The sequence below is a fragment of the Oncorhynchus gorbuscha genome, linkage group LG19 (genome assembly GCF_021184085.1).
Source record: "Oncorhynchus gorbuscha isolate QuinsamMale2020 ecotype Even-year linkage group LG19, OgorEven_v1.0, whole genome shotgun sequence".
In the NCBI taxonomy this organism is placed as follows: Eukaryota; Metazoa; Chordata; class Actinopteri; order Salmoniformes; family Salmonidae; genus Oncorhynchus; species Oncorhynchus gorbuscha.
In genome coordinates, this window is record NC_060191.1 from 22,336,212 (window position 1) to 22,406,661 (window position 70,450).

Sequence of the window (70,450 nt, forward strand, 5' to 3'; positions counted from 1 at the left end):
TGCAATGCAGTCTTATGACCTAAGAAAGTGTAACTTAGTGCTGTTAGTCACGCCTATGCTACATTCCCACCTTCCAAACAGGATAGGAACCAGGAACTGACTGTAGTCCCTTTCATTCTATAGGCTGCCCAACCTGTTCATGAAGGCATCACCATACGTAAATCAATCTTAACAAACGGGCTCTTATATTTGTATGATCAACTTAGCACATGCGGAACAAATGTGAGCTGTTCTGTGATAGTGTTGCTAGTGTATAGTGCCACTAGCTGGCAGTGGTAACATATTTCACCATGCGAATGACCGTTGTCAATCCCCTAGACCAGTAGGTCACCAACCGGTCGATCTTCAAACATTTCTGTAGAAAAGAAAGGCTTACGTTCCCTTTGTTTGTTTGTGTTGCGCTGTTGGCGGTATGCGCACTTGATTCAGAAGCCATGTGCACCGGGAGGCAAAGTGTTCCAATGTTGAACCATTTAATTTGTCTGAAAAAAAAAAACAGACGGAGATCTGGCCAATCGGATAGCTCACATCACGGTGCTTCCAAGACCTCGGCCGCAACAGTTGAATACTATCCGACGTAAGATTTCATAACGTTCAAAGCATGACTACAGAGATTGTCAAAGAATACAAAGAACTGCTGTTTTGACTGAATTAATGTAACCTTTGATTCAGCACTGTCCATCTTTATTCAACACTTGCAAAACAAAACGCGCTTATCCAAGCTTTCACTCCCGCTGTATTTATTAGGTCTATTTTTAATATTCAACCTTCTCCGGTCAAAGGAAACAACACGAATTTGTGCACGAGTTGTGGTGCGACTGCGTTTCGCCATCAGGTGTAAGACTGTGTCCCCTCTCGGGTCAGTGTCACCGGAGGAAAGGAAGGAGATAGCAGGGACAGTGAGGCGCACCAGCTGCTGTGCTCTCCCTCAGCTGAGACTAATGCCATGTTCAAAACAACTTAAATCTCCGACTTCAGTGCGTCCAAGACAATTGGGAAATCAGGGGAAGAAAACTAAAAAAGATCGTTTAGAACGGTCATCCAACTCGAAACCCCCAAATATTTCAAACTGGCAATTCTAAACCTCCGACTTGAAAGCACCATTACAATTAGCCCAGTAAAATATAAAAGCAAGTTATTTTAATGTATGCTGAGCTGTGCCTTCCAATTGCTACACCAATCTATTTTGTATTCAATGCTCAAATGAAATATTATCTGGTCTGAGAACAATATTGTCAGGGGAGTGTCGTCTGGGTTTGGCTGGGCTAGGCAGTCATTGTTTCTAACTGACTTGCCTAGTTAAAATAAGGTTAAATATAGCCAATATGCTGTGATGTATTAGGCCTACTGCACAAACTTCATTCTTACATTACCTTCATAAAAACAGTTCTGTAATAAAAGTCTGGTGGCTCTGCTTGCTTTTTGATTGCAAAGGTTGGTGACCACTGCCCTAGACAACTGAAAGGCTGGTACTTGTTTTTCCATAAGCACCATTAAACACCAAGTTATTTATTGAGCACACATTTTCATCCCATGAAAGCATACTCTTGAAAATATGCCATTTTTATTTTCAAGGAAGCTAATGAAAAACACAACAGGTAAGATATATAGGCAAGATAATATTAACATGATAACACTAAACAAAACAGCTTTGCAGGTACATTTAACATTTGATTATAAGTCATCCATAAAATAAGGACAAACTTGTCAAATTAGGTGTGTTCCATCACCAGGAGGGCGGGGGGAAAAGAAATAGGCACTGGAAAAATAAATCAGTCAGTAATTTAGTCAAAAGGAGATGTGTCTGGTACAACAACAAAAAATTGGTAGGTACCTGATTTTCCTAGGTTCTGGCCTTTTTCTAGAGAGTTTTTCCCTAGCCACCGTGCTTCTACACCTGCATTGCTTGGGGTTTTAGGCTGGGTTTCTGTACAGCACTGAGATATCAGCTGATGTAAGAAGGGCGTTTATAAATAAATTAGATTTAGGCTTAACTGCATTCAGTTGTGATACTGAGCAATCCAAAAGTAAAGGATGGTGAGGACGTGTACAGGTTGGTTATGTGTCAAATTTCATCAGGTTGCAAACCATGTTGTGGTTAGGTTATGAGTCTGATGAAAAAGCTCTGTGTGTGTTGGGGAACTGCTGAGAGCTGAAGTCCGCGTCCTCTCTCACTCGCTTCTTTATGTCTTTCTTCACCTGATACAGAGCACAAAGGTGGCAATTACAAAAAGGGTCGTTCAACATTAAAAATCACAACCAGTGGTGCAAAATGCTTTAGTTTGCTTTACAATTTATAGTTAACTTTTACTTCACTACATTCCTAAAGAAAATGTACTTTTTGAATGCTTAGCAGGACAGACATTGTCCAATTCGCACACTTATCAAGAGAACATCCCTGGTCATCTCTATTGCCTCTGATCTGGTGGACTCCGGGGGTGTCCTCGGATGGGGCCACAGTGTCTCCTGACCCCTCCTGTCTCAGCCTCCAGTATTTATGCTGCAGTAGTTTATGTGTCGGGGGGCTAGGGTCAGTTTGTTTATCTGGAGTACTTCTCCTGTCCTATTCAGGTGTCCTGTGTGAATCTAGGTGTGCGTTCTCTAATTCTCTCCTCTCTTTCTTTCTCTCTCTCGGAGGACCTGAGCCCTAGGACCATGCCCCAGGACTACCTGACATGATGACTCCTTGCTGTCCCCAGTCCACCTGGCCATGCTGCTGCTCCAGTTTCAACTGGCCTGGGCCCTAGGACCATGTCCCAGGACTACCTGACATGAGGACTCCTTGCTGTCTCCAGTCCACCTGACTGTGCTGCTGCTCCAGTTTCAACTGTTCTGCCTTATTATTATTTGACCATGCTGGTCATTTATGAACATTTGAACATCTTGGTCATGTTCTGTTACAATCTCTACCCGGCACAGCCAGAAGAGGACTGTCCACCCCACATAGCCCGGTTCCTCTCTAGGTTTCTTCCTAGGTTTTGGCCTTTCTAGGGAGTTTTTCCTAGCCACCGTGCTTTTACACCTGCATTGTTTGCTGTTTGGGGTTTTAGGCTGGGTTTCTGTACAGCACTTTGAGATATCAGCTGATGTACGAAGGGCTATATAAATAAATTTGATTTGACTCACTAAACACATGCTTTGTTCATAAATTATGTCTGGGTGTCAGAGTGCCCCTGGCTATCCACAAATGAAGAACAAACAGTGTCATCTGGTTTGCCAAATTTACAAGGAATTTACTTTTGATACTTGAGTAGTATTTTACTAGGTGACTTTTACTTGAGTCCTTTTCTATTAAGGTATATTGACTAGAAAATGGGTACTTTTTCCACCACGGCATATAACCGTCAGTGGCAGCTCCCTAATGACCATTTACAATCGTGTCAATGTGTGACATCTGTAATATTAGGAGAAGCCATGGAATGATGGAACAGCTTGTTTTTCTGTCAGTGAGTGTTAGTGGAGGACTGTACCTGCTCTGCATATGCCTCCTGGAGCTCAGGGCTGTCAAGCTCCTCCTGCAGGTGGTCTGGGGAAGTGACTGGCCTGACTTCGGCCGTCCTTGCAGCCCTGCTCACTGCGTCGGAGAGGGAGAGAAGAGCGCCGTCCCCCTGTCCTGTCTGAAAACACACACCCTGGTCATACCCCAATCCAACTTAGTACAAGAATAAGCCCTCGCACTCAGATGTTGAACATAGCATGCTGATACTACAATGTGATCAGAGTTTACGTTAGCCCTGATACAGCAAGGCTCCCATGTTTTAGCCATGGAGGGTCAACTACAGCTACAGCCAGGAATCAGTCTGCCAATAAAGCTTGCAGGATGCCTCCTATAAAACGGAAGACTAGTGAGATCAGGGCTTGTCTTTTGTACATAAGTTAGTTTCATGCACAGGCAATCTATTTACCTTCCTGCGTTTGGCAGGCATCCCATGTAAATAGGCGTCAGACATGGGAGGCTGGGCCTTCATCTTCCTCTGGGTGATCAGGTCATGTCTGATGATCGGTACCCACTCCTATCACACAGAGACAGACATGATCAGAATGACAGACAGTTAAACTCACTATCGAGAACCATATAACTGCACATTGGATTTTAAGACTTGAATGGGTTTGGATGCAGCTCTGATTAGGCGATTACACTTCCATTGTTGGATCATTTTCTTTCTCCCAAGAATCCGAACTACAAGTCAACGAAAGGTTTGCAAAACATTCAGGATAAATTCAACTAGAAGCTTGTATGTAAAACGGAGAAAACATAATGTGGAAGACAGAGAATGGCAAAGCAACTAAAGTGGACGAGAGAAGAATTGGACAAGTAGTGGGAGAGAGCTGAACAGTGATCTTACAGCAGGGACGGCAGCAGCCCAGGCCTCGGTCTCTCTACCAGGCTCCTCCCTCCCGCTGGCTTCAGCTGCTGCCATGGCGCCACCCAATGGCGCAGCCCCTCCGGTGGCTCCAGTTTCCCTAGGTTCTGCCCTAGTCTCCTGTGACGACGCCATGGCTTCCTCAGCTGTGGTGGCCGGGGCTGGGGAGTGAGTGTCCTCCATCTAAGGTGGGATAGAGAAAAGAGAGTTATGGTGAGGAACTAAAAGAGACAACACACCAAGGTATATTGAGGACAACAAAATTAATCTTACAAATACATTTTGAAACACTCACCTCTATGATCTGGGCACGTTGAGGCTCCTGTGCATTAGAAGCCTCCCCCTTGGAAAGAAACCATGTAACATTTATTGCTTGAGTGGAATCTGGTAATGGAATCTATGACAATTATCGTAACGGACACTTGATTAGAAAATGATGGTATCCATGTGCATTGTTAGATAGTAGTCCAGTAAATGAGCCTTCTAGAACACGAACGGTGTGCTTAAAAAAAAAAAAAAAACATTATGACCTGTTTGAGAGATGGTGTGTGTGTGTGTGTGTAATTACCTGCTGTGTGTGGACGGCATAATGCAGTATCTGGTCCTCTGTGACGGGGATGTGCTCCAGGATGACCTGCAGCCTCATGGTCATCATACTGGTCAGCCAGTTCACCAGGCTGGGGTTCATGTCAGTCGACAACGTCCTCTGTAACGGGAGAGGGGGTCAATCACAACCTACTGACCAGATTTCAGTCTGGTCATATCCATTTAGCTATTTTTTCTAATCTATAGAAAGAGTATTATAAATCATCTGACAGAGACAAACGGGAGGGAAGGAGAATAGACATTGAGTTGTAGGTTGTATATCATGTCATAAGGAACATTGAGTGTGTGTACTGACTATGCGGTGGTTGATGACAGAAGTGAGGGCACTCTGCTCTCCTCTCAGACAGTACAGGTTGAGGGCCAGACACTCAAACAGCCCCTGGTTGCACATCTGCAGCAGCTGTGGCCCAAATGTGTTGTCTGCAGGAGGTAAAAAAAAACACAGGAATAAGTAACAAAAGCACTGACATTCATAGGCCAGGTCTGATGAATTACGCCAATTTGGCACAATAAAGACAATGTTACCTGTGCAGCGGAGTATGTGTGTGGCGATACGCGTTAACTGCTGCCTGAAGAAGGAAAGGTTGGTCTGAGTGACGTTGACACCCTCCAACACTGCCACTGAAGACTGAAGGACCAAGACAAAGAGAGAAATATGAGGGATAGATTCACCTCTGACCAACTGGCCACAGGGAGAATTTAAAAAGTGACTGATATTATTGAGCAATTTGAAGACCACTGACTATAAAAGGGGGCAGCCCAAGTGAACTACGGTACTTACAAAGCTCTCGGTAATGTACTCCTCAAGTTCATTGATGAGACCATCAGCAGCAGCCTATGATCACAGTGAAAGAACCAAAGCGGGAGAGATAATGAGACTCATCAAGTAGCTCATCTAGCCCCATGTGCAGTGACACTAATAACAGGTGAAACTAATGACAGGTGACCGTAATGGACGCATAACAGTAATGACAGGTGACAGTAACATCCCAGATAGAGGCGGTTATATAGACGGTGGCACACTCACAGCGACATTGTGGTCGGTGGGCTCGCTTCCGTTGAGGTAATGCTGGGTGAAGAACTGAGACAGCTGGGTCTGGATGCGGCCCAGGGGCTGGTTCTGTCCGTGGAGCAGCAAGACCAGGTCCACCATGGAGAAGTTCTGACACACTAGGGTGAGTAGATCTCCAAAGAAACCTGAGGGAATAGAGACAAATGTGTGGACATGAAACAAAAACATTGAGGAAGAGAGAGTACGGGAGAAAGAGATTACACTTCATAGACAGAAAGAGAGAGCAAGGTACAAGAAAAAAGGGAAAGAGGGAAACTAGAAAAAAAGGGAAGAAAGAAAAAATAAAGCAAACAAGACAGGAACTCTTACCCATGGCGTCCCCTGTGCCGGGTGTGAAGATGTTGCTGGTCTCGGAGAGCCTCTGGATGAACTGGGCGATGCTCTCAGTGTTGCTCTGAGGAGAGCCCAGGGAGCCCATCATGGTAGACAGGACCCCTTGTACAATCCCAGTGAACAACTCCGGATTCAGGGCCTCTCCCTGGGCCCCGGCACCATCCCCCGTGGGAGGGTTAGGGGTGGTCCCGGGTGGAAGGGTGGGGGTGCCAGAGGCAAGGGGCTGTTGGGCACCGTTGGGGGGTGGTGGGAAGACTGGTCCGGAGGCCTGAGATAAAGAGTGAGATGATGGACAGCAAGAAAATAAAATGTATCATATGAAAGATATGTAGTTAAGAAACCATTATGGTATTTTGGTACACGTCAGTTAACTGGAGGATGATGTCATCTTGGTTTCAACCATTCGGTTCTAACAGGCACTACGGCTATGTGTCCTAAACCACAAAATACACTTGGAACAAACTCCGATCCAGACACTGACCTGCATGAAGTCAGACACTCCCTGGACGAAGGCAGGCACTCCAGGCATGGTCACAGTGATGGAGGGTCCCATGGCCCCAGGAACTGTCCCCGCTGTCCCCAGGAGAGAGCCCAGGAGCTGGGCCAGCTCAGGGGGAGCTCCCTGGGGCATGGTGGGGATGGCTCCGGACTGGCCTGGGGGAACAGTGGTGCTAGGAGCAGGGGTGGGGATAGGGCCAGAGGAGGAAGAAGAAGAGTTGGAGGAGGATGAGGAGAAGGTATGAGAAGCTGAGGAGAAGGTATGAGAGGCAGAGGTGGTGGCTGTTTGACCAGCTGGGGGGGAAGAGAGGAAAGAAATTACAATGGGCTTATAGTACACTTAACACAGAGGATTAACTTTTAGTGTGATGGTTCACTAAGCAAAACCACCCACCCAAAAAAAGAAGTCTAGAGAGGTGGGGTGTATATGGTATATTCTAAAGACAGCATACCCATCTGTCCAGGCATTAGGAGTTGTCCCACCAGTCCACTGATCATCTGATTGAGGGCAGCAGGAGGGAAGGGCTGTGGGGGAGAGGTCATAGGTCAACAGTTTCTATAAGCATATAATACAAACGTGGCTATGCCATTAAGACTTTCAGAGCACTACAGCATAAGACAATTGGTACTGTCGATGGAAAATGCCCACAATGACTAGCAAAACATGAAAGTCTCCGACTGAAATTCCAAGTCTGACAACTCCTTGTCAAAACTTGACTGAACTCTACAAGCCATTAACCTCAGTCCTGCACCAAACTCCCTATCACAAACATGCTCACCTGTCCTGGTTGCTGACCCATCATGGGGGGCACGCTAGCTCTAAGGTTGATGGTGGCCCCCCGCGTGCCAAAGGCGGGTGGAGGGACCCTGGGGGCAAAGGTGGGCCGAGTAAACACCACCCTGGCCTGGGGTGCCCCAGGAGAAGGCGGGGGGGGGGCCGTGGGGGTGGTGGCAGGGGTGTTAGGGCCAGTGGTGGTGATGGGGGTGTTAGGGCCAGTGGTGGTGGTGGTGGTGGAAGAGGTAGCGGTGGAGCCAGGGGGGGTAGGCTGGAGGGGTTGGCCAGGGATGGTGCCCCCGGTGGCAGCAGCCACAGCCTCTGTGTACTGGGCGATCTGCTGCATGATGGACTGCATGAAGTCTGGGTTCATCTGAACACCGGGAGGCATTTGGAAGCCTGGGGAGAAAGGATAAGAAAAGGTTTCTTTGTGCCTTGAATATTGGATTCAGGTATATTGGGCTTTCCTCTAGTCCCCAGTTTTCCGAGATACAACCACAGGTACTAAACCATTATCATGAAGTGTTACCAACACTCACCTGGCTGCCCCATTCCTGCAGCGTTGGGCTGTCCAGCTGCCTGAGGAACACCAGAGTCTGTAAACACACGAACACAATGTTTGAACTGTAAACAGTGTGTAGAAACAAATGGACTTTGGTTTAACAAGCACATAAAAGAAAAACAACCTTCCAAAATTGAACGAGACCTATCGATTTGAGCAGTACAGGGACCTGTACGGTACTTTGACTATCGGTCAAAGAAGGAAAACTTTCTCCAAGAAAATACCATTTGGCAATAGGGAATAAATGCAACGGTAGAGCTATTCACTTCCAATGGGCCATTTGTGGATGAGAAACGGATGGACATGTTGTGGTAAAGCATTCAATCAGTGGCGGGTACGGGACAACACACCGTCCGTGTTCATCTGCATCATGACCACCGGCATTGTCTGGTGGCTGATCCTGATGACCCGGGGGCCGGGCTGTCCCTGTCCAGCCTGCTGATTGGACGGAGGAGGCTGTGAAGGGGAGGTCTGTCCCTGACCTGACTGGTCCGATTGGCCGGCGGCCTGACTGGGCTGGGCCTGTTCCTCTGTAGCTGGTCTGCCATTGGACGCCATCGTGACCGTGGCTCCCAGGTTCATCTGCAGAGGAGTTTCAAAATGTAATTGACATACTGTTCCGTTGGCAAACCATATAAAATTAAGTTTACACAAACTAATGTAACTAAAATACACTACCGGTCAAACGTTTTAGAACACCTACTCATTCAAGGGTTTTTCTTTTGACTATTTTCTACATTGTAGAATAATCATGAAGACATCAAAATGAAATAACATATGGAATCATGAAATAACCAAAAAAAAAGTGTTAAAAATCTAAATATTTTTTATATTTGAGATTCTTCAAACAGCCACCCTTTGCCTTGATGACAGTTTCATGAGGTCGTCACCTGGAATGCATTTCAATTAACAGGTGTCCCAACAAATTAACTTTTAAGAAGGCACACCTGTTAATTGAGAGAATGCCAAGTGTGCAAAGCTGTCATCAAAGCAAAGGGTGGCTACTTTGAAGAATCTCAAATACAAAATATTTTTTGATTTGTTTAACACTTTTTCGGTTACTACATAATTCCATGTGTTATTTCATAGTTTTGATGTCTTCACTATTATTCTGCAATGTAGAAAATAGTAAAAATAAAGAAAAACCCTTGAATGAGTAGGTGTGTCCAAACTTTTGACTGGTAGTGTACATAAGACAGAAATAATGTAATAGGTGTAAGTGTCTGCTAGGTGGCAACCAAACAAGTTTTACAATGGGATACAACACCGACTAACATGTAGTGGGATGTGATGATGCACGGCTCCAGGCATGGACACTGGGGAGGTGTAGTGAGACATTGGCCGGATCACGTGTAGGTGGCGTGGGGTGGGGCTCAGCAGGTTGCAGCGCAGGTCACTAAGGGCAACCAGGGCATTGCCCAGGAGACGGAGGGCCTCGCCCACCAGGTTGAGAATCCGCTGGTCCTCCTCTCTTTCCTGTGTGTGACAAGAAGAGGGCTTAAGACATTTCCTGAGAACGTGTGTTTTGATATTTTATTTCAGGTAGTCTTGTGGGGAAAGTGACAAGTATTGTAAGATGTCCGACTGCAATTCAAGGCAATACAGCAAACACGCATGAAGTTTGTGTGAATTGTACCTAACCACAAAGCACTAAGTTATGAGGAATGCAGCGGTGAAAAGCTTACGGTGTTGGCGTATTCTGCGGTGGTAGCAGACTCTAGGATAGTGTGTGTTCTCTGGACGAATGGCTGAAGTCTCTCCTCCACCCTCCTCAGCTCTGAAAGCATCTCCACCAGCTCTGCTGGGCTGGGGTGACTGTCAAGGGGAGAAGTTGTCCTTATTTACATGCATCACAGGTTAATTTACTTTACCAGGTAGGCCAGTTGAGAAGTTCTCATTTACAACTGTGACCTGGCCAAGATAATGCGACAAAAACAACACAGAGTTACACATGGGATAAACAAACGCACAGTCAATAAACAACAGAAAAACTCTATAGAGTGTGTGCAAATGTAGTAGGATGAGGGAGGTAAAGGCAATAAATAGGCCATAGTGGAGAAATAATTACAATTGAGCAATTATACACTGGAGTGATAGATGTGCAGATGATGATGTGCAAGTAGAGATACTGTAGAGCAAAAATAAACAACAGATTGGCTGTGTACAGGTGCAGTGATCTGCTCTGACAGCTGATGCTTAAAGTTAGTGAGGGAGATAGAAGTCTCCAGTTTCAGTGATTTTTGCAATACGTTCCAGTCATTGGCAGCAGAGAACTGGAAGGAAAGGCGGCCAAAGGAAGAGTTGGCTTTGGGGATGACCAGTGAAATATACCTGCTGGAGTGCGTGCTACGGGTGGGTGTTGCTATGGTGACCAGTGAGCTGAGATAAGGTTGGGCTTTACCTAGCAAAGACTTATAGATGACCTGGAGCCAGTGGGTTTGGCGACGAATATGAAGCGAGGGCCAGCCAACGAGAGCATACAGATCACAGTGGTGGGTAGTGTATGACTACATCCAGTTTGCTGAGTAGAGTGTTGGAGGCTATTTTGTAAATGACATCGACGAAGTCGAGAATTGGTAGTATAGTCAGTTTTACAAGGGTATGTTTAGCAGCATGAGTTAAGGAGGCTGTTGCAAAATAGGAAGCCGATTCTATATTTAATTTTGGATTGGGAGGTGCTTAATGTGAGTCTGGAAGGAGAGTTTACAGTCTAACCAGACACCTAGGTATTTGTCCACATATCCTAAGTCAGAACTGTCCAGAGTAGTGATGCTTGTCGGGCAGGCGGGTGCGGGCAGAGATCGGTTGAAGAGGATGCATTTAGTTTTACTAGCATTTAAGAGCAGTTGGAGGCCATGGAAGGAGTGTTGTATGGTATTGACACTCGCCATGAGGTTTGTTAACACAGTGTCCAAAGAAGGGCCAGAAGTATACAGAATGGTGTCGTCTGCAACCAATGTCTAAAGTCAACTTTCATTGTGTTGATGTCAATGGCAGATTCTGTGTGAAACATTTTGCATGCATGTCTCAAGTTCCGGATTAAACCCTATTCTTCTTATTTCACATGAAATGCCCAAAACAAGTTTGATACATTTGTAATTAATCCAGTATCCTTTTAATTCAGTATAGAGCAAAAAAACAAATCACATGCAGGACAGCAATAGAAAGCAATAACGTCTTACTTGGGCCCAGCTTGGGCGGCTCCCTCTGTTTGAGTGGAGGAAGAGAAGGATGGAGGGGTAGTAGATGGAGGTGGAGACGTGTCCATGGGCTGGGTGGAGGGAGAGGGAGTGGAGGAGGAAGAGGGAGGAGGTGCTGCAGCAGCAGAATCTGGTTGGGCCGTGGTGCCGCTTGGTTGACCCTGAGATTGAGCGACAAGGTAGCAGGTAAGGGGAGGATATTGCGCAGTCATCTTAATTGAATGACTTCGAACTCAAATAGACCTGCTTCCTGAGACTGCCTAGAATATTTTCAAATAACATTTTGTCCAAATACTTATGTTTCACGTTTGAGCCAGTTTATTAATTAAAAACTAGGTCTATACGGTGGGTATTCCTAGTTGTTATAATCTTTATAACTTAAAACCTCACCTCCATCCTCTCAATGAGAGCATTGGTGTCCCTCAGCAAGTTCTCAGCCAATAGCAGTCTCAGCCTGGGCTCACTCTGAACCGATTGGTCCATATCAATGTGCACATTCATGGAACCATTGCTCTGTGACAGCAAGAGTATTAGTTGACAGCTACTCAACATGTTTATTCACAGCATTTTGTATATACAGTTGAAGTCGGAAGTTTACATACACTTAGGTTGGAGTCATGAAAACTCGTTTTTTAACCAATCCACAAATTTCTTGTTAACAAACTATAGTTTTGGCAAGTCAAGTTAGGACATCTAGTTTGTGCGTGAATCAAGTAATTTTTCCAACAATTGTTTACAGACAGATTATTTCACTTACCATTCACTCTATCACAATTCCAGTGGGTCAGAAGTTTATATACACTAAGTTGACTGTGCCTGTAAACAGCTTGGAAAATTCCAGAAAATGAATACAAGGCTTTAGAAGCTTCTGATAGGCTAATTGACATCATTTGAGTCAATTGGAGGTGTACCTGTGGGTGTACTTCAAGGCCTACCTTCAAACTCATTGCCTCTTTGCTTGACATCATGGGAAAATCAAAATAAATCAGTCAAGACCTCAGAAAAAAAATGTGTAGACCTCCACAAGTCTGGTTCATCCTTGGGAGCAATTTCCAAATGCCTGAAGGTCCCGCGTTCATCTGTACAAACAATAGTATGCAAGTATAAACACCATGGGAGCACGCAGCCGTCATACCGCTCAGGAATGGAGACGCGTTCGATCTCCTAGAGATGAACGTACTTTGGTGCGAAAAGTGCAAATCAATCCCAGAACAACAGCAAAGGACCTTGTGAAGATGCTGGAGGAAACAGGTAAAAAAGTATCTATATACACAGTAAAACGAGTCCTATATCGACACAACCTGAAAGGCTGCTCAGCAAGGAAGAAGCCACTGCTTCAAAACCGTCATAAAAAAGCCAGACTATGGTTTGCAACTGCACATGGGGACAAAGATCGTACTATTTGGAGAAATGTCCTCTGGTCTGACGAACAAAAATAGAACTGTTTGGCAATAATGACCATCGTTATGTTTGGAGGAAAAAGGGAGAGGCTTGCAAGCCGAAGAACACCATCCCAACCGTGAAGCACGAGGGTGGCAGCATCATGATGTGGTGGTGCTTTGCTGCAAGAGGGACTAGTGCACATAATAGATGGCATCATGAGGGAGGAACAATATGTGGATATATTGAAGCAACATCAAGACATCAGTCGGGAAGTTAAAGCTTGGTCGCAAATAGGTCTTCAAAATGGACAACAATCCAAAGCATACTTCCAACTTTGTGGCAAAATGGCTTAAAGTCAAGGTATTGGAGTGACCATCAAAGTCCTGACCCCTTTCTTATTGAAAATATGTGGGCAGAACTGAAAAAGCGTGTGCGAGCAATAAGGCCTACAAACCTGACTCAGTTACACCAGCTCTGTCAGGAGGAATGGGCCAAAATTCACCCAACTTATTGTGGGAAGCTTGTGGAAGGCTACCTGAAATTTTTCACATTAAACAATTTAAAGGCAATGCTACCAAATACTAATTGAGTGTATGTAAACTACTGACCAACTGGGAATGTGATGAAAGAAAATCTGAAATAAATCATTCTCTCTACTATTGTTCTGACATTGTACTTTCTTAAAATAAAGTGGTGATCCTAACTGACCTAAGACTGGGAATTTTTACTAGGATTAAGTGTCAGGAATTGTGAAAAACTGAGTTTAAATGCATTTGGCTAAGGTGTATGTAAACTTCCGACTTCAACTGTATAGAAAAAGATAGTAGGCATCCTCAGGTATGGATTTTTATCTATGTTATAAATCATATATTTGATTTCTTACCCCGGTGCTGGTGCTGACTCTGGCATTCCTTGCATTCTCTCCCAAGCCTGACATCATTTGCTGGACTGACATCTAAGAGCGTAGTAGACGGTATAGGCTAGATATCAGTACTAAGCCACACCAGGCGCTCAGGATATCATTATAAAGCATGGAACAATGACAAATTTGATCCAAAACACACACAAAAGCTGTACCTGGATCTGCTGAGGGTCCATGACGTTAACCGGGAGGTTGAAGGTCCCCAGCATGACATAGCTGTTGGCGTTGCGATCCTGTGGGGGCACTTGGGACGTTCCCTGGGAGGTGGTAGAGGAGGGCGTCGCTCCGGCCTCCGCTACCCCTGACCCCGAGCCTGGCTGGGAGGGCTGAGGGGGGGCCCGCTCCACCAGGTGGATGACTTTTCCACCGACATCTGAGACACAGAGATAATAGAGAACAAGGAATATCATCTCTATTCATGTGCTCCATCAATCTATCAGGTGATGTGCATAGCAGCCAAACAGCAATTACATGATGGGTACGCAAGAGTTCTGATGGTGTGCAGTTTTATAATAGGCTTACATCTGTGCATTACTGGCCTTGTAAGTCATGGAATAAGTGAATAAGAGAGTTATTCTATATATCACATTTAGACAATGTGCTTCTACATCTGCATTGCTTGCGGTTTGGGGTTTTAGGCTGGGTTTCTGTACAGCACTTTGTGACATCAGCTGATGTAAAAAATAAAATAAAAAACAGGCTTTATAAATACATTTGATTGAGACAAAGATGTCTGGCTGTTTGCTGCGTTTCTGTTCTGTGTTGACAGATGCTTTGCTGCAGCTGTGTGCTGCTCCATATCAAACTGTCGGGACTAATTTCATGTTTATTAGCATGTGGCCGTTTTGTATTGATTCCAGACCGCTCCATAGACAGCATTACTCACTGTACTCTGTCAGTGTCCTCTCATCCTGCAGGACCCGGCCCTGGTAGATCAGCCTCTGTTTGTCCACAGGAATCCCAACTGAAGTGGCAATGTGCTCCTTGAACTCTTTCACTGTCAACTGAGAAAAAGACACTGGTGTGAAGATTAGGCCTATATCCATTACATTACATTACATTTAAGGCATTTAGCAGACGCTCTTATCCAGAGCGACTTACAAATATCCAGTACATGTAAGGCTACTGTTAAAGTGCTCCATTGGAAATGAGAACGTACCTGGCCGCCTACAGTGTAACTTCGGCTCTGGGAGTCCAAAGTTTTGACAGTCACCTCTATATCAGCACCCGGTTCCTCCATGGTTACGTTCACCCTGTGTGTAAAGTGACAGGGGCAATAGAATAGAGTATCATATCAATGCTGTCATGAATAGCATTATGTAAGGGATAATCAATGAGGGGCTACGCGCTAGCGGAGTGGAACTAATCTTCCACAGAGTTGCAATATTTTCCTGAGAACACATAGAGCCCTGAGTTTGATTACCTATTTTATACCATGGTTATAACAAAGCTGCGACCTAACCAAATTCACATAGAAAAGTGAGTTATAGATCTGTCGTTCTCATTGAAAGCAAGTATATGCAGTAAATATGTTGTATGTGGGCTAGTTCTATGCTTCCGTTCTTAAGTATTTTTTGGTCATCTTTTACTTTTGTTTCAGTACACCAGCTTCAAACAGCTGAAAATACAATATGTTTGGTTATGGAAAATATATTTCACAGCAATTTAGATGATACAATGATTCTCGAAACTGTTGTGTCATTAAACTTAAATTAGGCAAACTATTAGAGTGTTAGCGAACAGGAAATGGCACAGTTATTTCTGCATAGTGCACCTTTAACACTTTTGCCACATCCACTGAAGTAGCAAGCAAGTTAACTATATTGCTGTAGTAGTTGCCTTGGTAACGAAACAAACAGAGTTAATAGTTAAGCTAATCAAGCCATCAGTCCTAGCTTGATATTAGGAAAATCGATTTAAATACTGTTTTCAATTCGACTTTTGCTATCAAAAAGCAGCTCAAACGTATAAAATGGCCATTGAATTCTACCATGTTGATGTACCGTGCGTTATAGGAAAATAATGTACGGTCTAAATGACTTAAATGTCTACAATTCTCTTGAAGCCAATCAGAAACGAGTATTCAACAATATCCATGGTATAATGTGGCTAATAAAATTTAAATTGGGTCGTTACCTAGCTAACTCTAACGTTAGCTAGCTACTGCCTAAACAAAGATACTGTGTGGTCTAACGTTAACGCTCATGGAAGCTGCCATAGCTATCTAGTTAAACTAGCTGACTGGCTAACATCCACGCCTTGAAGCAAACATGGTCAAACAAAACATTTTAATGTCAGCGTTCACTTGATGGAAATCCATATTAATTGTAGATTGAACCTCTACAAAACTGACGGTCCAATCAATTTCACACGAATATTGACAAAAAAACGACAAGTAAGTTAGCTAGGTAGCTCACAGCTGCGTTAGCTTTTAGCAAGCAGTTCGCGAGCTAGCCCTGAGCTAACGTTCCCATTAGCTGTATGAAGTTAGCTAGCTAGTTACTTACTAACTTACTCGATAGCTCCTACCTGTGAAGTTAAATCTTCCAATTTCACCCGAATATTTGCCAATTCTTCACCGATTATTCAGTGTTGAATGTAAAGCTAGCTATTTCCTCATATGCTGATAGCAACTGCGGTTCAAGTAACGTGACATATGATTAGCTACCAGAACAGCTGTGACGTTTCAAACATACAGTAACAAATGGGATGTGCTCATGAAGTCAGTCCAACATGTTTTGCTTATATCTGTTAAATGGATCTGCTCGACAGCTAGATAATATCTCCAGTGCAGTTATAGTAGCAGATGATGGTAAGGTGAGGATGTTTTTGTTAAAACCAGGCCTGTAGAAAATTAGGGGAGCCAAGAGGTTCAAGACCACATTAACAAAGTGAGACATGATTTCCTTTCTTTAAAAGTCATCCCACCAAAGTGAACAGGGCTTCCAGTTCCAACAAAGGCCTGAGACCGCTGGGATTATCAATTCACAGTTATGTAGTGATTGAGAGAGGAAGAAGACCCCGAGTGGGGCTTGAACCAGCAACCCTATGTTCATATTACTGGAAGGTGACAGTATAATAAAAGGGAAACAAAGTGCTCCTTTTTTCCTTTCTCGAAACTTGTTTGTTGTTTGATAACTGCAAGATAAGTAGGGGTTTAAAAGCAGAAACATACTATGCAAACAAAAATATAATCTGCTGATAAATAAATGTTGTCTGGGTTTGCATGTTTTGGCTGAAGGCAAAACAGGCATGGTACACTTGTGGGAGAAAAGTCTATTGCTGTGTGCATATCAATAATCCTGGCTTCTTTTATCTCCTTTCCTACATTTTTATTTTACTAATTGAACAGAAACTCTAATCAAGAGACTAACCACTAGAGTATTTTCTAGTATGTAAGATGATGGATGACTACCAGGAACTAGTTTAGAGGGAGAGCTGAAATTGGGACTTGAACAGTGGCTCCTACAGCACAGGTAAGCATCTAATAGACACTGCCACACAAGCCAGCTCTGTGCAGAACCATACATTTAAAAACATTATTGTGCATCCAGAGATCAGAGCTGCAAACATGGCGTGCCACAAAAAGCCTGGGCAGCGGCAGTACAACATACAGAGGGTCAAGACCTGGGGTGTATTCATTAAACATACTGTTTCAAAACGTTTTGCAACAAAAAAACCATCTTGAAACGAAAACTAAGAGTTTCTATTGGACAAATTCTGGTAGTTCCCGTTTCGTTTGCTTCCGTTGGATTCTTGAACTGTAAACGGTTTCATTTACAAGACGTAATGAACACACACCTGCTGCTCAAGGCAATCGGAAAAGAGATGAATGAAGTCCATTTGGAAGTTGGACTGAAATGCACCCTTTATTTTTCCTCTGGATTTGGTAGCCTAGCCAGGAACCCAACCTGATGTAACGGTTCATGGAATCCAGTCTACTTGGAGAGTGAACTGATCAGAAGATAGATATAGCCTAAACAAAACAAGCTGGATAGACTATGGTGAACTACCTTGGTGGGTCGGTGACTGGTACCCGCTCCTCGTGTTCTTCTTCCTCGGTCTCGTCGGTGTCGTAATCTCTTCTCCTCCGTGGCGATGTATCGCCGACCATTGGTTCGAACAAGTATGGTTGGATTGGCCCACTACGCACGTAATCTGCAAATTCTTCCCAGGATGACGAATCTCCATCATCTGTGTAGCTGCCAGTGTCTGTAAAATCTTCACCCGCCGAGACATCAAAGTTTACTAAATTGCGGTCATTGTCTGCCATGTTCCCACGTGCGAATTCAGCAAGCCAGCTAACTTTATGATGATTTGAATGTAAGTGGAAACTGCTAGATATCTAGCTTTACATAGTTATGGAGAAAACTAGAGACATTTTGCAGATAGCCACCTCTTCAGACTCATAAACTAGTTTACATTTACAAATAATTTGATATTATTCAGAAAGGCAGGCGGAAAACACACCTGAAAAGGAGTACAGTGCATCTCTACTCAAAAGTTTCAGGTCTTCTTCGGGTTGTATCATTTCACCTGCACTAAAGTGGCTGGTTGACAACAACACCAAAACGTTGTCAGGGGAGGGCACACTTCCGCGCTGTCTGGGAGGCGGGAACTGTAGTAGATGCTAACAGCCAATGGAATCAAACAATCCACCCGAATTAGACAACAATTGAACAACGGGACGGAAGCCACGAATCTGCGCAGGTGCTGGTTTGAGGAGGTTCGATTAATCTTGCGAGTACACCCGTATAGGCATGTTTTACACCGGCGGAATGTTGGGGCGTGTGCCAGGTGCCCTGCTCTGTCTGATGGAGAAGTCGGCTCAAAACAGAAGTGACGTAATAAGCACGTGTAGTAATTATTTCTATCTGTTTTCCCAAACGCGTTATCTGCATCAAAAACTGTACTATCCCATGTTTCACGGAATCGTGGCTGAATGATGACATGGATATTCAGCTAGCGGGATATACACCGGCAGGATAGGGGGGGGGGGGAGCGGTCTGTGCATATTTGTAAACAACAGCTGGTTCACGAAATCTAAGGAAGTCTCTAGATTTTGCTTGCCTGAAGTAGAGTATATTGTGATAAATTCCAGGCCACACTACTTGCCTAGAGAGTTTTTAGCTATACTTTTTTGTGACTGTTTATATACCACCACAAACAGATGCTGGCACTAAGACCGCACTCAGTCAGCTGTATAAGGAAATAAGTAAACAGGAAACTACTCACACAGAGGCGGCGCTTCAAGTGGCCAGAGACTTTAATGCAGGGAAACTTAAGTAAGTTCTACCAAATTTCTATCAACATGTTAAATGTGCAACCAGAGGGAAAAAAATTCTAGATCACCTGTACTCCACACACAGAGACGCGTACAAAGCTCTCCCTCATCCTCCATTTGGTAAATCCGATCACAACTCTAACCTCCTGATTCCTGCCTACAAGCAGAAATTAAAGCAGGAAGCACCATGAACTCAGTCTATAAAAAGGTGGTCGAATTGAGCAGATGCTAAATTACAAGATTGTTTTGCTATCAAACACTGGAACATGTTCCGGGATACTTCCGATGACATTGAAGAATACACCACATCAATACACCACATAACTGGCTTTATCAATAAGTGCATCGAGGACGTCGTCCCCACAGTGACTGTACGTACATACCCCAACCAGAAGCCATGAATTACAGGCAACATTCACACTGAGCTAAAGAGTAGAACTGCCGCTTTCAAGGTGCGGGATTCTAACCCGGAAGCTTACAAGAAATCCCGCTATGCCCTGCGAGGAACCATCAAACAGGCAAAGCGTCAATACAGGGCTAAGATTGAATCATACTACACCAGCTCTGATGCTCGTCGGATGTGGCAGGGCTTGCTAACTATTACAGACTACAAAGGGAAGCATAGCCGCGAGCTGCCCAGTGACACGAGACTACCAGACGAGCTAAATCACTTCTATGCTCGCTTCGAGGCAAGCAACACTGAGGCATGCATGAGAGCATCAGCTGTTCCGGATGACTGTGTGATCACGCTCTCCATAGTCGACGTGAGTAAGACCTTTAAACAGGTCAACACACACAAGGCTGCGGGGCCAGACAGATTACCAGGATGTGTGCTCTGGGCATGTGCTGACCAACTGGGAGGTGTCTTCACTGACATTTTCAACATGTCCCTGATTGAGTCTGTAATACCAACATGTTTCAAGCAGACCACCATAGTCCCTGTGCCCAAGAACACAAAGGCAACCTTCCTAAATTACTACAGACCCGTAGCACTCACGTCCGTAGCCGTGAAGTGCTTTGAAAGGCTGGTAATGGCTCACATCAACAACATTATCCCAGAAACCCTAGACCCACTCCAATTTGCATACCGCCCAAACAGATCCACAGATGATGCAATCTCTTTTGCACTCCACACTGCCCTTTCCCACCTGGACAAAAGGAACACTTATGTGAGAACGCTATTCATTGACTACAGCTCAGCGTTCAACACCATAGTTCCCTCAAGGCTCATCACTAAGTTAAGGACCCTGGGATTAAACACCTCCCTCTGCAACTGGATCCTGGACTTCCTGATGGGCCGACCCCAGGTGGTGAGGGTAGGTAGAAACACATCTGCCATGCAGATCCTCAACACTGGAGCTCCCCAGGGGTGCGTGCTCAGTCCCCTCCTGTACGCCCTGTTCACCCACGACTGCATGGCCAGGCACGACTCCCAACACCATCATTAAGTTTGCAGACGACACAACAGGCCTGATCACAGACAACAACGAGACAGCCTATAGGGAGGAGGTCAGAGACGTGGCCGGGTGGTGCCAGAATAACAACCTATCCCTCAACGTAACCAAGACTAAGGAGATGATTGTGGACTACAGGAAAAGGAGCACCGAGCACGCCCCCATTCTCATCGACGGGGCTGTAGTGGAGCAGGTTGAGAGCTTCAAGTTCCTTGGTGTCCACATCAACAACAAACTAGAATGGTCCAAACATACCAAGACAGTCGTGAAGAGGGTACGACAAAGACTATTCCCCCTCAGGAAACTAAAGATTTGGCATGGGTCCTGAGATCCTCTAAAGGTTCTACAGCTGCAACATCGAGAGCACCGGTTGAATCACTGCCTGGTACAGCAATTGCTCGGCCTCCGACCGCAAGGCACTTCAGAGGGTAGTGCGTACGGCCCAGTACATCACTGGGGCAAAGCTGCTTGCCATCCAGGACCTCTACACCAGGCGGTGTCAGAGGAAGGCCCTAAAAATTGTCAAAGACCCCAGCCACCCCAGTCATAGACTGTTCTCTCTACTACCACATGGCAAGCGGTACCAGAGCGCCAAGTCTAGGACAAAAAGGCTTCTGAACAGTTTTTACCCCCAAGCCATAAGACTCCTGAACAGGTAACCAAATAGTTACCCGGACTATTTGCATTATGTAACCCCTCTTTTACGCTGCTGCTACGCTCTGTTTATCATATATGCATAGTCACTTTAACTATACATTCATGTACATACTACCTCAAATGGCCCGACCAACCAGTGCTCCCGCACATTGGCTAACCGGGCTATCTGCATTGTGTCCCACCACCCGCCAACCCCTCTTTTTACGCTACTGCTACTCTCTGTTCATTCTATATGCATAGTCACTTTAACCATACCTACGTGTACATACTACCTCAATAAGCCTGACTAACCGGTGTCTGTATATAGCCCTGCTACTGTTATTTTCAAATGTATTTTTACTGTTGTTTTATTTCTTTACTTACCTACACACACACACACACCTTTTTTTGCACTATTGGTTAGAGCCTGTAAGTAAGCATTTCACTGTTTAATTTGCACACGTGACAAATAAACTTTGATTTGATTTGATGAGCTCAACTCAATCACTGGTTGAAAACTGTTTTCTGCCCCTCCCAAAATATAGAATTTGTAGATAATTGGCCCTCTTTCCAGGACTAACCCACAAACAGGACCAAGCCTGGCCTGCTGAGGAGTGACTGACTCCATCCTAGCTGGAGGGGTGCTCTCATCTTATCTATGAACATAGACAGGGCTCTAACTCCTCTAGCTCCACAATGAGATAGCCAGCCAGCCAGCCTGCCAGCTTAGTGGAGTCTGCCATTAGCATAGTCAGTATAGTCAGTTCAGTTATACCCATTGAGACCGTGTCTGTGCCTCGATCTAGGTTAGGAAAAACTAAACATGGCAGTGTTCGCTCTAGCAATCTCACTGGAATCAAGACCTCCATTCCTGTCATTATTAAAAGAGATTGTGATATCTCACATCTCAAAATAGGGCTACTTAATGTTAGATCCCTCACTTCCAAGGCAGTTATAGTTAATGAAGTAGTTAATAACGGGTCATAATCTCGATGTGATTGGCTTGACTGAATCATGGCTTAAGCCTGATGAATTTACTGTGTTAAATGAGGCCTCTCCTCCTGGTTACACTAGTGACCATATCCCCTGTGCATCCCGCAAAGGAGAAGGTGTTGCTGACATTTACAATATCAAATACAATTTTTTTTAAAGGATGCATTTTAGTCTTTTGAGCTTCTAGTAATGAAATTATGCAGCCTACCCAAACACTTTTTATAGCTACTGTTTACAGGCCTCCTGGGCCGTATACAGCGTTCCTCACTCAGTTCCCTGAATTCCTATCGGACCTTGTAGTCATGGCAGATAATATTCTAATTTCTGGACTTTAATATTCACATGGAAAAGTCCACAGACCCACTCTAAAAGGCTTTCGGAGCCATCATCGACTCAGTGGGTTTTGTCCAATATGTCTCCGGACCTACTCACTGCCACAGTCATACTCTGGACCTAGTCTTGTCCTGTAGAATAAATATTGTGGATCTTAAAGTTTTTCCTCGTTATCCTGGACTATCAGACCACCATTTTATTACGCTTGCAATCGCAACAAATAATCTGCTCAGACCCCAACCAAGGATCATCAAAAGCCGTGCTATAAATTCTCGGTCAACCCAAAGATTCCTAGATGCCCTTCCAGACTCCCTCCACCTACCCAAGGACATCAGAGGACAAAAATCAATTAACCACCTAACTGAGGAACTAAATTTAACCTTGAGTAATACCCTAGATGCAGTCGCATCCCTAAAAACAAAAAACATTTGTCATAAGAAACTAGCTCCCTGGTGTACAGAAAATACCCGAGCCCTGAAGCAAGCGGAACATTGGAACGGAAATGGCGCTACACCAAACTGGAAGTTTTCCGATTAGCATGGAAATACCGTACTGTGCAGTATCAAAGAGCCCTCACTGCTGCTCGATCATCCTATTTTTCCAACTTAATTTAGGAGAATAAGAACAATCCAAAATGTCTTTTTGATACTGTCGCAAAGCGAACTAAAAAGCAGCATTCCCCAAGAGCGGATGGCTTTCACTTCAGCAGTGATAAATTCATGAACTTCTTTAACGAAAAGATCATGATCATTAGAAAGCAAAGTACTGGCTGACTCGTCGTTAAATCTGTTTATTTCTCCAAAGCTCAGTTGTCCCGAGTCTCACAATACTGCCAGGACCTAGGATCAAGGGAGACATTCAAGTTTTTTAATACTATATTTCTTGACACATTGATGAAAATAATCATGGCCTCTAAAACTTCAAGCTGCATACTGGACCCTATTCCAACTAAACTACTGAAAGAGCTGCTTCCTGTGCTTGGCCCTCCTATGTTGAACATAATAATCGGCTCTCTATCCACCAGATGTGTACCAAACTCACTAAAAGTGGCAGTAAATAAAGCCTCTCTTGAAAAAGCCAAACCTTGACCCAGAGAATATAAAAAACTATCGGCCTATATCGAATCTCCCATTCCCCTCCCCCAAAAATTGAAAAAGCAGTTGCGCAGCAACTAACTGCATTCCTGAAGACAAACAATGTATACGAAACACTTAGGTCTGGTTTTAGACCCCATCATAGCATTGAGACTCCACTTGTGAAGGTGGTAAATTACCTTTTAATGGTGTCAGACCAAGGCTCTGCATCTGTCCTTGTGCTCCTAGACCTTAGTGCTGCTTTTGATAACATCGATCTCCACATTCTTTTGGAGAAATTGGAAACCCAAATTGGTCTACACGGACAAGTTCTGGCCTGGTTTAGATCTTAACTGTCGGAAAGATATCAGTTTGTCTCTGTGGATGGTTTGTCCTCTGACAAATCTACTGTACATTTCCTGGTTCCTCAAGGTTCCGTTTTAGGACCACTATTGTTTTCACTATATACTTTACCTCTTGCTGATGTCATTCGGAAACATAATATTAACTTTCACTGCTATGCAGACGATACACAGCTGTACATTTTGTGAAACATGGTGAAGCCCCAAAATTGCATTCCCTGGAAGCCTGTGTTTCAGACATAAGGAAGTGGATGGCGGCAAATGTTTTACTTTTAAACTCGAACAAAACAGATATGCTTGTTCTAGATCCCAAGAAACAAAGAGATCTGCTGTTGAATCTGACAATTAATCTTGATAGTTGTCTCAAATAAAACTGTGAAGGACCTGTGCGTTACTCTGGACCCTGATCTCTCTTTTGACGAACATATCAAGACTGTTTCAAGGACAGCTTTTTTACATCTATGCAACATTGCAAAAATCAGAAACTGTCTGTCCAAAAATGATGCAGAAAAATGTATCCATGCTTTTGTTACTTCTAGATTAGACTACTGCAATGCCCTACTTTCAAGCTACCCAGATAAAGCACTAAATGAATTTCAGTTTAGTATCTTGACTAGAACCAAAAAATCTGATCATATTACTCCAGTGCTAGCCTCTCAACACTGGCTGCCTGTAAAGGCTAGGGCTGATTTCAAGGTTTTACTGCTAACCTACAAAGCATTACATGGGCTTGCTCCTATCTATCTTTCCGATTTTGTCCTGCCGTACATACCTACACGTACGCTACAGTCACAAGACGCAGGCCTCCTGATTGTCCCTAGAATTTCTAAGCAAACAGCTGGATGCAGGGCTTTCGCCTTTAGAGCTCAGTTTTTATGGAATGGTCTATTTATCCATGTGAGAGATGCAAACTCTGTCTCGACCTTTAAGTCTTTATTGAAGACCCATCTCTTCAGTAGGTCCTATGATTGAGTGTAGTCTGGCCCAGGGGTGTGAAGGTGAACGGAAAGGCACGGAGGGGTGCGTTACTGAGTGGGTTGAGTCACTGACGTGACCTTCCTGTCCGTGGGTGAGATCTTTGTGGGCTATACTCTGCCTTGTCTCCGGGTAGTAAGTTGGTGGTTGAAGATATCCCTGTAGTGGTGTGTGGGCTGTGCTTTGGCAAAGTGGGTGGGGTTATATCCTGCCTAGTTGGCCCTGTCCGGGAGTATCGTCGGATGGGGCCATAGTGTCTCCTGACCCCCCCGTCTCAGCCTACAGTATTTATGCTGCAGTAGTTTATGTGTCAGGGGGCTAGGATTAGCCTGTTATATCTGGAGTATTTCTCTTGTCTTATCCGGTGTCCTGCGTGAATTGAAGTATGCTCCCTTTAACTCTCTCTCTTTCTCTCTTTTCTCTCTTCTCTCGGAGGACCTGAGCCCTAGGACCATGCCTCAGTACTACCTGGCCTGATGACTCCTTGCTGTCCCCAGTCCACCTGGTCATGCTGCTGCTCCAGTTTCAACTGTTCTGCCTGCGGCTATGGAACCCTGACCTGTTCACCAGACGTGCTACCTTGTCCCGGACCTGCTGTTTTCGAATCTCTCTCTCTACCGAACCTGCCCTCTCTAACTCTGAATGATCGGCGATGAAAACCCAACTGACATTTACTCCTGAGGTGCTGACCTGTTGCACCCTCTACAACCACTGTGATTATTATTATTTGACCCTGCTGGTCATCTATGAACGTTTGAACATCTTGGCCATGTACTGTTATAATCTCCACCCGGCACAGCCAGAAGAGGACTGGCCACCCGTCAGAGCCTGGTTCCTCTCTAGGTTTCTTCCTATGTTCCTGCCTTTCTAGGGAGTTTTTCCTAGCCACCGTGCTTCTACATCTGCATTTCATCGGCTGATGTAAAAAGGGCTTTATAAATAAATCAGATTGATTAACCATCCTCCTCAGTGAATTTCACAAAAATAAAAATAGTGAAACATTTAAAAATTTATCATTTTTAGAGAACTATACTAAATATATTCACATCACCAAATAATTTATTAAAACATACTGTTTTGCAATGAAGGTCTACAGTAGCCTCAACATCTCACTGTAGGGTAGCACCATGGTGTAGCTGGAGGACAGCTAGCTTCCATCCTCCTCTGGGTACATTGACTTCAATACAAAACATAAGAGGCTCATGGTTCTCACCCCCTTCCATAGACTTATAAAGTAATCATGACAGGTTGGAGGACGTCCAGAAGCTATCAGAGCTCTTGCAGCATGAACTGACACGTTGTCCACCCAATCAAAGGGTTAGAGAATGAATCTAATACTGAAAGCATTAGCTACAGCTAGCTAGCAATGCAGTGCATATAGCATGGTAAGTAGTTGACTCAAAGAGAAAGGCAATAGTTGAACAGCTTTGAACAAAATAATTTCTTCAAAAATGAAGGAGAAGCAAGAGAGAGAGAAATGCAGCTAGCTAGTTTAGCCTACTCAACACCCAGCTCAAACAGAGAGGGATGCTATGTTCTCTAGCTGGCTATGACTATCCAACACTGAAACTCTTCCAAGTCAAGGTAAGATTCTGGTTTTACTAATTTATTGCCACCGAGGCCCGCCGGTGTAACTGCTTGCTGACTGTACACTGCACTGCATGATTGTAGTGAGTTTACTAACACGATAGTTCTATTAGCTATGTTGACTACGATATTACTGTAGGCCAATAAAAGGGATCACCAACACACAAACTCAACCAGATCTGCAAACATTCTAGCCCTGGATTGTCCAGCAGGGGGCATTAGATACATATTTCCCTTTACAGTCTGATTCCCACAGGCAAATAAACCTTGCCTTTCATAACACATTATTAATGACAGAAAAGTGTTGTTTTTTTGTTTAAAATATATGACTTATTTTACATTAATGGCTATAAATAGATCTGCTACCGTGATGAAATCGCTGTCTCCTGCTGCGCTAGGACGTTGGTTGCATGTAACTATTGCAGGCAACCTATTGCAGGCATGTGCTTTGTCTGTGGCTCGGTTGCTGTGATGTGGTGTTCAGCTAGGAGTTGATGGACAGTCCGAAAAGCGAATGAAATGGTAGGCGGTTTCAGATATCACATCCTACAGGCTCAGAAATACTACGGTGTCCGTGGGAACCAGGGCTGTCGCTCAATGCAAGCCATTTATATCTACGGTATCCACAGAACGATTTATAAGCAAAAGTGTCGGTCGGTACCAGAACCATGCAGGACCCCTAACCATCTAACAGGTTTTAAAAGCACAGCAAAGTTCAAATGAGAAGACAATGTCAGAAATGTTGTTTATTTATACAACAGATTGTGTTATCACTGTGCTTCGTCTAATAGCAGAACCAATTGACCTGGGTTGCAGTTTAGATCACATTAAAAAGACATGGGGCAAGTGATCAATTCCGTTCGAGATGTTACGCTGATTATAACAGCAATTGTGAATGCTATTTTATGCGTGCTATCTTGAACATGAACGCCTTATATGATTGACCTACATAAGAAGACATTTATAGTTACAGTAACCTCAATGTGGCCATGGATGTTATTCCTTTTAAGGTTGAATGTTACATTAGTTTGTAAGATAGCCTTAACTTTAGGCTATTTAATGTATTACATACATTTAACATTTTACATTTAAGTCATTTAGCAGACGCTCTTATCCAGAGCGACTTACAAATTGGTGCATTCACCTTATGACATCCAGTGGAACAGGCACTTTACAAAAGTACCACAAAAGCAATATTGAATTGTGTTTGGTTGACAATGCAACCAAATATCAACATATAAAGAGGACGTATCTACTGGTTGGATAGTTCCATTTGAGCCACTGGCTTAATCCCGTTCTTTAACCTTTATTTGGAGACGTGAATCTAACATTCGGAAAGTATTCAGACCCCTTGACTTTCCCACATTTTGTTACCTTACAGCCTTATTCTAAAAGTGATTAAATTGATGACGAAAAAAAGCCAATCTACACACAATACCCCATAATGACGAAGCAAAAACTGATTTTGAGACATTTTTGCAAATGTATTTTAAAAAACAACAACTGTGAAATATCACTTAAGTATTCAGACCCTTTGTTGAAGCACTTTGGTAGTGATTACAGCCTTGAGTCTTCTAGGGTATGACGCTACAAGCTTGTCACACCTGTATTTGGGCAGTTTCTCCCATTCTCTGTAGATCCTCTCAAGCTCTGTCAGGTTGGATAGGGAGCGTCGCTACACAGCTATTTTCATCTCTCTCCAGAGATGTTCGATCGGGTTCAAGTCCGGGCTCTGGCTGGGCCACTCAAGGACATTCAGAGACTTGTCCCTAAGTGTCACGCCCTGACCTGAGATATCACTGTTTTCTTTATATTTTGATTGGGTCCGGGTGTAACTAGGGTGGGTACGCTAGTTTTGTATTGTCTAGAGTTTTTGTATGTCTAGGGTTTTGTAGGTCTAGGTGTTTTTGTAATTCTATGTTGGCCTGATATGGTTCCCAATCAGAGACAGCTGTTTATCGTTGTCTCTGATTGGGGATAATTTTTTAGGTAGCCATTTCCCTTTGGTGTTTGTGGGATCTTGTTCTATGTTTAGTTGCCTATCTGCACTATTCGTATAGCTTCATGTTTCGTGTGCTTGTTTGTTTTGTTTTGCTGAGGTCCTGAGCACTCTGGAGCAGGTTTTCAGAAAGGATCTCTCTATACTTTGCTCCGTTCATCTTTCCCTCGATCCTGACTATGTTATGACAAAGCCTACGATAGTCAGTAGTTATGGGTAAGGTGGGGTCCTACTACTGAAACAAGGTGGACAGTTAAAGCAGTAGCTTATTGCTCCAGGACTCTCACAGATGCAGAGAAGTGCCATGCACAGATAGAAAAGGAGTGACTCGCAGCAGTCTGGGCATATGAGAAGTTTACCAGATATCTGTATGGCCTAGATACATTCACACTGCAGAGTGATCACAAACCTCTTAATAAACTGTAAAGACCTTGACTTAGTGCCTTTTGAGGTGTCAGAGACTGTTGATGCGCATGATGCGTTATAACCCTACAGCCAAGTATGTGCTGGGAGAACGGCTTGTTATAACATACACCCTTTCCAGACATCCCCAGGCAGCTGTTACAGGAGATATTGCAGAGCAGACCAGTGAAATCGAGGCCTATGAGGATGCAGTTCATACACCACGGCTTATCTCACCCATCAAGCTTGATGTCGTCAAGAAGCAGACACAACAAGATGCAGAGCTGCAGATGGTGAAACACGATGTGACCACAGGATGGCCTAAGTATGCAGCCAAAGTATAACAGGTATAAAATCAGAACACCTTCCAGAACTCCAGCACGGAGTGAACGTCGACGTCAAGCTGGGCGACGAACAAGGCTGGACAAAGACGGCTTCAGTGCTTCAACGATGTGACACACCCAGGTCATACTTGGTCCAGACAGATACGGGAGTGCTGCACAGGAATCCACACCACCTGAAACCCTTCCACAGTGCTTCAGAGACTTGTCAAAAGGGTTGCACTTACCTATTCCAGATGCCGACCCACCTCCTGTCACAGAACCACAGACTCCGGTACACATGACTTCTCGTGGTACAGTTGTCAAACCACCAGACGGACAGCATGTGCAGTAATTAACACACAGACTGCATTATGCGATAGGAGAACCCCACTGCAGCTATGAAGGTGACTGGCAGTCCACCCAGCTCACCTTAGAGTAGAATATAGTTAGTGTTGAAGAAACAACGACTGTTTTAACGAATGTGAAAGACAGAAAATGAGTCGAGTTTGTTTACGAATTCATATGTTGAGACAAGTTTATTACAGAGTGATGAACTATAAATAGTATGTGATGTTTTGACATTTTAGAAACATGTGTCTTAAAAGAAGAGGAAAGGGTGATGTGTTGTATTGGAACTATTTTATTATAGCGCATGGCACAGGTATATTCATGACGTCATATAAAAGGTGATTGGGCAAGTCGGTCCGCGTTCATCCGCCGTAACAAGTCCAGTGAAGTCTCCTGTGTTATGTTACTTATTGTTTCATTAGTCAACCAAAGGGACATTCACCTCCAGATTCTTCACATAAAGCATAACACCACAGTGACCATGATAACATCATCCGGTGGTTGAAATTTCACCCTCAGAACAACCGTTGATGTTGATGACTTTTTTTTCAAATCCAATGTATTTTCCACACAGATTCCATGTCACGATGCATAGACAAATTACGTTGAAACAACGTTTATTCAACCAGTTTGTGCCCAGTGGGTAGTTGTGTGACATTGTTAGTATGTATAGAGAGAGAGAGAGAGAATGACATAATGTCAGGCGTATTCCATTAAGAGACAAAGAACCCCTGAAAAGTTGATTCGACTGCAGCAAATGGAAGCAATGTTCTCTTTGTTCTCCTCATCAAAACGTTATCTTCCAGACACGAGTCAAATGAATATGCACAATACAGTTGATCAAAAATCAGAAAACAAGGACATCCTATTCAGGTCTACCTACTGTATGAAACACTCGAAAAGTTGAGTATGTGTATGGTAGTGTGCCAGGAGTTTTTCCTGTTCAGGCTCACATAGTCAGGAACACTCCTGGCCCTAATGCATAGCACAGGGATAATTCATTACGTTGACACTGCTTGGTAGATACTCTAGCGCTGTGATACTGTCTTACAAAACAAGATAACCTCAATAATCAGTGTAGACTGCAGAAATGACAGTCATATTGAAACCCATCCACCAACATGAGGAGAATAGGGGGTGTACAAGCAGGCCTATTTCCTCAAATTGGGTAAATGCTCAAACACTTCTTACTTTAAAGGCCACCCACACAAAAATACTAATAATGTTGACATTTATCGGTCCCGCTTCATGGACCATGGAACAACACCTTTTGGTTCGTGGGCCTTTGGACTATGTGGGATGGTGGAAAGTTGTGCTAACAAACAAGTGGTTAATGATTACCACAATCCTAAAATGTTTGAAGCTCAATCCGGACACAGAAATATCAAGCCCAGAAAGAGAGATCAATTGCCAGGTTTCTTTTAGGCCACAAGTTGATTAAGGTGGTTCAGGTATGTTAGAGGCCAAGGAAGTGTATCCGTTCTTGCTCTTTGTGAATGGGTGGTTTAGTCAGCTCTTCACCCCCTGCTCCCAACCAGTCCTCCTATCTACAAGCAGTCTCAATACCCAACAGGTAAGAGAGATATGCAGATGTAATATCTGCGTTTTTACCACTATTATGACCTGTCAATTAGGTTATTATGCACAAGCCCTGATATATCATGAGCCCTTCATGATGATTCTCAAATTATTATTGCATTTTGGTCTTTTAATATATTTACAAAAAATATGTGTGACCCATAATGAACCGTTTTATTTATTTTATTTCAACTGCATTTATACAGGGAGTCAATATTGAGTTAAAACATACAGGGAGTCACTTTTATAAGTGAGCCCCACAAACAACATACACAATGTAGTTTGCTGTACAGACATCCCACCATATGTGATTTGGTTTGACAGAATGGTGTAATTCGAGTCCTACAGCATACAGTATATGGTTGTACCTTACAGAAAATCGACATTCATGTGGCTTTTCCGTAACGGCTTGATATGGACAGCACCTCAACAAATGGTTTCACAGTTTCAGTTCCAGATGATTTCGCATGGGCCTTTCACTTGTCATCGTACGCTTTCCCCACCCACTTTTTTCCTAACAGTGGCGGTCGTTTCTTTTGTCAGTAATGTCTTAAAATAGATGTTTTCTTTCATTTTTATTCTCCCCCTCTCTTTTCCTCCTTTCACAAATCTCTCTCGATCTCTCTCCCTCAGTATCTTGGCAAATGGTACTTCATTGCAGCGGCTGGTGTGAAGGAGTCGGATGTGCAGATGTTCAGACAGATGGACAGCACTGTGTTTCACCTGAATGAGACCTCTAAAAATGCACTACTGTTGACCGGAGCCATGCGCGTGTAAGAGACCAGGGATAGCTGACACACAATCATACTGGCAGAGAAGCCCACTTGGGCTATGTCCCAATTATCTCTCCTTCTTCCTGAAGTGTGCACTTGTTCACGTCTCCCCAGGAATGTAAAAGCATTGGATTTGGATATGCATGGGCGAGAGGGAGTTTCTTATAACAGTATTGAGAAATGGAAGAAGAGAGAGATTATTTGGAACACATCCTTGGTCTGTTTCTGACCCAAATTTGACCCCGTCGTACCCAGTTCAACAGGCTTAATGACACCCTATATGGCGTTGCTATGTTTGTGGCCTATTCTACACTGATTAACAATTTGAAAGTATAGGAGAATGTCAATGTTGTTTACAAAATTACAGTAGAAGCTGTCTGTGTGATAATGCACATATGTTTTCCATTTTAGGGGTGTTCATTGCATTATGAAAAACTGGACCTACACTATTCAGTCTGGCAAAGATGATTTGACATCAGAAGGTAACTTACAACTACTCCCACTAACTTTAATTTGAGATTTGTTCTCTTAACTCAGACTTTAAGTGGGCCAATGAGTATGTTGACCCATTGAAAAAGTATTGGGACAGTGACACATTTTTGTTGTTGTTTTGGCTCTGTACTCCAGCCCTTTGGATTTGAAATGATACAATGACTATGAAGTTAAAGTGAGTGCAGACTGTCAGCTTTAATTTGAGAATATTTTGATCCATATTGGGTGAACCGTTTAGAAATGACAGCACTTTTTGGACATAGTTCCCCAATTTAAGGGGACCAAGGCTATTGGAAACAAATTCACTTATGTGTAATTAAAGGAGTCCAAAAGTTTAGAATTTGGTCCCAAAGTTAGAGACACACAAATATCATACCCCCAAGACATGCTAACTGGGGAGGTTAGCATTTTTTTTTGGGAGGGGGGGGTATGATAGTTAAGCCTCTAACTTTCTCACTCATTATCCGTAATCATGGTAGCATTCACATGAATGCAACATATTCTATTCTTATTTACAATAAAAGTGACTCCAAAATGACACTACATTATTTACCATTCATTTAAATTTGGCACAAAATGATCTGAAACGCATCCAACACAAACAGCAAATGCGTACAACAAATGTGTGGCGTCACAGGCTTGATATAGTCATCGCGTGCGCTTAATGTGGGACCAAATATTTCACTTTTTACAGATAAGTGAATTTGTCCCAATACTTTTGGTCACCCAAAATGGGTGGACTATGTTCAAAATGTGTTGTACTTTCTAAATGGTTCACCCGATATGGATCAAAATACCCTCGAATTAAAGCTGACAGTCTGCACTTTATACAGAGCCAAAACAACAAGTGTCACCGTCCCAATACTTTTGGAGATCACTGTATGTGTGAACAAAACTTGAGCAAAACTATGTTAGCCCATTGAATAATTAATTCCCGGTTGGTTTGACACAGGCAGGCCTGAGCTGCAAACTCTAGTGTGGAGTGGAGAGTGGCTGAACTGCACCCAGTGTATCCTGCTGCAGGAGATAGAGCGTCACTTGAACCCACTAGAGACACACGACACCCTCAACAGATTCATGCTTTACGGTCAGCCCAGGAGACATCAATGATTCCATACTGTGATGGAATACCAGGAATCGAAGCAAAGCTGAGAAAATCTAAGAATTGAGATACATACTATTATTAATACATCACATTGCTGTTTAATTAAATATTACATGTATACAATGTTCATGTTACATATTATGTGTTTTAAATTGTATAACAAGGACATGGTATAGATGCCCAAAGGGGTAATGTGCTTAGAGAGATGCAAAGAATATTTGCATGTTTGCACTGTAAGTGGTCCTCAATGAAAATGGTGTATTTTCTTTTTACCAGCTCGTGACAGTGCCTTATTGGATAATAAAGTGGTGACGGCGTTTCAGACCCAAACAGCTTGTAAAAACATGGACAGATTTGTCCATCTCCCTCAAGAGAAAGGTTTGTGGTTTTGGTACATAATCTAACCTCACTATAGAACAAATGGACTTGGACCTCCAGTGAAAATATTTTGTTTCTCTGGTGGTCCAAGTTCATTTGTTCTATAGTTCTACTTAGAAATGTCCTTGTTTTTGATAGAAAAAGCACTTTTTTTTGTCCATTAAAATAACATCAATTTGATCAGAAATACAGTGTAGACATTGTTAATGTTATAAATGACTATTGTAGCTGGAAACAGCAGATCTTTTAATGGAATATCTACATAGGCGTACTGAGGCTCATTATCAGCAGACCATCACTCCTGTGTTCCAATGGCAGGTTGTGTGAGCTAATCCAAGTTTAGCATTTTAAAAGGCAAATTGATCATTAGAAAACCCTTTTGCAATTATGTTAGCACAGCTGAAAACTGTTGTGCTGATTTAAAGAAGAAATAAAACTGGCCTTTAGACTAGTTGAGTATCTGGAGCATCAGCATTTGTGTGTTCGATTACAGATGTTATTTTAATGGACACAGAAGTTGCTTTTCTTTCAAAAACAAGGACATTTCTAAGTGACCCCAAACTTTTGAACGGGAGTATATATATACACTGCTCAAAAAAATAAAGGGAACACTTAAACAACACAATGTAACTCCAAGTCAATCGCACTTCTGTGAAATCAAACTGTCCACTTAGGAAGCAACACTGATTGACAATAAATTTCACATGCTGTTGTGCAAATGGAATAGACAACAGGTGAAAATTATAAGCAATTAGCAAGACACCCCCAATAAAGGAGTGGTTCTGCAGGTGATACCCACAGACCACTTCTCAGTTCCTATACTTCCTGGCTGATGTTTTGGTCACTTTTGAATGCTGGCGGTGCTTTTACTCTAGTGGTAGCATGAGACGGAGTCTACAACCCACACAAGTGGCTCAGGTAGTGCAGCTCATCCAGAATGGCACATCAATGCGAGCTGTGGCAAGAAGGTTTGCTGTGTCTGTCAGCGTAGTGTCCAGAGCATGGAGGCGCTACCCGGAGACAGGCCAGTACATCAGGAGACGTGGAGGAGGCCGTAGGAGGGCAACAACCCAGCAGCAGGACCGCTACCTCCGCCTTTGTGCAAGGAGGAATAGGTGGAGCACTGCCAGAGCCCTGCAAAATGACCTCCAGCAGGCCACAAATGTGCATGTGTCTGCTCAAACGGTCAGAAACAGACTCCATGAGGGTGGTATGAGGGCCCGACGTCCACAGATGGGGGTTGTGCTTACAGCCCAACACCGTGCAGGACGTTTGGCATTTGCCAGAGAACACCAAGATTGGGAAATTCGCCACTGGCACCCTGTGCTCTTCACAGATGAAAGCAGGTTCACACTGAGCACGTGTGACAGACATGACAGTCTGGAGACGCCATGGAGAATGTTCTGCTGCCTGCAACATCCTCCAGCATGACCGGTTTGGCGGTGGGTCAGTCATGGTGTGGGGTGGCATTTCTTTGGGTGGCCGCACAGCCCTCCATGTGCTCGCAAGAGGTAGCCTGACTGCCATTAGGTACCGAGATGAGATCCTCAGACCCCTTGTGAGACCATATGCTGGTGCGGTTGGCCCTGGGTTCCTCCTAATGCAAGTCAATGCTAGACCTCATGTGGCTGGAGTGTGTCAGCAGTTCCTGCAAGAGGAAGGCATTGATGCTATGGACTGGCCCGCCCGTTCCCCAGACCTGAATCCAATTGAGCACATCTGGGACATCATGTCTCGCTCCATCCACCAACGCCACGTTGCACCACAGACTGTCCAGGAGTTGGCGGATGCTTTAGTCCAGGTCTGGGAGGAGATCCCTCAGCAGACCATCCGCCACCTCATCAGGAGCATGCCCAGGCGTTGTAGGGAGGTCATACAGGCACATGGAGGCCACACACACACTACTGAGCCTCATTTTGACTTGTTTTAAGGACATTACATCAAAGTTGGATCAGCCTGTAGTGTGGTTTTCCACTTTAATTTTGAGTGTCACTCCAAATCCAGACCTCCATGGGTTGATAAATTTTATTTCCCTTGATCATTTTTGTGTGATTTTGTTGTCAGCACATTCAACTATGTAAAGAAAAAAGTATTTAATAAGAATATTTTGTTCATTCAGATCTAGGATGTGTTATTTTAGTGTTCCCTTTATTTTTTTGAGCAGTGTATATATGTGTGTGTATGTACAGTGCCTTGCGAAAGTATTTTGCCCCCTTGAACTTTGCGTCCTTTTGCCACATTTCAGGCTTCAAACATAAAGATATAAAACTGTATTTTTTTGTGAAGAATCAACAACAAGTGGGACACAATCATGAAGTGGAACGACATTTATTGGATATTTCAAACTTTTTTAACAAATCAAAAACTGAAAAATTGGGCGTGCAAATTTATGCAGCCCCTTTACTTTCAGTGCAGCAAACTCTCTCCAGAAGTTCAGTGAGGATCTCTGAATGATCCAATGTTGACCTAAATGACTAATGATGATAAATACAATCCACCTGTGTGTAATCAAGTCTCCGTATAAATGCACCTGCACTGTGATAGTCTCAGAGGTCCGTTAAAAGCGCAGTGAGCATCATGAAGAACAAGGAACACACCAGGCAGGTCCGAGATACTGTTGTGAAGAAGTTTAAAGCCGGATTTGGATACAAAAAGGAGGAGTATCAGACCACTGGAGTAGGAGTATCAGGAGTATCAGACCACTGCAAATCTACCAAGACCTGGCCGTCCCTCTAAACTTTCAGCTCATACAAGGAGAAGACTGATCAGAGATGCAGCCAAGAGGCCCATGATCACTCTGGATGAACTGCAGAGATCTACATCTAAGGTGGGAGACTCTGTCCATAGGACAACAATCAATCATATATTGCACAAACCTGGCCTTTATGGAAGAGTGGCAAGAAGAAAGCCATTTCTTAAAGATATCCATAAAAAGGGTCGTTTAAAGTTTGCCACAAGCCACCTGGGAGACACACCAAAAATGTGGAAGAAGGTGCTCTGGTCAGATGAAACCAAAATTGAACTTTTTGGCAACAATGCAAAACGTTATGTTTGGCATAAAAGCAACACAGCTCATCAACCTGAACACACCATCCCCACTGTCAAACATGGTGGTGGCAGCATCATTGTTTGGGCCTTCTTTTCTTCAGCAGGGACAGGGAAGATGGTTAAAATTGATGGGAAGATGGATGGAGCCAAATACAGGACCATTCTGGAAGAAAACCTGATGGAGTCTGCAAAAGACCTGAGACTGGGACGGAGATTTGTCTTCCAACAAGACAATGATCCAAAACATAAAGCAAACTCTACAATGGAATGGTTCAAAAATAAACATATCCAGGTGTTAGAATGGCCAAGTCAAAGTCCAGACCTGGATACAATCGAGAATCCGTGGAAAGAACTGAAAACTGCTGTTCACAAATGCTCTCCATCCAACCTCACTGAGCTCGAGCTGTTTTGCAAGGAGGAATGGGAAAAATGTCAGTCTCTCGATGTGCAAAACTGATAGAGACATACCCCAAGCGACTTACAGCTGTAATCGCAGCAAAAGGTTGCGCTACAAAGTATTAACTTAAAGGGGCTGAATAATTTTGCACGCCCAATTTTTCCGTTTTTGATTTGTTAAAGTTTGAAATATCCAATAAATGTCGTTCCACTTCATGATTGTGTCCCACTTGTTGTTGATTCTTCACAAAAAAATACAGTGTTATATCTTTATGTTTGAAGCCTGAAATGTGGCAAAAGGTCGCAAAGTTCAAGGGGGCCAAAAACTTTCGCAAGGCACTGTATATATATATTTATGTGTTTCTTTCAGAGCTTTGTAAATTGGAGAATAAGGTGTAGCACTTAGGTAAGAATCTTATTAATTCACCTTTATTTTAATGCACTTCTTATCACTACTTCCATTTTGTGGTTATTAAATTACATTTGCTCATATCCATATCCACAATCTATTACAGGCTTCCTGATATTTGTTGGAATCTTCAATCAAGATCATGCTATGCATCAAAATAGGTTTCCTTTTGATAGTTTAATATTAGCGTATTGCCCACTCTAACTTTGATCTAACTCAGAAACGTGGAACTAATTCTCCTCTCATTTCCCATGTGTAATAGCAAAACAAATAAACAGAAAAAAGAACAGCTATACAAAGCATGTTCCAAAGTCTCAGACTGGTTAGAATAGCACTAGTGACCCATGCTTAGACTTCTTAGTTATCAAGTTTTCTAAAAGTGTCTATTTCCAGGCCAATTTTTCACTTTCACTCATTTCTCTTTTTGTGAGGGATCTTTTAACTGTCATGGTTCAGGCATGGTTCACTGAACTGCATTGTTCCACTCTTTGCCTACCTCCATCAATGGAGGCTGCTGAGTGGAGGATGGCTCATAATAATGTCTGGAATGGAGTCAATGGAATGGTATCAAACACTTGGTTTCCATGTGGTTGATACCATTCCATTGACTCCATTCCAGCCATTATTATGAGCATTCCTCCCCTCAGCAGCCTCCACTGACCTCCATCCAAATACCATTGATATACTAAGATAATAATCCAGGGCTAGTTTATGGGGGAGGAGCCACCCACGTAGTTACACTGACAGTGCAGGGGAAATTCCCATGATGCTGCTGACAGAGCAGAAGCTCAGAGCACACAGTTGTTCACAACCAGAGTGGTCATCAACAGTTCTCCTCTTCGTTTGCTTCATTAACCCACTGTTCCTAGGCCGTCATTGTAAATAAGAATTTGTTCTTAACTGACTTGCCTAGTTAAATAAAGGTCAAATAAAAATACAAAATAAAATAAAAATACAAGAGGAAATGGAGAATTCTTTGAGTTAATAGTTTCTAAAATAATTATGTCAAAGCCATTGATTGATGTAAAATAGCCCGGCTTTCATCTGCACTGGCATCAGTGACAAAGCACAATGTCCAGTACTTGACATTATCAGGTTGTGTGGGTTTTTACCTGTAGCCTCAAGGAAAGGCCAAACAACAGTGTCCTTATGCTTATGTAACATTTTGAATCCTATACTGTAGCTCTGGACCCGTATTCATAAAGCAGAGCAGGAGTGCTGATCTAGGATCAGTTTCGCCTTTCAGATAATAAGGTTACATAGAGAGGGAACCTGATCCTATCAGCAATTCTACTCTGAGAAGCTTTATGAGTAAGGGCCCTGGTTAGAAATGATTGACATACCAGGGGTTGCGACCAGTGACAGGAGACACGCAATGGCTGAGTTAGACAAAGTCAACATGTAGCTAACAACATCACCATTCACGTACCTCTGTGTTTCAACTATGCCCGGGGCTTATATGAATGTCTGAAAATTTCTCGGAATTATGATGAAATCCTTGTCTCTCTCCCTCCCCCTCTCCATTTATCTCTCTGATTTACGTACTTTCAAAGACTTGCGACGCACCAACATGAAGACACTTGACTTCCCAGATACACTTTGTCATGAAACTATTTGTTGACCGGCAGAAAGTACAGAGGGCAGGGTGAGAATTTACCTCCCATCTCTGTCAGAATGACTTTAGATTCTTACCTTTCTCTCACCTGTACGATGTCCATAATAGGACAGCCTCAATCTCAGCAGGACTTGTTTCAGTAAGTTAATATAGTCATCGTACAGCTGAGGTTCTATTCCCAGTGTGTTCCTCTTTTCACTTCTGGATCGTTTCTCAAATATCAATGCTATTTACAGTATATGAAAGAATATCTTGTTAAGCCCAAAAAAGAGTCAAACTCTTCCCTGCAAAATAATTCATTACTGCCACCTCTAACATACCTGATTGTTGATGAGCAGTTCACTAGTAAAACACTAATCAGGCGTGTTAGTGCTGGGCAGAAACAAAAACATGCACACCCTTTAGCTCTCCCTGACCAGGAATGGTGACCACTGCTACATACCAATATTGAGCCAAACACATCTTCGATGCTGCACAGATTGAAATCATTTATCTAAAACTGAACAGAAACTGATCAATCATCTAAAACGGAACAGAAACTGATCAATTATCTAAAACTGAACAGAAACTGATCAATTATCTAAAACTGAACAGAAACTGATCAATCATCTAAAACTGAACAGAAACTAATCAATCATCTAAAACTGAACAGAAACTGATCAATCATCTAAAACTGAACAGAAACTGATCAATCATCTAAAACTGAACAGAAACTGATCAATCATCTAAAACTGAACAGAAACTGATAAATTATCTAAAACTGAACAGAAACTGATCAATCATCTAAAACTGAACAGAAACTGAACAGAACATAATTAGATGGATGCCAGAAGGTTTCTGCTTTCTACAACAGCAGTGCCTGCACTTCTGCATTTCAGGAAGATGGGGAAAAGACTAAGAGGCAAACATGATTGAAGGCCTTGTCTGAGAATTGTGCCTGCGTTGGGTAAGCACCTAAACCATCTGTGTGTGTGTCAAGGAAAGGACAGGCAGGTTGATTGAGGATGTGCCATGGAGCTTGAAACCAAGAACGGGAAAGTTACATAGAAATCTACCAGCAAACACTCTCTCTCTCTCTCTCTTTCACTCTCTCTCTCGCTCCCTCTCCACTTTCTAAAAGTTACTTTCAGTCCTGTTTATGAAATCAACAGTGTTCAACTTCACGCATCTGCATTCCCATACCCTATGGCTACTCCCATACCCTATGACTACTCCCATACCCTATGGCTATTTCCATACCCTATGGCTATTTCCATACCCTATGACTATTCCCATACCCTATCACTACTCCCATACCCTATGACTACTCCCATACTCTATGGCTATTTCCATACCCTATGGCTATTTCCATACCCTATGGCTATGCGCATACCCTATGGCTATTCCCATACCCTATGACTACTCCCATACCCTATGGCTATTCCCATACCCTATGGCTATGTCCATACCCTATGGCTATGCCCATACCCTATGGCTATTTCCATACCCTATGACTACTCCCATACCCTATGACTACTCCCATACCCTATGACTACTCCCATACCCTATGACTACTCCCATACCCTATGGCTATTTCCATACCCTATGGCTATTTCCATACCCTATGGCTATGTGCATACCCTATGGCTATTCCCATACCCTATGACCACTCCCTTACCCTATGGCTATTCCCTTACCCTATGGCTATTCCCATACCCTATGGCTATTCCCATACCCTATGACTATTCCCATACCCTATGGCTATTCCCATACCCTATGACTATTCCCATACCCTATGACTATTCCCATACCCTATGACTACTCCCATACCCTATGGCTATTCCCATACCCTATGACTATTCCCATACCCTATGACTACTCCCATACCCTATGACTATTCCCATACCCTATGACTATTCCCATACCCTATCACTACTCCCATACCCTATGACTACTCCCATACTCTATGGCTATTCCCATACCCTATGGCTATTCCCATACCCTATGACTACTCCCATACCCTATGACTACTCCCATACCCTATGACTATTCCCATACCCTATGACTATTTCCATACCCTATGACTATTCCCATACCCTATGACTACTCCCATACCCTATGACTATTCCCATACCCTATGACTACTCCCATACCCTATGGCTATTTCCATACCCTATGGCTATTTCCATACCCTATGGCTATTCCCATACCCTATGGCTATTTCCATACTTTCCATACCCTATGGCTATTCCCATACCCTATGGCTATGCCCATACCCTATGGCTTTTTCCATACCCTATGGCTATTCCCATACCCTATGGCTATTTCCATACCCTATAACTATTTCCATACCCTATGACTACTCCCATACACTATGGCTATTCCCATACCCTATGGCTATATCCATACCCTATGGCTTTTTCCATACCCTATGGCTATTCCCATACCCTCTTGCTATTTCCATACCCTATAGCTATTTCTATACCCTATGGCTATTCCCATACCCTATGGCTATTCCCATACCCTATGGCTATGTGCATACCCTATGGCTATTCCCATACCCTATGGCTATTCCCATACCCTATGGCTATGCCCATACTCTATGGCTATTTCCATACCCTATGGCTATTCCAATACCCTATGCATGTAAAGTCAGATTAAGTCACAGTGGCTGCCAGCTGGTGTATGAAACCATGAAGAAAACTCCCTGTCATGTTTTTGTGCCCTTTGAACCCGCTGACAATGACCTATAAATATGTAAGGGAAAACACATGCCGCCACATCTGTCAATGTTGTGCCGTACTCATCTTTAGCCTTACTAGCCTATAGTTCCTTGCTACAGGGATGATAGTGGTTCTGTCACCTTCTCTTTGCCCGTACTGTCATACTTGAGTAAAAGTAAAGATACCTTAATAGAAAATGCCTCAAGCAAATGTGAAAGTGAACTGAATTTGAAAACTGAGTCTAAATGCATCTGAGATGTTGAATATGTGAAACTATGGTAAATTTGAAATGATAGTTTGCAAACTTGATACACAGACAATGAATGCAATATCCACCACATTGAAACAAAATATATAAATATTGAATTAGAATTCAATTGTAATAGAATTTTAAAACTGAATGCAATATTCATTAAAATAATTTTAAAATCATGAAATACAAGTTCAAGTTATTAGTTCAATGATTACATTTGTGCATTACAAATGTAAAAATATTGCATTTAAATTCAATATCTTAATGCAAATAAAGTATTGAATTCAAATACAGTTTCTGTTGTCACTGATATCGCTCTGTAATCGCTCTGTAATCACTCTGTAATTGCTCTGTAATCACTCTGTAATTGCTCTGTAATCGCTTTCTATTCCCATATATTTTCCCTGACACCCAAAAGTACTTGTTACATTTTGGATGCGGAGCAGGAAAGCGATGGAGCGATTACAGCGCGATTTCAGAGCGATTACAGAGCGATTACAGAGCGATTTCAGAGCGATATCAGAGCGATATCAGAGCGATTACAGAGCGATTATAGAGCGATAGAGTGATTATAGAGCGATTACAGAGCGATTACAGAGCGATTTCAGAGCGATTACAGAGCGATTATAGAGCGATAGAGTGATTATAGAGCGATTACAGAGTGATATCAGAGCGATTACAGAGCGATTTCAGAGCGATATCAGAGCGATATCAGAGCGATTACAGAGCGATTATAGAGCGATAGAGTGATTATAGAGCGATTACAGATCGATATCAGAGAGATTACAGAGCGATATCAGAGTGATTATAGAGCGATTACAGAGCGAATACAGAGTACATATTTTCATTAGGAATGTTAGTGGAGTAAAAGTACAAGTTTAAAAAACATTTTGAAATAGTAAAGTAATCAACATTATTTTTTTTTAAACACTGAAAATCCGATGTTTCTATGTCAAGCGGTTTTGATATTTTTCAGTCTACTGTGACGAATATAAAGTGTAATATTGGGATGCAAACTCAAAATTGAATACATTTAAACTATATCAGACATGGTACTGGTGTCTTCTTTTTTTAAAGTCCATAATCATTGTGTGTGAGGTGTATACTTTGGTTTCACAGTAGATTTGTTTAAGACTACCAAGAACACTCTGTGTAACCCTGTTTTACCCCACTGCAGTAAAAGGTTTTAAGTAGTGCTTCAAAGTATTTTTCTTAGGGTAAATCCATTTGAATTCAATCACTTTTTAACAGCATCTCTTTTGATTTAAACAATGACAAAACATTCAGGAGATAAAACTGCTCACTTGACCCGTTTTGCATACCATACCATGAGACATCCATGTCTACATCACAGGAAAATAGAGATGATGTAAAATAGGGTCTAAACTACAACATATGGGAAAAGAATCCGAGTTTATGCATTCAAACTCAAACGTTTGAGGTTTTTGTGTTGTGCCCGCCATCAGTTGAGACACAACATGCTCTTGAATACAGGGTGGGTGTCATTTCAATCATACAAATATAATTCATAGAATGGAACTATCCCTTCAGACCACTGCAATTTAGCTGGTACACCATTGACATTTGAATTGAATTGACATTTTGACTTCTAATTACTACCACAAAGATGGTCACTGGTCCACCCACTGTTGAATGTAAACTTAAATATATATTCTATTGTCTATATTTCTATGATTTCAATAGGTTTCCTATGGAAGATTGACAGTATCATTTAAAAAACTGATATTACCATTCAAGACAAAGGAGATGATTGTGGACTACAAGAAAAGGAGGACTGAGCACGCCCCCATTCTCATCGACTGGGCTGTAGTGGAGCAGGTTGAGAGCTTCAAGTTCCTTGGCGTCCACATCCCCAACAAACAAACAAACATGGTCCAAGCACACCAAGACAGTTGTAAATAGGCCATGACAAAACCTATTCCTCCTCAGGAGACTGAAAAGATTTGGCATGGGTCCTTAGATCCTCAAAAGTTTCTACAGCTGCACCATCGAGAGAAACAAAATGGGTTGCATCACTGCCTGGTATGACAACTGCTCGGCCTCCGACCGCAAGACACTAACGAGGGTAGTGCGTACGGCCCAGTACATCACTGGGGTCAAGCTTCCTGCCATCCAGGACCTCTATACCAGGCAGTGTCAGAAGAAGGCCCTAAAAATGGTCAAAGACCCCAGAAACCTGGGCCTCCCGAGTGGCACAGTGGTCTAAGCTGTGACACTAGAAAGTCCAGGCTCTATCGCAGCCGGCCGTGACCGGGAGACCCATGGGGTGGCGCACAATTGGCCTAGCGTCGTTCGGGTTAGGGGAGGGTTTGGCCGGCAGGGATATCCTTGTCCCATCGCGCACTAGCGACTCCTGTGGCGGGCCGGGCGCAGTACACGCTGACACGGTCACCAGATGTACAGTGTTTACTCCAACACATTGGTGCGGCTGGCTTCCGGGCTAAGTGAGCATTGTGTCAAGAAGCAGTGCTGCTTGGTTGGGTTGTGTTTTGGAGGACGCACAGCTCTCAACCTTCGCCTCTCCCGAGTCCGTCCGGGAGTTGCAGCGATGAGACAAGACTGTAACTACCAATTGGATACCACGAAATTGGGGAGAAAAAGAGGTTCCATTTTTAAAAATTAAAATAAGACTCCAGCAACCCTAGTTATAGACTGTTCTCTCTGCTACCGCACAGTAAGCGGTACCGGAGCGCCAAGTCCAAGTCCAAGAGGTTTCTAAACCGCTTCTATCCCCAAGCCATAAGACTCCTCAACATCTAATAAAATGGCTACCCAGACTATTTGCAGTGCCCGCCCCCACTCCCCCCTTTACACCGCTGCATAGTCACTTTAATAACTACCTACATGTACATATTACCTCAATTACCACGACTAACCGGTGCCTCCGCACATTGACTCTGTACCGGTACCCCCTGTATATAGCCTCACTATTGTTATTTTACTGCTGCTCTAGTTATTTGTTACTTTTATTAATTTATTGTATTTTTCTTTAAACTGCATTGTTCGTTAAGGACTTGTAAGTTAACATTTCACTGTTAGGTCTACACCTGTTGTATTCGGCATATGTGACAAATAAAATTTGATTTGATTTGAATTTGAAGTCAACATTCTCTGGTGTGTGGACTTTTCGACCATCTTTTTGGTACCATTTGAAAGTTAAAATTTCAATTTTTATTCCCATTTCAGTAAATTCATCAGCCAACACATGACACCCACCCTGTATTCAAGAGCATGTTGTGTCTCAGCCGATGGTGGGCACAACACAAAAACCTCAGATTAAGTCAAATAGGGTCTAAGCTACAACATCTGAATATGCTAAAAATCGGAGTTGACACATTTTTAGACAATTGACATATACGGTTATAAAATGATAAATGTTATACCCCCCAAAATTCCAATAAATTATTGAATAGTTTGACACCCCTGTTTGTAAGCTTTTAAATGATATCAATCTCAACTATTTGTCGTTTCCAGTGATGAGGACATGGATGTGTCATATTATGGTGGGGTATAAAAAAATATGGCAATCTTTGATGTTTTGGCATTCAGGTCTAAGAAGTCACTTTCTGAACACTTCTACAATGGGCCAGTATGGATGAAAGGTTTCGTTCATATCAAAAGGGGTGCTGTCAAAAAGTTACTTAACAACTGTACTTGATCTACATTATTTCATAAAATAATGGATAAAATACCTGGGTTTATTGATGATTTAAAATAATTTTTTGTTGTCATAACAAAAAAAAACATGTTAGAAACGCTGAAGGGAAATCAAATAAATCATAGCCTGGGTGACAATCTGTTTCTGCTCTTTTGCCATCTTCTTATGGACTTGTCATGCCTGGCTTGACAATGGAGTAGGCATAAGCATAAACAGATCTTGGACCAGGCTAAAATACATTTTCATAGAACAATATGACATCATCAGTTTCTAATTTACCAGTCCCAGGATCAACGTGACCAAAGTCTACCTAGACTTTGAGGTGGTTGTTTTAGTCCATGATGCTTTGCTTCACTTCCTCCTTTCTTTCCAACCACAACTCACAGTGAAGAAAAAAACCCTCAAGTCAAGTGAAAAAGGGGGGAAACCCTGTCTAAAGAACATGTCTCTGAAATGCAGCATGGTATGCAGCAGACAGATTTGTTTGTACAAGGACACTACAAGACACACTAGGTGAGTTGAGATCCTGGTCATTGTGTTTCATTTTATTCATATCAAGCTACTACAGAATTGTGGACAGTGGACCATTGTATTTGCAATACTTTTTCATAATGTCACACCCTGACCTTAGTTATTTTAGTTTTCTTTATTATTTTGGTTAGGTCAGGGTGTGATTAGGGTGGTATGTGTGTTTTTGTATATATATGAGATTTTGGTATGTCTAGGTAAATGTAGGTCTATGGTGGCCTGAATTGGTTCCCAATCAGAGACAGCTGTTTATCATTGTCTCTGATTGGGGATCCTATTTAGGTTGCCATTTCCCATGTTGGTTTTGTGGGTTATTGTCTATGTATAATTGTCTGTGTCAGCACTAGTGTTTATAGCGTTATAGTTTTGTTTGTTTAAGTATTCTTTGTTTAATAAAGAGGTATGTATTTTTGTTTGTTTAAGTATTCTTTGTTTAATAAAGAGGTATGTATTCTCGTCACGACGAACGTGACACATAATGTGAAATTCCTAATCTTAGATTTAATTATAGGATGTTTGGATGAGGAATATGTGACACAATGTAAAATCACTTGGTGATGACAGTAGTGTCCGATTTATCATCACACAGTAATAGTCTAATGGCTCCACAGTTATATTTGATCTAAAAACGGTGGCTGTTGTATGAATATTTAGTGGTATTTTCAATAATGAGACTGTAATAAGATGGACCCAGTCTCATGTTCTATACCTTAAGACAGGTAATGCGGTCAAATTGATCATTGCCAGAACGTTTTCTCACTCACTATGCATACCTTCACAATTACTTGTGTCTTGTGCAAGTGTGTAACAGGACAAATGTAAGCACCCCCCCCAAATTGTTATTATCATTACCTTGACTATTGCATTCGTGTCCTTCTGAACATACCAAAGGACACTGCGTGACAGCCGTAATGTCTTGTCACAGTCACAGAGTACATACCACTCTCTGCATGTTTACTACAAATGATTTTGTTGTATTTCTCTGGTAGGGAGTTCAGGTATCACATTTACAGTCTCTGATGTTATTGTTTGAGCCAATACAAGTAGCAAACCACACTGCACCTGGGGCAGCATTGTAGTTTAAGAGGGGAATAACCTGTATAGGTGAAATCTCAGAGTTTGTTTGTTTGATTTATTTATAGCGGACAATGCACATGAATCAACATCAATATTACAATAATGCAACGTCCATGTAAATGTGCCGGGGTTAGCCGAAAGATCATTTGCACCTGTAGTCCCAGGACAGCTAAGGACGATTACACAGTCACAATACACATACTCACTAAAACAATACAAAATACATTACATCCAATAATATATCGTTCTAACGACAACAACAACACTATCGTCAGCTGTCGTCTTACGTATGAGGAACCACAGATAACTCATGTGTACAGGCGTGGATAGATTTGAACCATGTTTTCAATTCCCATGTAAAAGTACAATAGTCAGTGCTGCTTCTCATGTCCATGGGCATTGCATTTCAGTATATTGTAGCTCTAACAGAGAAGGCCGATTGACTGATTTTACTGTGTCGAAAAGGGACAAAGCAATCCCCTCTAGTTACTGTCCTGTTATCCTGGAGGTGCTTTCCTTGAGCATGATATGCCGACATAGGGGTGAAGGGGCAAGACCATGTAGGAACTTAAAGACAAGGCGTCAAAATCAAATCAAATCCAATTTGAGTAATAAATAAATCATTTTAGCATTAAAAAAATGTAGGTAGAGATAATTAAAGTGACGATGCATAGATGACAACAGAGTGGCAATGGTGTGGAGAGGGGAGGGGAGGGGCAATGTGAATAGTCTGGGTAGCCATTTGACGAGATGTTCAGGAATCTTATGGATTGGGAATTCATGACTAGGGTGTCTGGAGTCTTTGACAATTTTCAGGGCCTTCCTCTGACACCGCCTGGTATAGATGTCCTGGATGGCAAGAAGCTTGGCCCCAGTGATGTACTGGGCCCGTTTGCACTACCATATGTAGTGCCTTGCGGTCGGAGGCCGAGCAGTTGCCATGCCAGGCAGTGATGCAACCAGTTAGGATGCTCTCGATGGTGCAGCTGTTGAACCTTTTGAGACTCTGAGGACCCATACCAAATCTTTTCAGTCTCCTGAGGGGGAATAGGTTTTGTCGTGCCTGCTTCACGACTGTCATAGTGTGCTTGGACCATATTAGTTTGTTGGTGATGTGGACATCTCAACCTGCTCCACTGCAGCCCTGTCGATGAGAACGGGAGCGTGCTCGGTCCTATTTTTCCTGTAGTCTACAATCATCTCCTTTGTCTTGATCACGTTGAGGGAGAGGTTGTTGTCCTGGCACCACACGGCCAGGTCTCTGACCTCCTCCCTATAGGCTGTCTCGGTGTTGTCGGTGATCAGGCCTACCACTGTTGTCATCAGCAAATTGAATGAGTCGCACCTAGCCGTCCAGTCATGAGTGAACAGGGAGTACAGAAAGGGGCTGAGCACACACCCCTGAGGGGCCCCTGTGTTGAGGATCAGCGTGGCAGATGTGTTGTTACCTACCCTTACCACCTGGGAGCGGCCCGTCAGAAAGTCCAGGATCCAGTTGCAGAGGGAGGTGTTTAGTCCCAGGGTCTTTAGCTTATTGATGAGCTTTGAGGGCACTATGTTGTTGAACGCCGAGCTGTAGTCAATGAATAGCATTCTCACATAGGTGTTCCTTTTGTCCAGGTGGGAAAGTGCAGTGCAGTGTGGAGTATAATAGAGATTGCATCATCTGTGGATCTGTTGGGGCAGTATGCAAATTGGAGTGGGTCTAGGGTTTCTGGGATAATGGTGTCCAGCCTTTCAAAGCACTTCATGGCTACAGATGTGAGTGCTACGGGTTGGTAGTCATTTAGGCAGGTTACCTTAGTGTTCTTGGGCACAGGCACTATGGTGGTCTGCTTAAAACATGTTGGTATTACAGACTCGGACAAAGAGAGGTTGAAAATGTCAGTGTAGACACTTGCTAGTTGGTCAGCGCATGCTCGCAGTACACGTCCTGGTAATTAGTCTCGCCCTCCGGCCTTGTGAATGTTCACCTATCTAAAGGTATTACACACATCGGCTGCGGAGAGTGGGATCACACAGTCTTCCGGTATAGCTGGTGATCTCATGCATGTTCCAGTGTTATTTGCCTCGAAGCGAGCATAGAAGTAGTTTAGTTTATTTGGTAGGCTCGTGTTACTGGGCAGCTCTTGGCTGGGCTTCCCTTTGTAGTCTGTAATGGTTTGCAGGCCCTGCGACATCCGACGAGCGTCAGAGCCGGTGTAGTACGACTCGATCTTAGTTCTGTATTGACGCGTTGTCTGTTTGATGGTTCGTCGGAGGGCATAGCAGGATTTCTAATAAGCTTCCGGGTTAGAGTCCCGCTCCTTGAAAGCGGCAGCTCTAGCTCTTTGAAAGCGGCAGCTCTAGGCTTGCATCTACAAGAAAAACTATGTGAACCCTTTGGAATTACCTGGATTTCTGCATAAATTTTAAATAAAATTTGATCTGATCTTCATCTAAGTCACAACAATAGACAAACACAGTGTGCTTTAACTAATAACACACACATTATTGTATGTTTCTTGTCTATATTGAATGCATAATTTAAACATTCACAGTGTAGGTTGGAAAAAGTATGTGAACCCCCAGGCTAATGACCTCCAAAAGCTAATTGGAGTCAAGAGTCAGCTAACCTGGAGTCCAATCAATGAGATGAGATTGGAGATGTTGGTTAGAGCTGCCTTGCCCTACAAAAAACATTTTTGCTATTCACAAGAAGCATTGCCTGATGTGAACCATTCCCCAAACAAAAGAGATCTCAGAAGATCTAAGATTACGATTTGTAAGACACGGTAAGACAAATTGTCTATAATTGTAGAAAGTTCAGCACTGTTGCTACTCTCCCTAGGAGTGGCCGTCCTGCAAAGATGACTGCAAGAGCACAACGCAGAATGCTCAATGAGGTTAAGAAGAATCTTAGAGTGTCAGCTAAAGATTTGCAGAAATCTTTGGAAGATGCTAACATTGTTGCTGACAAGTCTACAATACATAAAACACTAAACAAGAATGGTGTTCATGGGAGGACAACATGGAAGAAGCCACTGCTGTCAAAAAATAAACATTGCGGCACGTCTGAAGTTCGCAATAGAGCACCTGGATGTTCCACAGCACTACTGGCAAAATATTCTGTGGACAGATGAAACTAAAGTTGTGTTGTTTGGAAGGAACACACAACACTATGTGTGGAGAATGAAAAGGCACAGCACACCAACATCAAACCTCATCCCATTTGTAAACCATGGTGGAGGGAGCATCATGGTTTGGGGCTGCTTTGCTGCCTCAGGGCCTGGACAGCTTGCCATCATCGACAGGAAAATTAATTCCCAAGTTTATCAAGACATTTTGCAGGCGAATGTAAGGCTATCTGTCCACCAATTGAAGCTCAACAGAAGTTAGATGATTTAACAGGACAACAACCCATTAGACAGATGTAAATCAACAACAGAATGGCTTGAACAGCAGAAAATACCCCTTCTGGAGTGGCCTAGTCAGTCCTGACCTCAACCTGAGTGGCCTAGTCAGTCCTGACCTCAACCTGAGTGGCCCAGTCAGTCCTGACCTCAACCTGAGTGGCCCAGTCAGTCCTGACCTCAACCCAATTGAGATGCTATGGCATGACCTCAAGAGAGCGGTTCACACCAGACATCCCAAGAATATTGTTGAACTGAAACAGTTTTGTAAAGAGGAATGGTCCACAATTCCTCCTGACCGTTGTGCAGGTCTGATCTGCAACTGCAGAAAATGTTGGTAAATAAATTATGTTTGTAAGTGATATGACTGGTAACTGTTTGGTTTGTTATCAAGAATCTTAAGTGTTTGTAGAGTGATTCAATTGGTTTCAGAATAGTAGCTCCTGTTTGTGACCAGCATGTGAGGCTATATCTCAGATATGAGAACATCACAGCATGCCTATATAGTTTGGCGTTCTCCAGAGGAAGGCAATGTCTTTTAAACCTAAAGTTGGATAATCCAAACTTAACCGTGTTAACCACCTTCTTCACATGTTTCTTATTAAATGTCAAGTTGGAGTCCAAAATGACACCAAGATACCCGAAGTTAGACACAGCTTTCAGATTCTCCACCATTAACAAGAACAGCTCGTTGGGAAGAATCAATGGATTTCTTAGAGAAGTACATACAACAGTCTTGTCGATAATTCTTGCCTCCATCACCACCTATGTCCAGTTTAGTTTAATGCACTCCAGAAAATAGCAATTGTCTGTTTCGGTGGAATGTTTAGTTCTGAATCCAAAATGCATTTGATGTAAGGAGTTCCCCTGAATGAGGTGATCAGTCAGATGATCAGCCACCCATCTTTCAGCTACCTTTGTTAGCACTGGAGGGATGCTTATAGGTCAGTCATTTTCCACCAGTGTTGGGTCACCTGATTTTAAAATAGTTGTCACTGCAGCAGACTTCCAAGCATTGGGGAAGAGCCCATATTTGATGGACAGATTCACTAATGTACAATAGGGGCAATCAGAGAATATTTGTCTCTTCTGGAAAACAGTGTCTAGACCAAATACATATTTGGTTCTAGAGCTCCTGAAGAAGCTAATAATACTGTCCACTGCTGATGCTGAGATTTCAGGAATTCTGAATATGGGTTTATTATTATCTATGGGAGTGAGAATTGTGGTCTTGGTTGAAAATCTTTGAGCCAGTTCCCTGAGAGAGTCAACAAAAAACATTGTTAAAGGTGGTTGATATGAAATTGGAGTCTTGAATTAGAATCTCATTAACCTTTAATTCGGGATGTTTTTTTAAATACTTTTCAGCTCCTCTCCCTGTTAGTTTGTTGAGATTTTCCCAAATCACTTTGACATTTTCTTTTGCTTCATTGATCACTCTAAGAAAGAACACTGATTTTTTATATTCTTAATGACCTTATTTCTCAGTGATGCAAATATACATCTGCCATCATTCTTACCAGACTTCAGTGCTTTTTTCAAGGAAAAATCCCGTTCTCCCATCTGCCTCCAGAGGTCGTCGTTGAGCCATGGTAGAAAGATTTTCCGTCTTGGCTTACGTTGAAATTTCCTAGTAAAAGAGGTATCCATGATGTCAATAGCTGACAGAAATGTTCTGTATCCAGACTCTGGGTCTTCATTGCTTAACAGATCAGACTAGTCCATTTGATTTATTTATAGCTACATTGTAGTTTCTCTGCTCACTTTTCTGGATTTTTATATCGTACTGTTACACATTAATATGGTTCTTAAATCTCTTTTTTTGTGATCTTTCTAACCACCAATGTAACATTGTAGTCAGATATGCCAGTTGGTAAGTTACTGGACTTAATTATTCGATCAGGTCTGTTAGTAAACACCAGATCAATTTGAGTCTGGGATGACTGTGTTACTCTGGTATGACCTTGTATTATTTGATTCAGGTTGAAATAATCTGTGATCTCTGAGTTTTTTCCAGCAAGTTTTGTTTTCCCAGTTTACATTGAAATCGCCCATAAAGATAATCTCCTTCTTATGATCACATTCTTTAAGCATGGCATTTAGATGGTCAGTGGGGTATAATCTAAACTAAATGTTATTCAGAAGGCAGCCTATTGACTAATGTTGAGGTGCTCAAACTCAAACAGTAGCCTATGGTGGAAGATCTACAACCTGCCTGCTGATATCTATTCTAGACCCTTCAGATCTGCAAATGTAGGATTAGATAAGGATTAGGGCCGATGGGAAGTGGAAGGGAGTGAATTGGGACGGGTCTCAGTGGTTTGTGGTACGTGTGTGTTTTTCAGAGGATGAAGAGTCAACAGCACACCTCCAGATATCTGCTGCTCCATGTGTGGTGCGGGTTTCTCACAGTCGCAATGGGGATTATGGTCGCAGTTCTCACGACAGTGCAAATAAACTCACCTGACAAGGTATGTCCAATTATCATCAGTGAAAGCTAGACTCAGATAGGATGATGATGATACATATGGGTAGACTGATGATGATCTCAAGATGTCACTATGTAATTTCTCTCTCCAAGAGTAATTTACCTGAATCAAAGGAGGAAAACCAGCACCCTCCAAGTAAGTTGTACTGGTTTTTATATTTTTATATATATATATATATGACAATGACTTGAAATATTATTTTTCTTTTGCAGACGGCAGTTTTCTGGCTCAATTGACTTCATCAAAGGGTAAGTAAAGCATTGCTATTTCCACTTCTGATTATCAATGAATGTCTAATGTTTAAACAATACATTGTGTGCAGTAGAATTCAGGTCAATTGTGCATTTTCTGGAGAAAGATGGCCTTGTAAGATTGCACAAGCAGAGAGTAACACGTAAACTTTACAAGATAGATCAAAACAGGAAAATGAATGGGCTTTTTTTGCTTTCCAGCTCCCCGTCCCTCCTATATCCAGCTGACCATGGGTAAGCTAAACACTTTCATTCCTAGTTTCTAGGTATGGACTTTTGGGCCTAACATTCCATGCTTGTTGCAGTTTCCTTTTTACATCCTAAGTTCATGGAATGCATGTGTTAACATTGGAGCTTCTGCAGTCTGTCTGAACTTGTCAGTTCCACTAAACAAGACCAGGGCCCTGTACACACTCAGGTTGTACAACTGATCTAACACATTTGACACCTAGGTTGTGATACACCTAATATTTATATAATATACTGGAGAGTGTGTCTGTAAAATACACTCACCGGTCAGTTTATTAGGTACACCATGTAGTACCGGGTTGGACCCCCCTTTGCCTCCAGAACAGCCTGAATTCTTCGGGGCATTCTACAAGGTGTCGGAAACGTTCCACAGGGATATTGGTCCATGCTGACGCGATGGTATCACGCAGTTGCTGCAGATTGCACGGTGTTACATTCATGCTGTGAACAGTCCGTTCCATCTCATCCCAAAGATGCTCTATTGGGTTGAGGTCTGAGGACTGCACAGGCCACTGAAGTAAACTGAACTCGCTGTCACGTACCAGGCAATGTTTTTCCACTCTTCAATTGTGATCGCGCGCCCACTGGAAAAACTTCTTCTTGTTTTTAGCTGATAGGAGTGGAACCCAGTGCTGTCATTTGCTGCAATAGCCCGTCTGTGACAAGGATCGACGAGTTGTGCGTTCCCGAGATGCCGCTCTGCACATCACTGTTGTACGGCGCCATTATTTGTCTGTTTGGAGCAGGATTACTTAAGATACTGTTTGAAGAGATAGGATTTCAGATGTTTTCGGGAAGATGGGCAGGTACTCTCCTGACTTAGCTTCAAGGGAGAGCTGGTTCCACAATTGGGGTGCCAGGACAGAGAAGAGCTTGGACTGGGCTGAGCGGGAGCTGCCCTCACGTAGGGGTGGGATGGCCAAGATATATGGTTTAACATGCTTACTAACATGCTTACTCACCATAAGCAGAACATATTACTACACAGTCCAATGTAATTGTATGTCTCTTATCAACAAGATGTTATGCCCCTTTATTAATCAGAAAATTATATTTATGTATTGAAAACATTATGCAAATAGTCAATCTATTCATTAAACATTAAGCTATTGTGAGGGTAGGTGTATTAGTGTAAGGTTAAAATGGTAGCTGTACAATTAGGGTGTGCTCAGAATGAGGTATAGATTTAGTTCCACCAATTTTTCCCTCATCATGTGCTGAGAGTTTTAAAGGGGTATTGAAAGTGTAGTTGAAAGTGTAGTTATTCAATATTCTGCCACCTGTCTGTTCAAATATATTCACAAACATACACTATATATACAAACGTATGTGTACACCCCTTAAAAGGAATGTATTCGAGCTACTTCAGCCACACCGTTGCTGGCAAGTGTATAAAATTGAGCACACAGACATGCAATCCCCATAGACAAACATTGACAGTAGAATGGCCTTACTGAAGAGCTCAGTGTCTTTCAACGTGGCACCGTCATAGGATGCCACCTTTCCAACAAGTCAGTTCACAACATTTCTGCCCTGCTAGAGCTGCCCCAGGTCAACTGTAAGTGCTGTTATTGTGAAGTGGAAATGTCTAGGAGCAACAACGGTTCAGCCACGAAGTGGTAGGCCTCACAAGCTGACTGAACGGGACCACTGAGTGCTGAAGCGCGTAGCGTGTAAAAAATAGTCTGTCCTTGGTTGCAACACTCACTTCCGAGTTCCAAACTGCCTGTTTCAGTATGACAATGCCCACATACACAAAGCGAGGTCCATACAGAAATGGTTTGTCATCGGTGTGTAAGAACTTGACTGGCCTGCACAGAGCCCTGACCTCAACCCCATTGAACACCTTTGGGATGAATTGAAACGCCAACTGCGAGCCAGGCCTAATTGCCCAACATCAGTGCCCAACCTCACTAATGCTTTTGCGGCTGAATGGAAGCAAGTCCCCGCAGCAATGTTTCAACATCTAGTGGAAAGCCTTCCCACACGAGTGGAGGCTGTTATAGCAGCAAAGGGGAGACCAACTCAATATTAATGCCCATGATGTTGGAATGTGATGTTCGACAAGCAGGTGTCCACATACTTTTGGTCATGTAGTGTATATTAACCCATTTATATGATGTAAAGCATTTTAATATTTTATTTTATTCTCTTTTCTTTCCTTCTGTCTCATGAGAAGGAACATTATCTTGGGAAAATGACCATGATGCCCCCGTCTGTGGCTCTTGCTCCCTCGTCCTCCGCGACAACTCTGTCTACATCAGGTCTGAAGGCTTCTACTACTTCTATGTCCAGGTCACTTTCACTAGGCACACCGGGGGAGAGGAGAAGAGGAAGGTGACTCTGTTCAAAAATGGCATTCAACATAAGACCGAGCAAAGGAGACTGAGTGAAGCCGTGTATCACGGAGAGAAAGAGGGCACTGTATTCATGTCCAGGATGGTTAAGCTCCAACAAGGTAACAGTCTCAGCCTTGAGATAACATCCAAGAATAATAGTTTTAGGTATGGGGGAGAGAATACCTATTGGGGGGCATATCAACTCCCCCCATATTGAGCCAACAGACATTGTTATTGAGACTTAGTTCAAGATTGAACCAAAGAAGCTGTTAAAACATTGTTTTTTTAAAAGTGTGCGTTAGTTACTAAACTTAATTTATTTTGTGAAAACTGTAACTGTTTAGCATATGCATTGTTTGTTTCTCTGAACAGATTTGATTATATAATGAGGTAGCAGAATACATCTTCAAACTATGTATTTGTGTGTGTATGTGTGTGATTTCTTGTGATATTAATGGTATCTATCATGATGTGAATTAGTCGATGCTAGCTATTGTAGACGCTAAATAGATTTGATATGGAGACAGTGGTCGTGTCTGAATACCCATACTAGCGTACTAAATAGTATGCACAAAAAAAAGGTTTTATAGTATCTGAAATTTCTAAAATAGCATTCCGAATGTGTCATCTAATGTGCGATTTGCGTTGATTCCCACTGTTTATCCATTTTGCTACAGCGCATCAATTTATCGGATTATCAGCTGTTGTCAAACACACAAATTCTACTAGATCAAACAGCGAAATGACTTACAGTTTAAGTATGCCACTGCCACTACTTACTGTTATCATCCATTGTCTATGTTATTTAGCAGTCGCTCTTATCCAGAGCGACTCCCATTCTTCTCCACTGTGGGAATCTAACCCACAACCCTGGCATTGCAAGTACCAAGCTCTACCAACTGAGCCACACAGGAGGTAGCACTTACCACATGGTGGCGCCACCTCACTACAGTGGCAGATGTCCTTCTCTGTCACTTTTGAGATGGATTCTGCTGCTATCACAGACTCAGCTTATTCAGAGACATGCAAACTAGGTCCGAAAACACCTGTACCTATTAGCATTAGAACATTTGAAGTAACAGAAACACACATCAGTGCTGAGTTATCATTGGCCGAAAGCTAACCACTGGGCATTAACATGGTTGGAAAAAAAGATTTGAAGAACTTTTAGCCTAAATCCAATGACATGGTAAAATGTTTTGTTGATTTCACGTTGAATTCAGGATAGTTGACAACTCAACCAAATGTAAATCAAAACTAAACATTGAACTGAAGTCAGTGTCCAGTGGGAATGCAGTGATGCTTTAGTTGCCCCTATTATACACAGAATCAAGCAGGAACTAGCGATTGATAGCTACTCAAAACAGGAAGCCACCAAGTTGTCGGTGTCGGATTAGTCATAGCTTCTATTCCTCTAGTCATCTCTCCACAGAAATCTGCAATTGTACACACGTATTCACATGTCCGCTACTGTGCTCAACCTCCTCTAACTCTGTCTGGGCTGGGTGACTCAGGCTCTGCACACTATTGAATTGCATAATACCTGGCAGGTCGCTCTTACCATGTGATGTGGAGAAGATCTGTGTAAATATGTAGCTATGGGGCTTCCGAGTGGCACACTGGTCTAAGGCACTGCATCTCAGACCCTGGTTCAATTCCAGGCTGTATCACAACCGGCTGTGATTGGCCCAGCGTCGTTTGTTTGCACAATTGGCCCAGCGTCGTTTGTTCTTAACGGATTGCCTAGTTAAATAAAATATGTAGCCCATGGAAGGAAGTTAGACAAGCAAGCAAACATTTTAGCCAGGTAGCCAAGGACAACAAGAATTTAAAGCGTGTACTGTATGACACAGTGACAGACCGTTTCGTCAACATGAAAGAGAGGAGGATGGCATTGGCATTTCTCTACAAGTAGGGTGTCAACATGTTTTTTCTACTTGCACGAACGCGCGCACACAGACACGTACGCGCAGAAATCAGAACCATGGACAGCCACGACAAATGCTTTCTGGACTTCACCGGACAGAGGTTGTTCTCTGGTTTTGTGATTAAAACAAAGGTGTGGTTGAATTTATTCTGCCACTTTTTCTTCTTTTTGTCTCGGCCTTAGGCCTATACAGTGCATTCGGAAAGTATTCAGACCCCTTCCATTTTTCCACATTAGTATAAAATCTATAAAATTAATTGTTTTCCACATCAATCTACACACAACATCCCATAATGACAAAGCGAAAACAGGTTGTTAGACATTTTTGCACATTTATTAAAAATAAAAAGTAGAACTTATTTACATAAGTATTCAGATCCTTTGCTATGAGACTCGAAATTGACCTCAGGTGCATCCTGTTTCCATTGATCATCCTTGAGATGTTTCTACAACTTGATTGGAGTCCACCTGTGGTAAATTCAATTGATTGGACATGATATGGAATGGCACACACCTGTCTATATAAGGTCCCACCGTTGACGAGGTTGAAGGAATTGTCCGCAGAGCTCAGAGACAGGATTTTGTTGAGGCACAGGGGAGGGTGCCAAAACATTTCTGTAGCATTGAAGGTCCCCAAGAGCACAGTGTCCTCATCATTCTTAAATGGAAGAAGTTTGGAACCACCAAGACTCTTCCTAGAGCTGGTCGCCCAGCCAAACTGAGCAATCGGGGGAGAAGGGCCTTTGGTCATTCTGACAGAGCTCCAGAGTTCCTCTTTGGAAATGAGAGAACCTTCCAGAGGACAACCATCTCTGCTGCACTCCACCAATCAGGCCTCGTGTGGCCAGATGGAAGCTACTCCTCAGTAAAAGGCACATGGAGTTTGGAGTTTGCCAAAAGGCACTAAAAGGACTCTCAGACCATGAGAAATAAGATTCTCTGGTCTGATGAAACCAACCTTGTAGCGTCATACACAAGAAGATTCGAGGCAGTAATCTCTGCCAGAGTACTGAGTAAAGGGTCTGAATACATATGTAAATGTGATATTTCAGTTTGTTATTTGTAATACATTTGCAACATTTTTGAAAAACCTGTTTTTGCTTTGTGTGTAGATTGATGAGGTAAAAAAACGATTTAATCCATTTTAGAATAAGGTTGTAACATGTGGAAAAAGTCAAGGGTGTTGAATACTTTCCAAATGCACTGTATATCATGGTAGCAAAGTATCTAATCTAACAGGTTACAGAGCAAACAACGCAATTATCACAAAAGATCGGTTGTAATAAGTTAATTATTTTTGGGCTTTCCCAGTGCTTTTACCCCATCGCTGCTATGTAGATGATACTCAACTATTTTCTTCCCCTTCTGACACCCAGGTGTCGACACACATCTCTGCATGCCTGGCAGATATCTCAGCTTGGATGTCAGCCCACCACCTCAAGCTCAACCTCATCAAGACGGAGTTGCTCTTCCTCCCGGGGAAGGCCTGGCCGCTACAGGGCCTCTCCATCACGGTTGACAACTTCATGGTGTCCCCCGCTCAGGATGCAAAGAACCTTGGCGTGACCTTGGACAACACCCTGTCGTTCTCTGTAAACATCATTGCAGTCACTCGCTCCTGCAAGTTCATGCTCTACGGCATTAGTAGAGTATGACTTTACCTCACACAGGAAGCAGCACGGGTCCTAATCCAGGCACTTGCCATCTTCTGTCTGGACTACTGCCACTACAATGGTCTTTAAGTCCCGTACTGGTCTTTATGAAAACATTTTCTACAGGACGTTCTGACAACATTCAAAACATTCCCTTTAGGAAAGCTCTCCTTTCATGTCCTAAAGCACAGGGCCATACTCACCATCGTCTGAAATGAACTGAATCTACCTCCATCTCTCCTGATTGATGTAATCATTTCAATCAGGTTTGGTGGTGAAACAAAGTGATGTCCTTGCTGATCTGCAATACAGGGATATTTGCTCCTTCTTTCGTGAGAATTTAAGCTATAGTTGTTTATCACTTCCTTACTGTCGTGGTTTCCTTCCTGAGCATTTTTTCTTTCGACTCCTGTTTTCAGGACCTACTTCCTGCTTTTCAGTTCATCCTAAAGTACAGTTACATTCCGAGTAGTTGAAATTAATTTATCTACAAACAGATCATATGAATGAACCACATGACAAATACAGATGATGAGCCTGTCCTTCAGTCACGTGAGGGCCATGAGACACAGGATAGTGACGTGCGGTGAGGTCAGTGGCTGGGTAGGCACTGGCTATTATCAAAGCCAGATTAACTCACAAATAAACCTTGATGAAGGCCAAGTCCACTAAACAACAGATGGCTCCAACAACCAGAGGGACATAGGCTAAATTGACAAATGTGAATACCAAATGTAACCAAGACACACAAGTGATAGCCTCTGATGGCGGCATATTTCATATCATCCGACAAAATGACACACTGCTCAACTCAGCTTGTCCATAGACCGATGTAGCGTCCACGGTTACAACCAATAGATGACACTAAAATACCAATATATGGACACATTTTGTCCGAGTAGTTTGCAATGCAAACCCCATAGCCTTTCATAATGGATTTACAATTCTTCCAATGCACTGTGCCTGGTGCGTGCAACAAACACAAATACATAGTCGTATTATGTGAAATATTATTACACATATATATAATAAATAAGGTTCTCACGAAATGTCCATATCAACAATCGAAATAACTGAAGAATGTGTCTAATCAAAACGTAATTTCTTGATAAATCAAATGTGTCAAAGGGATGTGGTCTGTTCTCATGTTCATTTAACAGTAGACTAACCTGCAAATTGCTAAGGAAAATGCATTTCACCTTGTAAAGGAAGTCCATTCGTCTGTCCGTCAGGGTAAACCTCTCAGTGACAATATGGTAGAAGTCGTCTTTATTCTTTTGGAGTTTGAAAAGGCTCTCAGTCTCGATTGGCATGAGGGCCAAGGATGACAAAATGATCAAACCTGGCTTTCATTTGAATACTGATATTGTCCAAAATGTTGTAAAACATTCCTCTCCTTTCATCCGCTGTCTGCTCCGGTTTGCTGTGTCTGTCAGGCCAAGTGTGGTGCATTTCTCCTCAAACCGATCATAGAAAGTGTCAAACTCTTGTCCCTGGGCATCCACAACTTTCCTTGTTTCCCTGATACATGCGCAGCAGAACCCCATTTTCATGATTTTATTCTGCAGAACACAAAAGAGTGCCTCAGTTTAGCTGAAAATCTCCCCATAGACCAACAGCAGAAAGCCGGTTGATTCCTTGACAGCCAGGTATCATATCCAGAGGCCATCAGCATCGTTTCTTTGCCCCAATCTGAAGACTTTGTCTCTTCATCTGATGAAGGTCAGGGAGCGCAGATGTTGGTCTCCCTCTCTGAATTTGACCAAGTTTTTCTTAGAAATCCACCTTGGAAAATGGTTTGAGGTGGAGTATGGTGTTCATTTGTCAGGTTGTTTTTGCTTGCTAGCTAGATTTGTTCAGTTCAACATAAGCGAGCTCCAAAATATGTAGACACATCCAGTTGTGTACATTTTACCCCAGGCTTACCCACACAACATGCTTAGACAATATGCATGTGCAAAATATGAAATCCACTCAATGCAACAAATGAAGGCTAAGGCACTGCTTTGCAGTGCTTAGGGCGTCACTACAGACTCTGGTTCGATTCCAGCCTGTGTCGCAGCCGGCCATTACCGGGAGACCCATGAGGCGGTGCACAATTGGCCCAGCGTCGTCCTGGTTAGGGGAGGGTTTGGCCGACCGGGATGTCCTTGTCCCATCACGCTCTAGCGACTCCTTGTGGCGGGCTAGGTGCATGCACTCTGACTATGGTTGCATGTTGTAAGGTGTTTCCTCCAACACACGGGTGTGGCTGGCTTCCGGGTTAAGCGAGAAGTGTGTCAAGAAGCAGTGCGGCTTGGCAGGATCGTGTTTCGGAGGACGCATGGCTCTCGACCTTCGCCTCTCCCGAGTCCGTACAGGAGTTGCAGCAATGGGACAAGACTGTAACTACCAATTGGATATCACGAAATCACGAAATTTTTATAAAATTTAATTTTTTATTTGGCTTTCCGTAACAGCTTGTTAAAAATTAGATATTGTCACGACTTCCACCGAAGTCGGTCCCACTCCTTGTTTGGGCGGCATTTGGTGGTCGACGTCACTGGCCTTCTAGCCATCGCCGATCCACTTTTCATTTTCCATTTGCTTTGTCTTTGTCTTACACACCTGGTTTCAATTCCCCAATTACCTGTTCATTATTTAACCCTCTGTTCCCCCATGTTTGTTTGTGAGTGATTGTTTCTATGTAGGAAGGTCTGTTACTGTGGGCTCTGTTTTTGTATTGCATTTATTATATGTTGAGTAAAATACGTTTATTTACTCATATCTGCTGTCCTGCGCCTGACTCCTATACACATAGACTTCCTGACAGATTATCACAGAGTAGCACGACTTACCCTGCCTACCCTGACTGCAAGTCACTGACACTATCATACACTATAAATACTTTACTGTGCTAACTACTAGCCAGTGTTTTTGACTGTTTCTGTACACAACAAGGTGACAGTATACAGTATGTTGGAATATTTGAGTGTGTGGGCCACAATTTATTTTCCTTCTGCTTACCTCATGAGACAATCTGCATTTAACAACAAAAATGTTTTCAGAATTTTGATAACAATGATAACAATTTTGTTATCAAATGCTATTTCAGCCAATGGGACAGGAAACAGAATGAATCACCCCTCTGATGTCCCTAAGGATATGTATCACTACCATCTTAGTACATAAACAGATCGAATAGTAAGAAAAAGCCTGCTTCTCTGTTCCTAGAAGTAATCCCTGGGGTAACTTGGATGGACATGAAATATCCAGTTGGTTCTGTGATCAAGGTCCACGTGATGAGTCCTGATGCGCCCTAAACTTGAACCATGTGACCCCAAGCCAATAGATAGTTAGGCTAATACACTGTTCTGGCAGGAGACCCAGCTTTCAGTCACAGATAGGTGAATCCAAAGTAGGGCCAATTACATCATTACTTAAAGGGGGATGGGAGGCTTTTTACATTTTAGTCATTTAGCATACATGCTCATGAAGAGCAACTGACATTAAGTGCCATGGTCAAGGGCACATCACCAGATGTATCACCTAGTCTGCTCGGGGATTCAAACCAACAACCTTTCTTTTATTGGTCCAACACTCTTAACTGCTAGCCTACCTGCCACCACAAAGTATTTGAGGGCCAGAGATAGTGGTGGGTAATGTTTAAACTTCAGAGAGAGGAAGGGTTGGACCACGGCCCTGCTACAGAGAGGGGTGGAAGGCTTGAGGTGAAGGTATTGCTAATAGAGCAGAGGGAAGGGCATCGAGAAGTATGAGAGGTTCCTGTATTATATTTCAGATGACCCCTGAAGTATTACCTAATGCTTCCCTGCTCTTTCCTAGATATTGCGGTTGGCGTGTATTTGCAGGTAGTCATAGTCTTGGAAACATTGCTACACACTAACATGAGAGATGAATCAGAGGTGAGATCTCAGTTCTTGTCACGGATCCCTCTGGAACTTTCATCATGCACACCTGTCCCCTATTCCCACGGATTAGTATTTGTATATATTGGTTTCTATTGGGGGGTTGGTTATTGTTACAATGTCCATTGGTGCATGTGAGTACCTGTACTGTGTGTTTTGGCTTCCATGCCCTTGTGGATTGCGTAGATGATAGCGTGTCTCGTCCAGTATGTTAATCATTGTGCGCGTGTGTATTTATTTGAGGTACTCCTGTCTCCCGACCCTTTATACCAACGTAACAGTTCTCAGGTATTACGACTGAATGACAATACATAAAACACTGTGACAATACTCCTAGCTTCCCTGATGGTCATACCTATAGTGCTTGTATTTGCACGTAAGAATACATAAGGAAACAGTGACACAGTGCATGTAAAACAGTGTTACGTGACAGGGCTCCAAGCTACCTTTACCAGCGGAGATACATTGGCCCTATACACTACATTGAAGCTGCAGTCTGCGGCTCGGTCTGGTCACCCCAGTTACTTGTTTTGGTAGACAGCCAAGGACTGGGACTGGGGAAATGTAAATCATCAAATCACAGTTTATTTCAAGTGCATTTAAACAAAAGCCTCAATACACTTTGACCAAAAAAAAAGAATTTTAAAAAAGTGAGAAACAACAGAGAATTCAAACTTAAGTATAACCACTCTCAGATTCATAGACAGAGCTATGATGCTGTTCCATATATTTCATCCAAATTATAGTTTTAACCATGTTTTGAAGGTATACAGTGCTTGTTTATCACTAATAGAAAAACAGAAATGAGATGACAAAACAATATGCAAATAAAACTCAGTTCAGGTAGTGTATGGGTGATGGAAATCCCACAAATAAACCGGGTTATGCTCCAAACTCGCACAACCAGTCAGGGAGGGCAGCGAAATACGGAAGCCTGATTGGGTCAATAAAGAGAAGTCAAAAACCTGTTTGGGGGGGTTGGAAAGGGTTATGTACGAAACCAGTTCTGAAACAAAAAAGAGGGATATTTACAACAGTCTTTTGTTTCTCCTGAGCCTGTCCTTGTGTAGCTTCGAATGTATTGTGATTGTGTAGGTGTAGAAGTATTCATTTTACACCCAGTTATTAACAACTTCAGTGCAGCAAGTTCTATGTAATCAATAAATATCATAATTGTTTACTATTTTAAATGTATGACTATTACCAGACAAACAGCATTACAAACAGCTGGTGATTAAGACTGAATAAAAATCAATAACTAAAGTTCAAGTCAAAATTGGCTTTGCTACACTTTACATTAAGTAGCAAAGATACCATGGAGTTTAATGGTATTCACATGCATTGTGAAATTACACAATAAATACACATGCGACTTATTGAGAATTCCTTGTTTTATGTAAATGCAGTTTCAGTATATAGCTGAGAAATTACTGTACATTCTGGTTACCAAATAGAAAAACTACACTGTTGCACAAGGAATTAACTTTCAAGTTGCACGTCCTGTTTTGCCTTAACCCTATCCTGCAACCACACCTACCCATTGGAATCCCAGTTTGGCAGAGCTGTTCTGTGGATTTGATTTTCCTTTGAACCATAACCATCTCTCCACAGTCTGCTGCTACTCTGCTATGTCTCCACTCACTGGGTGACATCACTGGAGTTTCCCCTTTTGTGCCAATAGCAGGCCGAGCATAAAAACCACAGGGCTTCTGTCAGAAGTCCATTCTAACAAACGAGCAAAACACAGGACACCTATCAAGCTACAGCTCTGTAAAAACCAAAAAAAGATATTTAGGAGATATTCAAAGCAATTATTCAGTTGCTAGACTTTTCCACTGCCACCAAGAGTCAAGAGTTTGAACCTCATTCAACAGAAGTATGGAGGGGTATGCGATGACACCTGAAGACATGGAGAGGGGCCTTGAAAATAGCCTTGTGGACAGTGGCCCTGTGTACAAGACAACAGTGACAGCTGTCGCTGAGAGAAAGGCCTCCAGGGGTTGGCTATGGAGGCTGTGTGGCGTTCTCTTAATAGCAGCTTTATGTGCGGCAGCAGCCCTGCTCTTTGCCTGGTGTCAGCATGGAAGACTGGCAACGGTAAGGAACTCCAATGGGGCCAACATTTACCACATTTCTGAAATGGAGAACCGTACAATCAACTAACATCCTCTTGGTTTCTCTCACAGATGCAGGACGGAATGGAGCCTCAGCTGGAGATATTCATTGGTGCAAAAGGTGATTATTTGTTTGACAGATGCCCCTTTTTCATTGAATTTCTTCTCACTGTAATTGCTTTAAGTAAAGGTTACAGTTGTAGGTAACGTCATGGCTTTTGCTGGTGTTATTCGGGACTAATACTTTTCTCTCCCTCAGATACCCACAATACATTGAAGCAGATTGCCGGCAATGCAAAAGCAGCCATCCATTTAGAGGGTGAGTGACCTATAACCTTTTGCAGCCAGCCTGGACTGTGTCTGTTGAAGGTTAAAACATGTCTAGTGGGCTAGTATGTCTTAGTGTCTTTCCATTGTAGAAGCTAGGGGATTATTTTTAAACATCCCCATTCAAAAATAAGGTTTAAGGTTTAAAACAGTGTCTAGTGGGTTAGTAAGTATTTATATTGGGGAAGCCCTGGGATTATTTTCAAACATTTCCATTGACAAAAATGAAAGCACAACACAAGGAAGCAAGGAAGTTGGTTAATCATTAGCTTGTCTCTTGTTGCCTCCAGAGTAAATTGACAAGAGCTTTGTAAGAACAAATAGCTACCAGCTGGACCCTGGGGCCTCAAAGTTGTAACAATGGACCTTTCTTCCCTCTAATGCCAGGTGAATACAATCCTAATCTTACCACTGACACAGTGCAGTGGAGAAAGGATGACGGCCAGGCCTTTTCCCAGGGCGGGTTCAAGCTACAAGGGAACCAAATCATCATCCCACACACTGGGCTCTTCTTCGTTTACAGCCAGGCTTCGTTTAGGGTCAAGTGCAACGGCCCAGGCGAGCGTACCACTCCTCTGAGTCACGTTATTTGGCGCTATTCGGACTCCATTGGGGTTAAGGGTAATCTACTTAGCGGGGTAAGGTCAGTTTGTCAACAAAACTACGGTAATGCTGAGTCCAATATTGGCGAAGGCTGGTATAATGCAGTTTACCTTAGTGCGGTGTTTCAGCTGAATGAAGGGGACAAACTGTGGACTGAGACCAATCGACTGACCGACGTGGAGCCAGAGCAGGGCAAGAACTTCTTTGGTGTGTTTGCACTATGATGAGAGAGAGGCAGGCCAGAGGTGAATATTTGTTATAAAAGTTTTACGTTAAAACTCTTATTTTAGTGTTGCAATTTTATGGTAACTGAGCAATCTCAAAGGAGATAGGTCTAATCTTAATGATTATTTTGTGAACTGAAAAAGTTTAAGAAATGATTATTGTTGGTCCATACATGATGATTGTCCATTCTCTGTATTGTAGATTTTGCACCAAATAATATTATGACTTTGGGTTTTTTATATTAACTTTTAATTTTTTTAAATACTATTTATATGAAAATACATATTAACTTTTTTTTTTATGATATTTACTATTTATATGAAAATACATATTAACTTTGAAAAAATGATATTTACTATTTATATGAAAATACATATTAACTTTAAAAAAATGATATTTACTATTTATATGAAAATACATATTAACTTTTTTTTAATGATATTTACTATTTATATGAAAATACATATGAACTTTTTTTTAAATGATATTTACTATTTATATGAAAATACATAAACTTTTTAAAAAAATGATATTTACTATTTATATAAAAATACATATTAACTTTTTTTTTAAATAATATTTACTATTTATATGAAAATACATATTAACTTTAAAAAAGGATATTTACTATTTATATGAAAATACAGTAGGCTACTGTGCAGTACTGTAGCAAGTTATTTATTTTGAGTTATTTTGATTCACATCTAGCAGTAGCCTATACTAGGCCTATCAGAATACATTGCTACAATATTAAGTTATTTAATTTAATGTATTGATGTACTATGTCTATTTAAATGTGATTGTGTGTATTTTATTTGTCACCTATTCAGAGTGCTTGAATCAACTGTAATAAATTCCAAATGTTCTCAACTTTAGGAGACTCAAAGTTTGATTGTATTTAATTACGCAGTTTGGAGTGGGGCGGGGCCGGGCGGGTCTGGACATATCCAACGGTCTTATGTGTTTGAGGGTAAATAGGTTTTGACTTTAGCAGTACATTAATACTAAGGGCTCTATTCATTCTGTAAAGTTTAAGCGTTACAGACTCCACGATAGAAATGTAAAGGTAATTTCAGATTGAGCCGACATATCACTCCGTAACGCTCAACTTCAGCGATACAGATTGAATTAAAGCCCTACATCTGTTCTTGAGCAGCTTGCACCAGAAATTGTAATACAAAGTGCATCCCCAATGATGTCAGACCAAAACAAGGGAAATTCCCTTATTTATTTCCCGCTGTCTCAAGTGAGAGGGCACACATATCCCTTAAGCCATGTCTGGGGATTCCCCCCACTGAGCTTCCTCCTCCTCCTCCTCCTCCTCGAAAGCATCGTAGGTTTTCAGCCAGGTGGATGGGTGGCGGGCTGTGAACTGAGCTGAAATACTAGTTGTGCATGAGAAAATGTGTTTGTCCCACAAACATCCTCAGGCTGTATCACATCCGGCTGTGATTGGGAGTCCTATAGGGCGGCACAATTGGCCCAGCATCGTCTGGGTTTGGCCCGGGGTAGGCCGTTATTGTAAATAAGAATTTGTTCTTAACTAACTTGCCTAGTTAAATAAAGGTTAAAAAAAATGTTGTTCCATGATGAGGTTGTCATTTACCATGACCCTTTGCAGCTGGCTGTTGTGTATCATGTATGTCTGCCTTTCACTTTCAGCTCATATTACGATCTCAATCTTTGAGTTCATATTGCCTTCTGATAAGAAATGACACCAATACCCATTGGTTAATAGGTCAATCAATTATGAAGTGGAAGCAGATTGTACGTGACTGAAATGACTTTTGATCCTCGGAGGGCTATCGTTCAATATGAATGTAGATTCTAAATGAATAAACAACAGAATCCCTTGGGTGTCATTAACTGATGGTGACATCTAGTGGTTAAAACAGCTGTGTGTGTGACATGCTTGTCCCTTTGGACATGGTTATGATACCACATATTGTCTGTCATAAAATGCCCATTCAACCTATAATGAAGTGTTTTGTCACATTTCAGGGTTGATGAGGGTGTTTAAATTAAATTCTGTTCCTTATTAGTCCAATTGACACATAACACGATACACATAAATTCAGTGAAAAACAATGGGTTTATTTAACTATGATTATCCATATATTTGAATGCATATAATCTGATATTGTATCAACATTTAAAATTGTAAATATAGTGTATACAAATATCTTCAAATCCAGTTATATACACTGCATGTGCAAAACATTAGGAACACCTGCTCTTTCCATGACATAGACTGAACAAGTGAATCCAGGTGACAGCTATGATCCCTTATTGATGTCACCTGTTAAATCCACTTCAATCAGTGTTGATGAAGGGGGGGGGGAGAAAGGTTAAAGAAACATTTTTAAGCCTTGAGACAACTGAGACATGGACTGTGTATGTGAGCCAGTCAGAGGGTGAACGGGCAAGGCAAAAGACCTTGAACAGGGTATGGTAGTAGGTGCCAGGCGCACCGGTTTGAGTGTGTCAAGAACTGCAACGCTCTGGATTTTTCACCACAGTTTCCCCGTGTGTAATAAAGAATTGTCCGCCGCTCAAAGGACATCCAGCCAACTTGACACAACTGTGAGAAGCATTGGAGTCAACATGGGCCAGCATCCCTGTGGAACGCTTTCCACACCTTGTACGGCCATTTCCCGGCCAATTGAGGCTGTTCTGAGGGTAAAAAGAAAGGCGCTGCAACTCAATATTAGGAAGGTGTTCCTAATGTGTTGTACACTCAGTGTATATTCATACATGTGCAAGAGTATATTTCTCTAAATAATCTTCGGCATACATATATTACAATATTACCCAATGTCCTCCATGTACAGTTAATACATATGGACTATTTCATCCAATAACTTCCTATGGAGAAGTTGTGTATCTCACTTTCCTATACCCTGAGCTACAGTATGTCATTAGAACGACAACAAAATCGCGACCTGAAACTTTGTTTGGAACTATAGTGCAACATGAGATCACACTATTTGGAAAAGTAACGTCTCGTACGTTACTTACCGACAAAGCTGTGTTATATCATTGCTTCATACATTTTGACAAATTGCTAAGGAATGGGATTGCACGTATATATTAACTGTCGTAGACGCATGTGAGAACCCTTTACAAAACCGTTATTCATACATATATTCTTCGTCGTCACGTTCACAGACGTGGTTGTACAAAGCTAAAATCGGGGAGGGGAAATTCGGAAGAAACGTCAAATATAAGACCAACGGTGTGGCAGGCATGTACACTCACATTTACATTTATATTCAGATCGTCTTTAAGGAAAAACAGTTATTGACAAAGAAAATTCTAAATGTCGGGAACACATCCATTCAAGTCCAATTGAAAACGTTCAAAAGGATGGTACATAGAAAACGGATTAGGTTACATATCACATGACACCGTTTTCTCATCAAATGGGTTTCATCTATTCAAGCGGATACAACAGCCA

General features: G+C 42.5%; 5 protein-coding genes and 1 non-coding gene across 14 annotated transcripts in view; 3 read left to right on the forward strand and 3 right to left on the reverse strand.

Moving 5' to 3' along the window:
• Nucleotides 1-1,523: 1,523 nt before the first annotated feature.
• bag6 (BCL2 associated athanogene 6) lies at nt 1,524-18,478 on the reverse strand. 5 transcript variants are annotated; one of them, XM_046313966.1, is made up of 26 exons: nt 18,186-18,478; nt 17,729-17,936; nt 14,875-14,968; nt 14,602-14,719; nt 13,871-14,088; nt 13,677-13,748; nt 11,801-11,923; nt 11,393-11,571; nt 9,896-10,025; nt 9,486-9,686; nt 8,693-8,792; nt 8,188-8,244; nt 7,653-8,047; nt 7,326-7,398; nt 6,857-7,167; nt 6,352-6,643; nt 5,998-6,167; nt 5,752-5,805; nt 5,496-5,598; nt 5,266-5,390; nt 4,933-5,070; nt 4,660-4,707; nt 4,347-4,547; nt 3,906-4,013; nt 3,471-3,617; nt 1,524-2,199 (listed from the first exon to the last, which is right to left on the reverse strand). In XM_046313966.1, exons 1-26 carry the CDS (start codon nt 18,244-18,246, stop codon nt 2,104-2,106), a joined length of 3,822 nt encoding a protein of 1,273 aa, XP_046169922.1. In that variant the 5' UTR covers nt 18,247-18,478; the 3' UTR covers nt 1,524-2,103. The 5 variants fall into 5 exon arrangements, with proteins under 5 accessions (XP_046169922.1, XP_046169920.1, XP_046169921.1 ...); XM_046313964.1 differs by having other exon boundaries at nt 8,561-8,792; nt 18,186-18,477; XM_046313965.1 differs by having other exon boundaries at nt 8,561-8,792; nt 17,729-18,270.
• A 12,364-nt stretch (nt 18,479-30,842) lies between these two features.
• apom (apolipoprotein M) lies at nt 30,843-38,665 on the forward strand. The gene is made up of 7 exons (XM_046313787.1): nt 30,843-31,057; nt 31,696-31,835; nt 32,247-32,317; nt 33,280-33,414; nt 33,709-33,810; nt 37,625-37,660; nt 37,770-38,665. Exons 1-6 carry the CDS (start codon nt 30,938-30,940, stop codon nt 37,651-37,653), a joined length of 597 nt encoding a protein of 198 aa, XP_046169743.1. The 5' UTR covers nt 30,843-30,937; the 3' UTR covers nt 37,654-37,660; nt 37,770-38,665.
• A 6,600-nt stretch (nt 38,666-45,265) lies between these two features.
• Nucleotides 45,266-56,653, forward strand: LOC124006116. 2 transcript variants are annotated; one of them, XM_046315903.1, is made up of 6 exons: nt 45,266-46,425; nt 53,255-53,380; nt 53,491-53,533; nt 53,611-53,646; nt 53,851-53,883; nt 56,075-56,653. In XM_046315903.1, exons 2-6 carry the CDS (start codon nt 53,258-53,260, stop codon nt 56,452-56,454), a joined length of 615 nt encoding a protein of 204 aa, XP_046171859.1. In that variant the 5' UTR covers nt 45,266-46,425; nt 53,255-53,257; the 3' UTR covers nt 56,455-56,653. The 2 variants fall into 2 exon arrangements, with proteins under 2 accessions (XP_046171859.1, XP_046171860.1); XM_046315904.1 differs by having other exon boundaries at nt 56,078-56,653.
• On the forward strand, nt 56,231-67,303 carry LOC124006115 (tumor necrosis factor-like). The gene is made up of 5 exons (XM_046315902.1): nt 56,231-56,356; nt 65,599-65,821; nt 65,911-65,959; nt 66,098-66,157; nt 66,553-67,303. The coding sequence occupies exons 2-5, from the start codon at nt 65,603-65,605 to the stop codon at nt 66,990-66,992; spliced, it is 768 nt and encodes a 255-aa protein (XP_046171858.1). The 5' UTR covers nt 56,231-56,356; nt 65,599-65,602; the 3' UTR covers nt 66,993-67,303.
• trnaa-ugc lies at nt 57,079-57,152 on the reverse strand. The gene has a single exon. It is a non-coding gene; the product is annotated as a tRNA-Ala (tRNA).
• A 2,063-nt stretch (nt 67,304-69,366) lies between the features above and the next one.
• LOC124005457 (gamma-aminobutyric acid type B receptor subunit 1-like) overlaps nt 69,367-70,450 on the reverse strand; it is a 51,102-nt gene continuing 50,018 nt past the window's right edge. For all 4 annotated transcript variants that reach the window (XM_046314743.1, XM_046314742.1, XM_046314741.1 and 1 more), the window contains one exon: nt 69,367-70,450. This exon is cut by the window's right edge and continues 1,075 nt beyond it. The gene's annotated coding sequence lies outside the window, so the exon portion shown is untranslated.

What these genes read in the sequence shown, in the direction of transcription:
- LOC124006116 (XM_046315903.1), top strand. Translation starts at nt 53,258, where the DNA reads ATGAAGAGTCAACAGCACACCTCCAGATATCTGCTGCTCCATGTGTGG. An exon ending in AAATAAACTCACCTGACAAG is followed by an intron (nt 53,381 to 53,490) that starts GTATGTCCAATT and finishes TCTCTCTCCAAG; the next exon opens with AGTAATTTACCTGAATCAAA. An exon ending in TCAATTGACTTCATCAAAGG is followed by an intron (nt 53,647 to 53,850) that starts GTAAGTAAAGCA and finishes TTTGCTTTCCAG; the next exon opens with CTCCCCGTCCCTCCTATATC.
- LOC124006115 (XM_046315902.1), top strand. Translation starts at nt 65,603, where the DNA reads ATGGAGGGGTATGCGATGACACCTGAAGACATGGAGAGGGGCCTTGAA. An exon ending in AGCATGGAAGACTGGCAACG is followed by an intron (nt 65,822 to 65,910) that starts GTAAGGAACTCC and finishes TTTCTCTCACAG; the next exon opens with ATGCAGGACGGAATGGAGCC. An exon ending in GATATTCATTGGTGCAAAAG is followed by an intron (nt 65,960 to 66,097) that starts GTGATTATTTGT and finishes TCTCTCCCTCAG; the next exon opens with ATACCCACAATACATTGAAG.
- apom (XM_046313787.1), top strand. Translation starts at nt 30,938, where the DNA reads ATGTTAGAGGCCAAGGAAGTGTATCCGTTCTTGCTCTTTGTGAATGGG. An exon ending in AGATGATTTGACATCAGAAG is followed by an intron (nt 32,318 to 33,279) that starts GTAACTTACAAC and finishes GGTTTGACACAG; the next exon opens with GCAGGCCTGAGCTGCAAACT. An exon ending in CAACAGATTCATGCTTTACG is followed by an intron (nt 33,415 to 33,708) that starts GTCAGCCCAGGA and finishes TCTTTTTACCAG; the next exon opens with CTCGTGACAGTGCCTTATTG.
- bag6 (XM_046313964.1), bottom strand. Translation starts at nt 18,246, where the DNA reads ATGATACAACCCGAAGAAGACCTGAAACTTTTGAGTAGAGATGCACTG. An exon ending in ATCATCACATCCCACTACAT is followed by an intron (nt 8,793 to 9,485) that starts GTTAGTCGGTGT and finishes ACTCCTCTGCAG; the next exon opens with ATGAACCTGGGAGCCACGGT. An exon ending in TGCAGGAATGGGGCAGCCAG is followed by an intron (nt 8,048 to 8,187) that starts GTGAGTGTTGGT and finishes CTTTCTCCCCAG; the next exon opens with GCTTCCAAATGCCTCCCGGT.